We start from the raw sequence: 72,089 nt of genomic DNA, 5'->3' as shown, positions 1-72,089 counted from the left end.
CCACCTGTTGTTCTATATACAAACAACATGTGAGTAAGATGGAGGTATGACCAAGACAGAGAGATAAGAGGCTTAGCCATCAGGAATGTGGGTTTAACAGCAAGGAGCGTGATCGTCAGTCTGAGATAAAGCTCGATGCCCACAGCTGGAGCATTCTATCAGCTTCAAGGCTTCATACAGAGAGGAGTTATGCAACAGCTTTTGCCCGAGGGCATTCAGAAGCAGTTTAACAGATCGATTTTTGTTTATTTTTCAAACAAATAACAACCGATTTTAAAAATTCAAAACGCTGTAGTAATCTACATAAAACAACTATCCTGAACAAATTTAAAGATTTAAATCAGAAGTCATTTCATTAGTAAGATACCAAATTTTCCTGGCTCAAAATTTTCAGCTAATATTCTGTGTTGTGACCTGTAAGATATATTCTTTTTATCATTCACAATTACATAGCCAAGTGTATTATTCAGAATGTTTTAGTTAAAAGCGGCGCAGAATTTCGTTGTTGCTTTTTGTTGAGTCCAAACGCTCATTCATCTAGTCATATTTACTACACAGATAAGATCATTTTCAATAAAATTGTATGTACCTGCATTTACATCGTTATTCAACTGTGTTATTCCTCTACAATCGCTAAAACGTTAATAAGCTGTTAGATAGTTATTTGGTCCATCAAGACTCCATAACTCCTGAGAAAAAATTTCATTTTGTGCATCCTTTACTTAAACATTTTGTAGTTTAACATGATCGACTACAGAAGACTCAATTAAATTACTTTATTTTCGTTTCACTCAGAAAACAAAAATAAAATAGGGCATATAAAATTTTGCACAATTACAATAATTTGTGATATCTGGTTCAAAATTTCTTTTTCCACTTAATCTAGCAATTTCAGTGGTTTATGTTCCAAGGAAATAAATTGACCTTCTCGGACTTTTGAGTCTTTCTTGTTCACATTCAAATGTGACTACAACATGGATTTCCATCGATTCCACAACTATTTTTCCTTCCTTAGGAAGTGTAGTTACATCTTCAACTACAGCTTCATTATGATCAGCCCATCTAACAACAGAATAACCGGTACTTCAACTCCAAGCTAAAATTACTGTTAAATCACCTTCCAATATTATTTCTTTAGAATCTTTTAAAAACCTATCGAATATTTTTAATGATAAGGTACTTCATTTTTTTACTTTTACTTTAGCACTGTTAAGAATATGCCCATCCATGGTTAATCTTCTGGCCAGATTCTAAGTGAACAGAATAACAACTGATGATGAAATAAGCAGATGGTCTATTCCAGAGAGAAATTGTTTCCTTTTTTATTTGATAATGTCGAAAAGTTTTACCAAATAATTAACAATTAGTTCTTACTGAATTTTTTGTCACACATTGTATAATCTGTAACAGATTGGTTCCAATAACACTTAAAGATACACAATGGTATGAATGATTAGGATGAATCCAAATATCTACAATATTAACAGTAACTTATGTTTCCTTGTTTGGAATGTTAAAATTATTTTTATTTTATCATGAACTGGAAATGAGTAAAACTTGTAAGTCTGGAAGTTGTTCATGACTTACGAAGGAAAAAATATTATTTAATTAACAGTAAAGTAACTGTAACAGGTGAACTGTTGAATTTAATAAAATCGTTATTTTACATCTGTTACAGCAATTACTAAATGTTGAATGGTATAAAAGTTTGGATTATTTACAGCATAATTCGGTTCATATATTATTGGTCCTCCTTATTCTGCACTTGGTTTAAATGAAGAAATAATTTTAATTTCTTGATGAAAATGATCAGTATTTTTAACAAACATTGTACCATACTAATTAAAATGTATATTTATTAATTCCAATGATAGTATTTTCAGTAAAATATTACCATTCGGTTTTTGATTGTATCCAATAATTTGACCATCCAAAGATAAAATTCGTCCATTGCTATCTTCTAGATCCAAGTATAATTTAACATCGCTGTCAATAACATCTCTATTTAAAATTTTGTTTGCTTTAATGTGTACATTAGGTTTTTTGAATGAATATAATCTTCCAAGTTTTTCAAAGTATACTCACTGACAGGAATTTTTGTTCTTTCTCCATCATACTGTAATGTATAATTTTTTGACATAGTATTTGTGGATAAAAATGTTTAGTAAAAAAAATATAAGGTAACATTTTTAACATTTTCTCATTTTGGAATGATTAATCTTTTCTTCAGAACAGATGACTTTCCATTCAGTTGAGTAATTTATTATTAACAAGAAACACATAAATAAATGGGAATAGAGTTGGAGGTGAAAATAAGAATTGTAGAGAGGAAACTGAAGAATAAATACAGTGAACTTTCATCGAATTCGGTTCAATGTCCAGCAGTAGGACCCAGCAGCTGTTGAAAAACACTCTTAATGATCGATAATTAGATTATAACTCCTGCATGGTTGCTATGGAACAGAATTAACCATTACTATGTTTATTCTAGAGGTTTTATCCACCAGAATACATCAATTTATGAAAAGTGAGAAAAAATCGACGATAAAATTCAGAAAAGAATCACTACTCTTATTGAAAATAGTGAAAAAATTATTCCATTAGATGAATGTGAAGATAATTCAGTTGTTATTTTAGACGATTTCATTCTTGTAAATCAGGAAATATTTAGAAAATATTTTACTAGGGGTATACACAATGAAATCGATTATTTTTATTTAACTGAGACACATTTGAAAATAGCATTATAGTTAGACTGAGTTAATTTAAGTTTCTTAAATATTTTCAGGTAGAATGATACAAGGATCAATCATATGTACCACGAGGTTGTCAGTGGAGACTTAGAATGTTACGATTTTAGACAAATGTATGTTAACGTACGAATGATGATAAATTCAATTTTATTTCAATACATATGACAGTAAATATTTATAATGGTGGATACAGATAAAAGTTTCACAACTTTTGAAACATTGAAAAATAATGTTAAACGTAAACATTGAACATGAATGTTAACTGTGAACATTGAACATAAGCATCGGACATAAATAATGAACATAAAATGTAAGTGATTTCTGGTATCTTATCCATTATAAATGTTTACATAATGTGACCCAGAAGACGTTAGAAAAGCTAGAAAAACTCAACAATTAAAGGATGAGTTTCAAAAATTGAAAAAACAACAAAGAACAGAAAACAAAATTTTTAAAAATTTTGACCATCCAGTTACTGACGCCATTGAAAAAGGAATCAAACAACTTAGACAAGAAATTTATGGATTAGGCAGTAATGTGTTAAAAGTGATTAAAGAAAACAGAGAAGTTGAAAAACAAATGGTTCCTTAATGTCAACATTATTCAGAAGAATCTCACGATATTTACCAGATAAATATAATGACAGCTCACCACTTGACCATACATAACGAGAATCAGAAAACAAGATATACTTAAAACATATGAAGATTAAATTAAACGTACATAAAAGTTAAAAATGAGGAAGAATCATCGAATACTGAAAAAATAAATATGAGTGATGATATGTTACAATTTGTAAGCATAAGTGTTGATACAGCTTTTGGATTGAGCCCTGTTGGTAGATTTAAATCTATTGGAAGATTACCTGTGCAGTTTTATGGTGATAATATGGGGCAAATAATGTATGAAGAAAATAATTCACTACTGAATCTTTTAATCCAAAAATTTCTATTATCTATATGAGTGAAAAATTTGGTTCTATTGATTTATCAAACTATGCTGATACATTGATTAATTCAGGCATAGTATATAGTGAAAATAATCAGACTAAGAGAAAATCAAGTCAAAGTAATAAACGAAAATATTTGATAAACGAAACTGTCAATATTTATTTTCTCAAATAATTAGCCATAAATTTAAACTCAAGTGTATATGAAAAATAAACATCAAAATCAATCGATTATGTTTTGATGAATGATGTCAGCGATTTAATCAATGGAATATTGGTAATTAATGGTGAAGAATTAGCAGGAAATAAAAATTGTTACAGTGAGAAAGTTAGAACGACACAAGCATTAATAAATAAATTTAGTGATTTTATTATCCAAACAGAATTCGTAAATTGATTGGATTTTTTAATAATATTCATCAGAAGGTTTGAAAATAGGAGAAGTATGGTAAAGGGCAAGATAGTACATTAAATGACAACCTGCCTTTTCAATTACGTATTCCTGGTTGTAGTTACTATGGTCCTGGAAGACGGTTACAAGAAAGATTTTCTAGAATTGATGATGGACTTAATCCATTCGACAAAGCTTGTAAAAACATGATGAAAAAGAACTTCAATTAACTGCAGAAGAAAGAATGAATTCTAATGATATTACGGTAGGTGAAGAATTACTTGCACCTGCAGTTACAGGAATAATGTATGGAAAAAGAAAACCAGTGATAAAAGATGAGATTTATAAAATTCCTTATCAAATTTTAATCTTCCTGAATGGATGACTTTCGTATCGATTATACTTTATTTTCATGTGACAAGATACAAACAAAATCGATTAAAGTTAAATTACATATTGAACAGTTAAATAATATCGATAATTTCTTAACAGATCGTAAAAAGGAAATAAAGATAGGAAACTGGTGGAATTTCACTCACTACATGATGTATTCCCATCGTGAATACAATTATTGAATATCTAATAAGAAAGAAAGATGGTTGTGGATTAATGAAACATGACAGAGGTATCTATGATAACTACTGGCTGAATTTACATATCTACCAACTTTTGGTTCACTTGCTGTGGGTTCAGCAGCCATAGCAAATGATGTAATAAACAAGAAAAATGCCGATAAAGAATTATAAGAAGAAATAAGATGTAACCTAGAAATGGAATATAAAGCTTTTAAACATTACTTCTCGGTGGCTGATTTAACTTTGTACCTAAGTCAGTTCAGTGAGCTTCAGAAAAATGGTGTGACAAACAAAAACTGTAATTCGATTTTCTTATGGGTGATGGAATATTAAAGTTTGAGTGCAAATTAAAAATTAAGTGAATTATTTTCATTCAGGCCATTATAGATGCTGATTTGTCTTCTACTAATTATAAAATAAAGATAAAACACGCAATGATGGCGAATTGGAAATTTCATATCCAACTGAGTGTATCACTTGAAATGAAGAATGAAGATTTAATGCCTTTGTCTCTAAATCTATCCATGAAACCTTACCTGTTTGAGGTGATTACTGATGTTTGCCGAATAACGTTTACATTAAATGATGATTGAAGAATAGAACAGTAACATATCTTACTTTATTAAATTATTTTCTTCGTAAATGGACAATCACATGTAATCTTTAAAGTGTAAAAATCTCCTGAAACACACAATCCTCTCAGAGTAATACTAAAAATCGAAAACAAATAGTTAAATGTCTTTATTCAATTTGTAAAACATAAAACAGTAATTTCGTTGAATAATTTTAGGTACAGGGATGAAGACAGTTAAGTACTAGCAAAGAAATTATTGATTAATTACAAAATCAGTGAGAAAAAATTATAAAACAAGACCTATAATATATCTTATTATCGACAATTTATGGTAATCTGATGACATTGAAATGGTTTCTGGTAATTTTAAAGCTATATTGAAATGAATAATAGATGTATGTATTTATTAACCACTATCAACATTTTTTTCAGAATATGCTTTGGATAATTCCAGTTAAAGATAAAATAGGTAAGAATATAGTAAACTGTTTGGAAAAAATTTTCAAGCTGTGAAAAGCAAGAAATGCAGATATAGATAATAGTAAAGAATTTTATAATAAATATATACAAGAACAGGTAAAAGAAATGACATTAACAATCATTCAATTTTTAAAAGTGGCTGTTAATTAAAGATTTCGCAGAACATTGAACGGGTTGATGTGGCCAACATTTCATTTAAAGGGAAATTGTATATAGGTCGATTTAATTAATTGTCAAATGATGAATATAACTACAGCAAACTTTCAAAAGTAAAAATGAAACGTTAATATGTAAAAAAGGAAATGGAAAAATTTTATTGAAAACTGTTTATGAAATCAGTTTACAGATAATCATGAGAAATATAAAAAAGGTGATTAACTAAGCATAAGTAAACCTAAAGGATATGCAAGATATGATCTACTGCCAACTGGTCAATGGAAATGTTTGAAATTGAAGATGTTATTCATTCTAATCCGATTATGTAAAAAGTAATAAATTTCAATAGATAACAAGTCAAAGGAAATTATTATGAAATGATGTGTTGAAAACTAATTATCTGTATGTTTATCTTGTTGACAAAGTTTTGAAAAAAAAGATAATGAGGTACGTGTTAATTGGTTGGTAACTGATAATTCATACAACAGCTGGATAAATAAAAATAAAATTATTTTACAATTTCTAAAATAAGTGCAGTTAGTTACTGAAAACTTAAAACAAGTTTGGTAGTAAATTATTATTTAAAATGCTTATTGTTTAATGAAAGAAGTGGAGGGCATTTGGATATTAAAATAAGCATTAATGAGAGCGACTTTATGTCACAAGTGCTTGAGAAGTTAAAATTCGAATTAACTGAATCGGATGGCTGTAATCAGTTTAGTGTAGTAGATCTTTACACAGATCTTTATGAATTTTGCATCAAGTTCGAATACATATAAGTAAGTTCAGTTTCATTTGCCAAGAAAAGTTATGAAGACTGACTATCAATATGTCTCATGAGTAATGGTACCAAATATTAATAAAATTTCGATAATTGCCGATATGAAATCTTTGTTTTATGCTTTTCAATAAAGAAACAGATATAGGAACACCATTACGTCTTAAAAAATTTTCACACTTTGAAAGTCTATTCCTGATAATATAAATTTGTTTTTGAAGCTTGTTAGCATGTATTCGATTAACATAATAATCAAAATTAAAACTATCATCATATAACTTTAAAATAATAACAGTAGATCTTGAAAGTCTGGTCGTTTGCTTAGGGAACAATCTGTGGTAATAATATATCTATTTCTTTTTTTTCATTTAATACATCTACAGCAGTATGAACTGTTTCATACAATATTATAAACATTTTTCACTCAATTTGTTTGTTTCTTGTAAACATTTTATTTGTTTTCTGAGGAATGTTTCATTTCATTTCTTGCTTTATATTCACCTGTTTCGGACTGATGATGAAACATCGTGACTAACCAACTTGTGAAATTGTTTGGCTTCTTCGTTGTTTACTTTGATATTAAACAATATAAACCAGTTCTGTTAATGAAATGGTCTGTTTTACATTATATGTTAGGCTGTCCAAATTGGACGGTTTCAAATTTTCTAATAATTTCCTCTTCGTCAGTATGTTTAAACACTTTAAGTGGTTGGTTGTATTTCAATATTGTCTTTTCCTTTTAATTTGGAATGTTTATTTTATCGATAAATATTAAACTTGTTTGTATAGAACTTGGTTATTTTGTAGGTCTAAAAATGAATCCAATATGTCAATAAAGTATATTAAATTTTATTTTTTAATTTCATGGTTTTATCACAAATGGAAAGTACAAATAAAGTGATTTGGTCATTGGTAAACATAAAAAAGAAATTAACAATTAAATAAAGATTACAAAACCGAATTCACAAACAAAAACAGTAGTACTGATAATGTAAAAGGAAACAAATACTGTTTAGAGAAAATAACTCAGAACATGGAAATGAAGTTGTTAATAACTTGAATAAAAACCATTTAAATGTGCAGATCGTAAAAAATCAAAAATGTTTCTAAATATTTTCATATATATATATATATATATATATATATATATATATATATATATATATATATATATATATATAACCATGATCGATCAACTATCATAAGCATAAAGATGAGTATTATCAAGAGACTGATAGTTATTGCCAAAAACGTGTTGGTAAAATATATTTGAGAAGTATCAAAAATTACTACATTATGAAAAATATTAAAATCTGATCAAAATACAAAGAAGTAGGAAAATCAATTTTTTGTTTATTAATTATTCACAACCATTTTTACTTTATATTGATATTGTGATAAAGGTTTTACTCCATCTTGTAATTCAAACTGTTCATTTTGTTGGAACCTAAGATAATTTTATTAAATTCAATTCTATATAATTCATCTTTAAAGTATAATCAAATTTATTTTCATGTTTTGTTTATATTCCATCGTTTAAGTAATTTTTTAAATATCTAAAGTAATTTTATTTTTTACAATGGTGTTTTACTCCTTTAGAATTTGTACATTCCTGATCTTCTACTGGATATGCACATAATTTTGTCATAAACCATAGTGTTGTTACAAAATTTTCCACCGTTTCCATCAATCATTTCCCTTAAAACTTTCGTGTTTACTTGCGCAATCTTATAAACATTATTCTTTGGATATTCACTTGCACCAAATTAGTTTGTTGTTGATTTTCATTCTTTATAAAAATCCTCGGTTTTTGTATTATAAATGAAGGAATCTGTATCCATATAACATTAATCAATATTTTACCATATTTTCCTTTCACTATATTATAATGCAAAATGTACATTTTATTTTTGAAATACCTGAAACCGTCCTTCCAGTGTAAATTGGGTTATTGAATTTCAATATTTTTTCATATGAACTGCCACTAGATTTTCCTAAAATACGGTAGAAAATTCGTGTATTTTTCTGGATTATTATTTTTATTTTACTATTATATCTGATTCTAATATTTTGCGTCATTTTACCGACAACAGAGTTATTCATTAGTTTATAGTTTTTTTCCAATTCTTTGTCTGCAAGGTTTTCTCATGTCTGTATTACAATCAATGTACAGGCTGTCCCACTGAAACCTCCCTGATTTCAAAGACTCAGTAAAAGAAACCACAGTAGATACAACCACAAAAAATGCTTCACATTGTAGAGCATCTCAAGGAATTTATTTATTTATCATCAATACATCTCTACATGTGAACCATTTGTAGCACAAAGAATAATGAGGCTATATTCAATTTCTTCCCAACCTCTTTGTTACATTTCCTCTGTTATTGTTGCAATCGCATTAGTGATATGATGTCGCCACGTAGGAATGTCATTCACTTTGGTTGCATACATGTGGTCCTTCACGAATTCCCGCGTGAAGAAATCAAGTTGTGTAATGTCACGTGAATGTAGTGGCCATGCAGTGGGTCCTCCGCATCTGATCCAATGATTGGGATATTTCCTTTCCAGGATCTTGCGAGCAGCATCTTGTTGCAAAGCGATTTTGGGTTGCAAGTCTTGTATCTAAGGGTACACAAAATGCTCCAAATGTCCAGATACACTGACCCAATCACTGTTTGCCCCACAAACAAGAACGGTCCAACAATCCTGTCAGGCATTAGCCTACACCAGACATTTAGTTTAGGGCTATTTGGCACATGATCAATGAGAATGTGCGGAATTTACGAACCCCACATCTGCACATTATGCTTATTAACCCTTCCTGATGGATAGAAGGTTGCCTTATCTCAGAATAAACCTCTTTCCAGGAAGCCAGCATCCATAACAATTCGCTGCAGCATATCCACAGCAATTTGTTGTCAGCATGGTTTGACGTTTGACGTCAGATTTGGTAGAATTCGCACTTTTTAAGCACACATACGAAGACTCTGGTGAACTACAGGATGCCATGTTGATCGAGGTACATCAAGTTGCCTAGATGCTTGACGAAGTGACTAACATGGGCTTCTGAGAAACTTTTGTGTGATGTCCTACACTGTCTCTTCAGATATTTCATAGCGCGCACTGTCTGAATGTTTCAGAACAGTTCCTGTTGCCAGATTCTTCCTATGCCATTCCTTAACTGTTTTCACATAAAGTGGATCACATTCATACGCATGACGATAATTTCTTTGCACCATAATCGGCGATTCTGTTTCTGCAAACCACACTAATGCTTGCGTGTGCTGCTGTGGAGTCGCCATTTTCTCTTCATGCGACCACACTACACATTGGCACTTCTGACACTGGAATATAAATTCTTTGAAATGCTGCATTTTTCGTTGTTGTACCTACTGTGGATTTTCTATCCAGCATCCTTGAAATCAGGGTGGTTTCAGTGGACACCCTGTATTTTTGCAACCAATCTGTTTGTTCAAGTAATGAGGTCTATTGAATCTTGTTTATTTGAATCCAAGACTTTGGCACCAGCTAAGATTTCTGAAACTTTAAACATGGTTTTCTTTCTTATACAACATTGTTAATAGTTTATTTCCTCCTTTGGGAGGAAATGGCAAATACTTGTGTAAATCAGATAATTTGTCTTCTAAAATAAATCCAAATTTATAATCCTGTGTTTTATCAGTATTAAAATTTTCTGTATCTACCATTTCAAATTTTTTTTAATAGTAAAAATTGAGCCCATTGCCAACTGTTTCAATCTTTGCATCCAAATGTGCAGTATGTGACTCTTTCTCTGGTTCCAAATTTTGCATATACTTATTATATGATATGGCATATCTTTTAATACTTCCTCCTAAAATACCATTTGCAGTAAATAAAACCATATGGTATTTGGATAGTATATATATTGTTCAATTTTAATTATTTTTAACATAGTATTCCAAGATAAACCAGGTGCAGTAAAATCCTAATCAGGGTCAAGTTTATAAGGTTTAATACAAGTGTCTCTAAAATATTAAAAAATTTCTGCCAATCGTGCATCAGATTTAACATAAAATCATTTACTTTGTACATTTTTAATGATACATTATTTTCAAACCAATTCCATGTAATTGTATTATTCATAAGAAATATTAGTAATATTAAGTCTACATCTACATCTACATCTTTACTCCACAAGCTACGTAATAGTATGTGGCGGAGGGTACTTCTGCTACCACTATCTGATCACTCCGACAATGTTCCACTTACAAATAGTGCATGGGAAGAATGATTGCCGGTAAGCATCTGTATTGGCTCTAATTTCTCACATTTTCACCTCGTGGTCAATATGCGAGATATATGTGAGAGGAAGTTATATGTTGTATAACGTCTGATAAATGCTGATCCGAAATTTCAGGAGTAAATCGCTCCATGATCCACAACATCTCACTAGTAACACCTGCGAGAACAGTTTGTTTAGCATCTCCATAACGCTCCCTTTCCACCTAAACGATCCCATGAGGAAATGCACCATTCTTTGTTGGATCTTCTCTACCTTCTCTACCAGTCCTAACTGACAGGGATTCCACATAGTTGAACAATACTCAGGAATCAGGCGAACAAGCGCCTTATAAGAAACTTCTTTCATTGATGACTTACATTACCTTAAGAGTCTTCTGATGTATCTGACTCTGGTGTCTGCTTTTCATTAAATTTCTGTTGTTACATAGCGTTTGAGGTCCTTTTATAGATTTATCTTACTTCCTTGTCATTCTTTTCTACGTCATTGAAATAATCAATAATTGCAAGAGATATGGTCTAGTTATATTTGAGTAACTTTTTCTTTTAATTCACTTTCTAAATAATAATAACTCGTTCCACGTTTTTCTTTACAGTAGTTCTCCAAGTCTTGAAATACTATGGTGGGTATTTTTCTACTTTTATTTACATAAAAACCTACATTTTAAATAATTCGTATTTTTACAGTTGAAACATACCTTTGAGTTTTTAAATGAAAATTTCTATCACTGGTATAGATAACCATGATTTGACAGAACTTAATTATAAAGTATTTCTTTGTTAGTGACAATTGACTGGTCTTTGGCGGACAGTGCGGGAATGTGACAACTATACCAGAAAAAGTTGTGAGATTTAACCTTTTCTCATTACTCGAGATGTATTGGTTGTTCTTCAGTGTCATATTAGGTGTACATATTGGCATAAGTAACATATTACCCTCTCAAAATTAGCGTAATTGCAATTGTGAGATTTACATGTCTACAGCTGGTTACAGTTTGTCGTTGCTAAATTTGATCTGAATCAGCATATTACCCGAGCAGAGTGATATTCATCGAGGACAAATGAAACGAGATGGATGCTCAGCCCCAAGTGCTACATCACATAGGGTAGCCAGAGGCTCTAATTTCGCGCCATTCTCAGTGGTAAACATCACTGTGTATGTGTTATCAGTAGCGGTAACATCTGTTCACGAGAATATCTTATACTGACTCAGGCAAATATATTGTTCTGTACAATGGAAACGATTTACTACTTTCCACCAAGTGAGAAATGCATTGGGTATGCTGACTATGTGCAAGGCGGGTTTTGTTCATGCTGATGATATGATTAAGCATTCTGGCGTTGTTATTGGTACCTACACACTTGGTATCGTCACAGACAGGGCAAATAGCGAGCCTGTGTTCCCAGCTACTACTGAGAGGGCAGACGTGGGTCCGCACGACGCTCCCAGAGGTGCGTACGTTGGCGCAGCAAGTCACCTCTTGTCGTTCCACGAGCGGGCTACTGGGGGCGTTCACTTTCGATCTGAGGGTCGTCTCTGACTTCATCTCCTTCGTGACGACCTTCAGCATCCAACCCCTCAGATTCGTCATTTCAAATACTGCAGACACCTCTATTTTCAAAGTTACGACTGGATCTTTTCATTTTACATTTTTGGACTATTTGCAGTGAAAGTATTTCACATCATTTTCCACCACCCCTTATATGTTCAAAGACGTATCCATACTTTATAACGATGTACTTAATTTGTCATTAAAAACGTCCATTTATCGAGTGAAGTTTTATATGAAACGTCTCATTCTCTATTGGGTCATTAAAACTTCGACACCATGAAGGTGGTGTGCAATGGGCGGTAAACTGAAACGTCTGTAAATGCAAATGACTACCATTTCAGCACAACTGTATAAAGCATGTGGGAATAGCGTTGTCAATATTCAGCACGGATTTCTCGTCCAAAAATCACAACTGAATGCATTTATTTTTAGAACATCATTTTATGCCTCGTACAAGGATGAGAAACGATTGCCAGTAGGTGTCTGAATTCGAAAGCGGCAGAATAGCGCCCCATCAAGACTGTGGATTATCAGTTGGGGAGAGATCCGGCGACCTTACTGGCCAACGTAGGGTTGAACAGGCACAAAGACTAGCAGTAAAAATTATTGTCATCTGGTTGGGCATTATCACGTTTAGTGCAGGCCCAGGATGGCTTGTCATCACAGGGAACAAAATGGGGTGTAGAATATCGTCGACGTACACTGTGCTCAAAGTGTGCCGTCGATGACAATCAAAGGGGTCATGAAATCAACAGAAGTGCACCCGAGGCCAACAAAGCTGGTTGTCGGGTTGTATGGCGAAGAGACAGTCAGGCTGCTCTCCCAACACCATCTGGGGCGCCTCAAGGCACATCCTGTAGTTTCATTGAATAGAGCAGAAATGTTTTCAGTGACGAGGTCCGCTTGGAACTGAGCCCTGATGACCAACGAATACGTATCTGGAGCACCCCAGACTACGGTGAGATACCACCTGAATGTCGCCCTCCTTACAGCCCAACAACAAGGAATGATTTCGTTTCATAGCATGTCCCATTTCTTGTTATTCCATTATACTGTTGCCATGTCTACAATATTCTACGTCCCGTTTTGTTGATCTTTATTGCAAACGACTCTGTCAACTAATGTCAAGCCGAATAACTGCCAGCACAAGGATCAGAGATGCACCACACATTTTTATCTTCCTAAAATTGTGACGCTCTTTCTCTTCAATAAATAGTACTCTTTTTCTGGAATTTTAAGGATTTGTGTGGCTGTACATGTACATCGCAGCTGCCGATTTCCGTCTGTTTCGGGTAAGTCTTCCGCGGTGTGTCATTTTTTATTCTTAACATGTACACACATCAAAAAATGTTTTGCATCACCTCGGTCCCGAGAGTTCTAGAACCGAAAATTGGAATAGAGAGCAACATAAACATCATTTCCGCCCTTTTTATTGCTCTTGAAAACCGCACATTGCATGTTGTACCACCACACAGCGTGATCATCAGATGTGGTGGTCCACATTGCTGTACACACCAGTACCTCTAATACCGAGTAGCACGTCCTCTTACACTGATGCGTGCCTGTATTCGTCGTGGCATATAACCACAAGTTCATCAGGGCACTGTTGGTCCAGATTGTCCCACTCCTCAACGACGATTTGGTGTAGATCCCTCAGAGTGGTTTGTGGGTCACGTCGTCTATAACCAGTCCTTCTCAATTTATCCCAGGCATGTTCCACAGCGTTCATGTCTACAGAACATGCTGGCTTCTCTAGTCGAGCAATATCGGTAGTCATTCTAAAGGTGTGCACAATGGGGGCGCAAATTGTCGTCCATGAAGACGAATGCCTCGCCAATATGCTGCCGAAATGGCTGCACTATCGGTCGGAGGATGGCATTCCCATACCGTACAGCCGTTATGGCGTCTTTCAGGGCCACCAGCAGCGTGCATCGGTCCCACATAGTGCTACCCCATAACAGCGGGGCAGAGAACCTCCATCTTGCTGCACACGCTGGGCAGTGTGCCTAACGCGTTCGCCTGACAGGGTTGTCACTAAACATGTCTCCGGCGATTGTCTGGTTGAAGACATATGCGACACTCTTCGAAGAAGGAAACCTAATGCCAATACTGAGCGGTGCATTCGGCATGTTGTTTGGCCCATCCGTACAGCGCTGCATAGTGTGTCGTTGCAAAGATGGACCACGCCATGGACGTCAGGAGTGAAGCTGCGCACCGTGCAGCCTATTGCACACAGTTTGAGTCGTAACACGACGTCGTGTGGCTGCACGAAAAGCTTTATTACACATTGTGGCGTTGCTGTGAGGGTTCCTCAGAGATATAAATCGCAGGTACCGGTCTTCCACTGCCCTTGAGCTGCCTGAGCGAGGCATGTCATCGACAGTTCCTGTCTCTCTGTATCTCCTGCATGTGCGAACAACATCACTTTGGTTCTCTTCATAACGTCTGGACACTTCCCTTGTTGAGCGTCCTTCCTGGCACAAAGTAACAAAGCTCACGTAATCGAACAGTGGTATTGACCGTCTAGGAGTGAAATGGGGAAAGGAGAAAGTATTGGGCAGAGCAACAGATGAAGCACATCTACACTGAAGTTGGTTTGGGGAACAGAGGCAGCACGCAGGCTTGAAGTACCATACTGAAAGACAATACCTATTAGACGGAGGGGGTCCGACAGCCGATCAGTTCCAGACATTCCACGAGGAAGGAGGTACACAGCTTGTGTTGTCTGCAGTTCAATCATGCCTAGACGGTCAATACTGCGGTTCGATCGCGTCCGCGTTGTTACTTTGCGCCAGGAAGGGCTCTCAACAAGGAAAGTGTCCAGGCGTCTTGGAGTGAACCAAAGCGATGTTGTTCGCACATAGAGGAGATACAGGGAGACAGGACCTGTCGATGACATGCCCCGCTCAGGCCACCAAAGGGCTACTACCGCAGCGTATGACCGCTACCAACGGATTATGGCTCGGAGAAACTCTGACGGCACATGTTGTGAATAATGCTTATCGTGAAGCCACAGGACGTAGTGTTACGACTCACTGTGCGCAATAATAGGCCGGATGATGCGCATCTTCACTCCCGCTGTCAATGGCGAGGTCCATCTTTGCAACCATTACACCATGCAGTGCGGTACAGATGGGCCCAACAACATGCTGAATTGACCGCTCAGGATTGGCATCACGTTGCATATGCCTTCAACCAGACAATCGCCGTGTACGTGTTTGGAGACAACCTGGTCAGGCGAACTCGTTAGGCACACTGACCAGCGAGTGCAGCAAGGTGGAGGTTCCCTGATGCTTTGGGGTGGCATTATGTGGGGCCGGCGTACGCCACTGGTGGTCATGGAAGGCACCTTAATAGCTGTGCGATACGTGAATGCCATCCTCCGACCGATAGTGTAACCACATCGGCAGCATATTGGTGAGACATTCGTCTTTATGGACGACAATTTGCGCCCCCATCGTGCACATGTTGTGAATGACTTCCTTCACCATAACGACGTTACTCGACTAGAGTGGCCAGCATGTTCTCCAGATATGAACCCTATCGAACATGCCTGGGATAAATTGAGAAGGGTTGGTTTTAGACGACGTGAGGGATCTACGCCGAATCGCCGTTGAGTAATGGGACAATCTGGACCAACAGTGCCTTGATGAACTTGTGGATAGTATGCCACGACGAATACAGGCACGCATCAGTGCAAGAGGACGTGCTACTGGGTATTATAGAGGTAAAGGTGTGTACAGCAGTCCCGATCACCACCTCTGTGTAGTGGTACAACATGCAATGTGCGGTTTTCATGAGCAATAAAATGGGTGGAAATCATGTTTATGTTGATTTTTATTCCAATTTTCTATATAGGTTTCGGAGCTCTCCGAACCAAGGTAATGCAAAACTTTTTTTGATGTGCGTATATTGCCGCTATATAACCCCAGTTCTCCAACAATTTTAAACACTTCTTTTTCATAGTATACAGGATAAGGAAAATTATTAAAATTTCGTTACTTTCTATCTTGCATGAATTTGCAATTTTAGTAGCCAGCAGATCTGTCACACTGGCATTGCTCTGCGACTAGTGACTCCTATGAAGGTGACAAGTTGGCTTCTGTTCACCTATCACTTTCAATTCACAATGCAGTGTACCTCCAACACTCACCTCTTACTCGCCTTGAACAAGATTTATATACGACATGATTTACTTGATTTTACGTCTGAGTTTTATGCTATCTGACACCTCAGTACAGGGCGTAGTTTATGCATTATTCAAGAAAAACGTACGAAAGTGACCTTCAAACGTGTTTCTCTTGAATAATTTTAATACTGTGTCCTCCACCGAAACAACATTCTAGTACAAAGTGTAACTTCGTCAAATATCCTACAAAAACGTGCTGTTCATTTTTTCTGAAGGATTAATGCACCAATTGAAAAAAAAAAAAAATGCAACACCGACAAGGAATTTACGATACAAACGTAAGTAAGTAGGCGTGTTTCCACATGTGAACAGGAGCTGGAATCAAACTGACGAAACGAAATGTTACGTATCGTTTGCTGCAGCGATATTCCGAGCCAGACGGCTTATATCGTGTATTCCACTGACCTCGAACAACCACCAACTGTCAAGCGATAGCTCGTTAGAGGGCGGAGTGGAAGTTTATTATGTTTTATGACTTGACCTGGTTCTGCCTCGGAGCCAGTGAGGGACGTGTGTTGACTAGAAGGAGTTCAGGGCCAGCAACTAACCTATTTGAATGCTTGACATGCTGAACCTACATCTGGAATTTTGGTCTGATTTGCTATGTGGGATGACTGCAGGAGAACTTTCGCGGCTATCCCTCGCACAATAACTACACATTTTTACGTCAGTCTGATGATTCGACTTGATTTCACGCTGACCGGCATTCAAGCCTGTTTATTAGCAAAGCATGTCGCGCCCTTTTAAATTGTGCAACTCACTATTTATGTAAGAGGCATGCTACGTTTAGAGCTTTTCTAAGAAACGCAAGAGCATATGGCACCAGCTTTTGAAGATGAATACAAAAGGTCAGGAGCCGCAAGCATGAGAGCAAAAAAGAAGAGAAACCTCGCCAACTATCACTTTTTGCAGGGGTAATGTACCTAACCACTATGTGTAAAAGAGAATACAAAGAAATTTCTTACTCGATAGCTAGAGACTCTTTAAATAATCGAAATATATCCAGTTAATGTAAAACTACAACTCTTTACTCGTACAACGAATGCACACGCAAGGTGAGTATATTCTTTTGAGGGAACCACTGAATTACTGCCTTAGAAATGCGGGACGGTAGTGGTATTGAAGAAAGGTAACATCTGACGAAAATAAGAATATTCCCCATCGGTTACTCCTACGTACCCTAAGTTCACGTGGTGGCCTTGTGAAATGGTTGACGCAACACGGATGTCAATTTCTCTGTGTTACTCGTTATTATTCAATGGGATATATACATTGGTGAGCCAAAACATTATGACCACAGGCTTAATAGCTTGTTTGTCATTTTCGGAACGAAATAAATCACTGATTCTGCATGTCAGGGATCCTACAGACTTTTGGTAAATGTGTGGAGGGTCGTGGCATCAGAAGATTACCCACAGGTGACGTAACTCGAGTAATTAACGGGCCGCTGATTGGCGGACTTAGTGATGGCACCCGATTGTGATATTCCAGCACCACATGCTCACGGCATCTGGCCTTTAGCTGTCTCAAAATTTGGCCCACGTTAAGGTGTTACAGTTTTAACTGTCCAATCTCTGTACACCTGACTGGTGAAAGATCTTAGTTTTTCTGTGTATTGTCCGATAATCAACGAAGATTGTTCACGGTCAAAAAAGATACACGACCTCTACATTTTGGATAAACTGAGGCCGCTCTGATGCTAAAAGTACCATATTAACATAACACGGCAACATCTGATGTTGCATTTTGATCCTTTTTCTTGAAGTGTTGTTTTACACATTTTTTTATAACTCTACGAAAAGTTCAGTTTATTGTGGAGTACCTAGTTGATAATGTCCAACCCTGATATGCATTTAGCTTCTGACAGTAGTAGTTAAACTATTACCCACAGCCAGCCATCCTGATCTAGCTTTTCTGTGATTTCCCTAATTCTCATAAGGCAAATGCCTAGTTGGCTCTCTCGAGAGCGTACGGCCACTTTCCTTCCCCATCTCTACTTACGGACAGCTTGCGCTCCGTCTTTAACGACCTCGTTGTCGACGGGTCGGTAAATATTAATGTCTTCCTCGAATTTAACGATTAATGGCAAAATTAAAATGTACTTTCTTATGTTGATTTGAATGTGCAGGTGTCTTTCTGGTAAATACCAACGGCGTGTTTCCCAGTTTCATTACTAATTTTCCTATTTAGTAAATATGAAGAATCAGTAGTATCTATCTCACTTGCAAATTTTATTTTCCTGTGTAAATAACTAAACTGTGTAACAATTTTGTTAATGACAGCTACATTACATTATATTAGCAAAAGCCTATCATTTGAATACATGAAGTTAATAAATAATTTTAAGTGCCATCATAGGATTTTCACAGAAAAACCTCTTTTTCAGATGGTTGCTGAAATGTATGCTAAGAAGCCAGAAAGTGAACTCCTAAAGTGAACCCATCTCTTGGAGGAAAACTTCCTCACTGAATGCAAGGTAATTATGTAAAAAAAATTTCGATAGGTGGTAAGTTTGTCAATCTCGTGCGTAGACAATGTATTCTGTGCAATTAAATTTCTTGTTATGGTTTCTGTCGTAGCCTCAACCAATGTATTTGTGTACATGTTAACTATATCCGATGATACAAATTACATTCCTGTTGATATTGGAGCATTACAAATACTGTTAACAAATTCGTAACTATTTTTGACTGAATACCGTTACTTTATTTTATTTATTTTAATAAATGATTTTAGAGACTTTTCTGAAAATGCAATTCAGAAAAATTATTACCAATGGAATAACCAGTATTAAGTAAAAACACTTACGAATTGGATAATAGTGTTCTTGATGTACGAAAACAACAGAATTGCAGTTTTTATCGTTGGTCGTAGTTAACTTACTAAGAAATATACCGATTGAGGCTACAGTTGCAATCATCACTAGAAATTTAATTGCAAAGAATAGATGGGCTATAGATCAGATTGAACAATTTATTAGCCTACTGTTCCTAATATTGAAATAAAATTATTTGATACTGAAAGAAGAAGTGTACCTCCAAAAATTGGATTAAGTATTCAGAGTCCTCGTTCTCTACCACTATTAAATATATGGAAAACTGGAATTTCAGTGAAGATCACGACTTGCCACTTAAAATTTTTGATTACTTTAGGTATGTAGATGATACACTACAATGTAGATGATACAACATAGCTAACCAGTTTAATAATTCACATGCAGAAATAGAAATCGCGAGTGAAATAATTGCTAATAATTAAAAAAATTTAGTTTAAAAAATTGGGAAGAAAATGGGAAATACACCATTGGTATTTTTTTAGAAGAACACCCGCAGAGATCGTGTTCTACCTTGTCACTAAAACCACTCAAGCCAACATTGCAGAGAATTTTATTTTTAATTTCGCCACGAGTCGTATTTTAACTAACCAGTATCAGAAGCTGAACGCAAACCACAGTTAGACGTTATAAACCAAATTACAGATACTAATAATATCCCATGGGATCAAGTAACAAGTACATACAAAAAAAAGTGCAAGGAAATGAATCAAAATACAACATCAAATGTGAACAACACAGTAAAAGTGAGGGAGAATAAATCTGTAAGGTGACCTTACTACAGTACTGTTAGCATAGGTGGGTATCGGTTTTTAAGAAATATTAAGTTACTGTAACTTTTCCGACTGTGAACCATCTTGAACATTTATTGCCGCAGAATATAGAAAACATTAGCGGATTTCACCTATCAGGTGTATACAGAGTGGGTGTTCATACTGTAATGCCTTTTATGCGGGCGAAAGTAGGAGATGGGTCGAGGTCAGATTCTGTAATCATATGGCACTGGAAAGAATGGACGTGGCTGATATATCTAAAGCGCCACCCACCTGCCTGACCGGGGACACAGGTGTTGAGAATTTTTTATTTTCGTATTTACTGGAGGAGATGGAGATTATTTGTCATCTGAAGCCTATTCGTGCTTTCCTGCTCAACGAACAGCAATAAACATCCATTATTTGTGAGTATTTTGAACACCATCTACTGTAGAAGGCTTGGTGACGACCCAGTCGGGACGCATTCAACCAACTTCTTTGCTATATTGGTATTTCACCGCCCTCGCCCCGCATGGGTGGGGATGGGCTGCCAACGGTATAGTATCCCGCTCTTCATCTAAACACATTTACAGAAATTTATAAAGAAATGACAAAACATATTTATGGATGGAAAAAGTTATGAAGGGATAACTACACATACACAGAGTGTTTCTTCTTCGTTGAACGCTTTAAACGGAAATAAAATATGTTACAGGTACAGAGAAAAAGACAAAACTGGACATTTAAAATTTCTAAATGAAAATGAAACGGCGACGATAGTTAAAATGTAACACAGTACTTTCATTAAACTGCCGAAGGACCTGAGTTGCGTGAAGAAACTGTGGGGGGTTTAAACATTTGGATGATGTTAGTTTTCAACTTATAAGTCTTTGGGTGGTATGTGTAGGAACAGCGTAGGAAACAAGACGGGTATGGGGAAGGGAAGGGTGATACAGTAGTAAGAAAAGAGGAATGGAGGGAGTGAAAAGGTGAGGAAGGAGAGAGGGGAATCCCTGATGTGGAGAAGAAATAGGAAGAAAAAGCTGCAGCTGGTAGGTTAGATGAATAACGGTTGAAGTAGACGGGATACGATATAGACCGACTGTGTGTAGGCGTAAGGACAGCGGGAATGTTTGTAGTGTCAGGGCAGCACTTCAGAGTTGGTGATCGGAGGGGAGCCAATAGACGTATTGGAATATATGTAGACAGAATAGGAAATGCAGAAGTGTACTTGAGGATGGGTGGAAATGTGATGAGACGGTGGGGGCCATGTGTTTGTGTGTGGGGGGGGGGGGGGGTAAACGGATTTGAAAAGCGAGACGGAGTGCATGGTGTCCGAGGATTTGGAGGGGCGCGCAACATTTGCATAGCAGAGGATTAGATTAGCACTGTATAGGTGTGGAAAATAGTGCAGAAGTGTAATCCCCACTTCAGTAAGTAGTTTTAGTCTAGTATGGGCTTCCTGTATGTCAGGTACCAAAGTTTCTTGCTGGGCGAGTCTTAGTGTATTCGTGATAGGATAGTCATAAGTGGTGAGGTGGAAGTCATGGAGACAAAAGGTGCAGAGGTTTCATTCTGCAATTAATGAATACGGTTTGAAGAAGTTGATCTTGAGCAGCCATTGGTTACACCAGGATGTAAACTGATTGGAGTTGATTTGGAGGGATCGTCAGGACCCCTGAGTGTAGGGTAGAGACAGAGAAAAGCGGTGTCATCAGCCTACCGAAGGAGATGGACTGGTAAATGTAGGTATCAGTATGTCGACTTTGTAGAGGAGATAAAAGAGAGGAGAAAGGACAGAGTGTTGGGGCACAACTGCAGTGGTATATAAGATACGGGAATGGACATTTTTTAATACTGACAAAGGATGGGCGAGTAGATAGGAGGGATGCAATAAGTCAGACATAGCTAACTGGAAGTGTGTATGTCTAGAGTTAGAAATGTATAGAAGATGAAAAAAAGATGAATAGCCAAAGAAAGAATAACGTTCTACGAGTCGGGGCGTGGAATGACAGAAGTTTCAAAGTCGTAAGGAAACTAGAAAATCTGAAAAGAAGTATGCCGAGGCTTATTCTAGATATAGTGGGAGTCACTGAAGTGAAATGGAATGAAGACAAGGAATTCTAGTCAGATGACTATAGAACAATATCAACAGCAGCGGAAAACGGTGTAACGTGACTAGGATTGGTTATGAATACGAAGGTGCGGCAGAGAGTGTGTTACTGTGAGCAGTTCAGTGATGAGACTGTTGTCATCAGTATCGACAGCAAACCAATACTGACAACGATAGTTCAGGTATACGTGCTAACGTCTGAAGCGAAAGATGAAAAGATACCGAAAGTGGTTGAGGATACTGAACGGCGAACGCAGTATGTAAAGGGAGATGAAAACCTAATAGCCACGAGGGATTCGAAAGCGATATAAAGGGAAGAGGTTAGCTAAAGGCTTACGGGAAAATGGGGTCTTGGTGTTAGGAATGAGAGAAAGACTAATTTCGTTCTGAAGTAAATTTCAAATAATAATATCCAATAGGCTGTTCAAGAATCATAAGAGTAGGATGTATACTTGGAAAAGGCCGGTAAGATTTCAGGTAGGCAGAGTTTCCGAAATCAGATACTGGATTGTAAGGCGTACGCAAGAGCAGGTATGGATTCAGATCATAATTTAATAGCGATGAAGAGCAGGCTGAAGTTTAATAGATTTGTCAGGAAGAATGAATACGCAAAGAACTAGGACACAGAATTACAAAGGAATAAAGAGATACGCTTGAAATTGTCTGAAGCTATAAATAATGCGATAAGAAATAGTTCAGTAGGCAGTTTAGTTGATGAGGATTGGGAATATCTAAAAAGGGAAATCACAGAAGATGGAAAGAAAAACACAGATACGAAGAAACCATAGCTAACAGGAGAAATACTTCAGTTGATCGATGGAAGAAGGAAGTACAAAATGTTCAGGTAAGTTTTGGAATACTGAAACACAAATCACTTAGGAACGAAATAAACAGAAATTGGAAGGATGCTGAGGCGAAAGAGCGGCATGACAAATGTGGAAAAATCGAAAAATAAATGATTGTCGGAAAGACTAACTCAGCATATATATAAGCAAAAGAACTTTCTGTGAAATTAAAAGCAAAGATATTAACGTTAAGAGTGCGGATGTTTCGCCCTGTAACTAATGAATGCGGTTTGGAGGAGTTGATCTTGAGCAGCCATTGGTTACATCAGGATTGAAGTTGATTTGAAGGGATCGTTGTGATTCCTGGAGGATAAGGTAGAGGTAAAATGCAGAGGAGAGAGCAGATAGGAGGAACGAGTACACTGAAGGCTCTATGAAGGGGAAGACTTGTCTGATACCGTGATAGAAGAAAAAGCAGGAGTCGATATAGAAGAGATAGGGATCCAGTATTAGAAGCAGAGTTTAAAAGAGCTTTGGAAGACCTAAGATCGAATAAGGTGGAATGGAGAGATAACATTCAATCAGAATTTCTAAAATACTTCGGAGAAGTGGCAACGGAACGACTATTCATGTTCGTTTGTAGACTGTGTCGACTGGCGATATACCATCTGACTTTTGGAAAAATGTTATCCACACAATCCCGAATATCGCAAGAGCCGTCAACTGCGAGAATTATTGCACAATCAGAATAAGAACGCATGCATCCAAGTAGCTGACAAGATTAATATACAGAGGAACAGAAAAGACTATTTGTAATGATTTAGATGACTATCAGTTTGGCTTGATTGAAGGCAAAGACAGCAGAGAGACAATTCTGATGTTGCGGCTGATAATGAAAGCAAGGCTGAGGAAAATCAAAACACTTTTATAGGATTTTTTGACGTTTAAGAAGTATTCCCCATTGCCAATGATGTAAGACCTTCGAAATTCTGAGAAAGACAGACGTAAAATGTAGGGAGAGTCAGGTAATGTACAGTATGTAAGAGGAACCAAGAGCGAACAATAAGAATGAAGGCCAAGAACAGAGTGCTAGAATGAAAAACTGTGTTGGACAGGAATGCAGTCTTTCGCCGCTGTTGTTCAATTTATACAACGAAGAAGAAATGACGGAAATAAAAAGAAAAGTTCAAGAATGAAGTTAAGATTGAAGGTGAGAGAATTTCAGTGATATGATTCACTGATGACATTGTTATACTCAGTGAAAGTGGAGAGGAGTTAAGGGATCTGCTGATGAAACAGTGTAATGAGTATATAATAAGGACAGAGAGTGAATCGAAGAAAGGCGAAAGCATTGAGGACTAGTAGAAATGAGAACAGCGAGAAACTTAACATTAGCATTGGTCATCACGAAGTAGACGAAGAAAACGACTTTTGCTACCTGTGAAGAAAAATAGCCTGTTACTGACGGAGCTAGGAGGACATAACAAGCAGACTAGCACAGGCAAAGAAGGCATTCCTGACCAAGAGTGTCAAACATAGGACTTATTTTGAGGAACAAATATCTAAGAATGTACGTTTGAAGCCCATAATTGTATGGTGGTGAGATAAAAACTTTTGGGAAACAGGAACAGAAGAGAATTGAAGCATTTGAGATGTGATGCCACAGAAGAGTGCTGAAAAGGATTGAGGACGTTCCCTGCAGAATCGTCACTGAGGCAAATATATGGAGCACACAGCCAAGAAAAAGCGTCAGGATGGTAGGACATGTGTTAAGACACCAGGGAATAACTTTCGTGGTACTACAGCTAACTGTAGCTGGTAAAAACTGTAGGACAAGACAGAGATTGGAATACTTACAGCAGATAACGGAGAATGTATGTACAAATGCTACTCTGTGATGAAGTGTTTGGTACAGGAAAGGAATTCGTGGTGGACCACAAAAACCAATCAGAATCATGAAAGAGTACCATATATACGTTCGTAGGCTTTCCCAAGCTATTTAAGGGAGTTCAGCTAGTGAAACAGGATATAAGTAAGGTGCAGGGGCTGGTCATCAGAGGAAAAATATTTACAGAAACCTCACTGATTAAGAGGAAGATGTTGGTGCTGGTTCAGCTGTTGATGAATGCATTTATTTTGGGGGGGGGGGGGGGAGGGATGGATTGAAGAACTGTGCTGAACACTGAGTTGAATCGGATGGATAGGTACATGGAGGTATCAGTGGGAGGTTTGTGTTATTTCAGTATAAATAGGATTTTGGAGATTTTCCATTTGTAAGGATGGTAACCTATGGAGAGAGTAGGAGCGTAAAGCGTTGCAAGGGTGCCTAAAAAGCAGAGAGCGTATTTTTCAACGTGTCGATAAGTAATGCTATCATGATTGGTGGAAATAATGCATTTTTCATGGAGTAATTGTTTTATTTCGTGTGCTTTGAGTGGTGTATTTAATTCTGTTTGTGGTATATCGTCCAAGTACTGGTAGCTAGAAGCCAGGGTTGTACGTTAGTTGATAGTGCAGAAACGTGAGTAATCAAAATTAGGGATATCAGGGATGGAGAACATGTTGGGCCAATTGGATGCAAAATGGTTTGCTTTTATCAGATTGTCAGGTGAGAGATGTTTGTTGTGAAGAAGCTCGTAGGGAGCTATGGGGTCATTGCCAGAGAGTCGCTATAGTGGTTTCGAGTACTTGGAAAGTTCAGTACTGACTGTAGTGTTGAGTCTGGTGGATTCCTGGCACCATTCCCTGCGTTTTTTAAGCACTTAACAAATTCCTGATGTGTCTCTGTATTTGCAAGAGGCATGTGAGTGTATCACAGTGACAAGTCTGCAGGAAGAAGCGGTACATATGATGGAATTCTCAGAAGAGGAGGAGGCCACAGAGAGGAGGGGTGAACAGTTACGGTATACTGTCTTGTTAGGAATGGAGATTTATATAGTGTCTGACAAGGCCTGCTGCAGGAAGCACGTGGCATGAGGGATATTGTCAGGTTGCTAGACCGTCAGAGTGTGGCTTCCAATCTCGATTTCTGTAGATTCCTAGTAGATACCCCAGTTCGTGTAGGAAGAGTCTTGGATAACTCTTAGACTGGGATGGAATGGGCGAGGGCGATGTTGTATGCAGGAGATGGTTAGGAGTACAGGTAGATGGTCACCATCAATTGGATCAAGGACTTCTGCACTGAGACGTCGAAGAATGTTGGGAGATGCTAAGATGTCATCAGGGGTGATGTTGATTTCAGCATAGGAGTGGCATGGAATGGGAACAACGTCACCTGACTGGGAGTCGATGACTGATGCCACCGCTGCAGTTCTGTGGGGCATCTTCTATGGATGCTGAGGACAGTGGCAATAGTATAGCTAGAAAAGTCATGGACTGTATGCATGAGGATGTCATCGAGGATAGGGTGATCAGGTCAGATACACAAGGTGGCACAGTTAAAAGTTAGGGATTGGGAGAAAAGGATAAGGATAATGTGTGGGTATATTGTATAAGGATTTTACCTGAACAGGAATGTTCTTGTGGTGGCCAATTGCAACGCCACCTCTGCCCAGACGAGGGGGTTGTCTCTGTGGTGGAGGATGTAGGAGAGGTTCAGATGATTTGATAGGTCTGAAGGAATGTTTCGTTGAGAATAAACACATGGATGTTGTGTTGCAATTGGGTATGGATTTAAAGGTATTTAAAAGTGGGAAGGGAGCAGTCGTACTACTACAGGATTTTGTAGTGTTGCAGCACAATTATAAGGGGTAAGATTCTTTTGTGTAGCTGAGGACTGGGAGAAGCCTACACAAGTGTGTCGGGGCGGGTGAAGGTGAAGTGGACCTTGTTGTGAGAGTAGGTAGATTGGGACTTGGGATGAAAGATAAGTGGGCAGCAAGGAGTGTCGACGTTGGAATGGATGGATGTTTTGGAGGAGATTTTCATGAATTTAATAATTTCGTCAGCGGTGGTAGCTGGATGGAGGGAAATGTGGTGAACAGCGGTTTGGTTGGGATAGATTGGGACAGTGAGATCAGATTCAGCAGATTGTGGCTTAGCTTTGTATTTTGCAAAGTTGATGCTGAGGGAGCTGTTGCAAGTAGGAGGAGATGGGAAGTTAGGGCTCCATTTAAGAAACATAGCCCTAACAAAGCCTTTGCAGTCCTACAATGAGCAGCAAGTTAATCTTTACAACAACATTGTCTGACATAGGAAAGCTGTGCACATTGTTCAAACTGTGTAGAGCTCGCATCTGGGAAATTTTGCTGGAGTAATATCTGTTCATTTAAAGCCCAATGCCTGACAAGTTCTGCAGGTGCGAATTTTGTGAACTCTGTATATTGTATGAAGTTTGTTGAATGGTTTGGTGGTCACGTCGTCCATAAACAGCCCTATTCAATCTATCCCAGGCCTTTTTGACAGAGTTCATGTCCGGAGAACATGCTGGCCACTCTACTCGAGCGATGTTGTTATCCTGAAGGAAGTCATTCACAAGATGTGCACGATGGGGGCCCGAATTGTCGTCTATGAAGACGAATGCCTCGCCAATATGCTGCCGATCTGGTTGGATGGAATTAAGGCATCGTACAGCCATTACGACGCCTTCCACGACCACCAGCGGCGTACTTCGGCCCCAATAATGCCACACCAAAACAGCAGGAAACCTGTATCTTGCTGCACTCGCTTTACAGCAACCCTGACTGGGTTGCCCCCAAACACGTCCCGGGTTGAATTCCCGGCCGGGTCGGGAATTTTCTCCTCTCGAGGATTGGGTGTTTGTGTTATCCGCATCATTTCATCATCATTCATGACTATGGCGAGTATGGAATGTGTAAAGATTGGAATTTTGTGTGGGCGCTGAAAACCGCGCAGTTGAGCGCGCCACAAATCAAATATCATCATCATCATCGAAACATGTCTCCGACGATTGTCTGGTTGAGGGCATCCACGACAGCCATCGATGAAGAGAACGTGATGCCAATCGTGAGCTGTCCATTTGGCGTGTTGTTGGGCCCATCTGTAACGCGCTGCATGGTGTCGTGGTTGCAAAGATGGACCTCGCCATGGACGTTGGGAGTGGTGTTGCTCAAAATGCAGCACATTTTTAGTCGTAACACAAAGGCAAATGGCTGCACGAAAAGCATTTTTCAACATGGTGGCGTTGCTGACAGGGTTCCTCCGAGCCATAATCCGTAGGTAACAGTAATCCACTGCAGTCCCTTGGGCAGACTGAGCGAGCCATATCATCGACAGTTCCTGTCTCTCTGTATTGCTTCCGCGTCCGAACAACATCGCTTTGGTTCACTCCGAGACTCCTGAACACTTCCCTTGTTGAGAGCCATTCTTGGCACAAAGTAAGAATGCGGACGCGATCGAACCGCGGTATTGACCGTCTTGGCATGGTTGAACTACAGACAACAGGTGCCGTGTACCTCCTTCCTGGTGGAATGACTGGAAGCGATCGGCTGTCGGACCCCCTTCGTCTAACAGGTGCTGCTCTTGCATGGTTGTATACATCACTGGGCGGGTTTAGAGACATCTCTGAACAGTCAAAGGGACTGTGTCTGGGATACAATAACCACAGTCAACGTCTATCTTCAGGAGTTCTGGGAATCGCGGTGACGCAAAACTTTTTGTGATGTGTGTAGTTTGTTTGGTGCGTGATAGAAGGAACTTGTTTTTTAAGCCGGCTGATCGGCTCCTTACATGTTGTCGAGTGACTAAGTGGGCTTACGACTGCGGAAGGCTGCTAGGTTTGAGCAGCACTGTAATTGTTGCATGTACTCTACCTCTAAGAATTTTTTTCTGATTTTAAAACTATAGCTTGTAAATAATCTTTTTCGTGTTTTAAACTATTCTAACAAATTCAACCCTTTTCGGAGCTGCCAGGCCTGTTAGTCGATTTTGTCTGTAGTATTTTTATTGAATAAGTAGTATATCTGTAATGTATATTCTTAAGACTTTTTTGTTTCTATTTTTTAATAAAACTTTATTTTGGAACTAAATATTGTTACAAGCTAGAGCATAGGTTCCAAGTGAAAAGAAATTCTTTTGGAGGAATTCACGGTCAATGGTCTTGAATTTAAGTAGTATTCTTATAGTTTCGCTTATTTCCTTGCAAGATTTTTCTGAATTTTTTACTTTATTTATTATTTGGATAATTAGAAAGTTGTAATATCATTGCGTCTCTGTGGTATTATCAGGGTTGGTTGTTTCAATGTCTGGTAAATAAAGTTTGGTCTTTTTACCCCCCATAGCCTTCAGTCCTGCTATCAATATATCAATTGGTCATAATGATTTTTTGAATTTATATTTCTTGGGACAAAACTGTATTTTGTAATTGTTATAATTTAAATTCACTGTAATGTTATGTATAAAAAGAAAAATGTTTCTCAAGCCAATTTTTTACATACAGACAATAACTAGAAGGTGTTGGCTGGCTAGATTGATGTAAACCGAGCTTACCTGTATGGATCTGCAAACAGCAGCTTCAGTTGACTGAGGCTTGTACATGCCTCATTTTGATTGAATTGTGAGTCGTTAGTCTACCTGACTACATAGAAATGTAGAACTATGGACAACTATGATATGGTGTTTTATCAATGTTCTGTTTCAAGTCTGGTCTGATTCTTGTATTATTTGTACTTGTATCACTGATGGTGGCTGCACTGTAAGCTGAAATCTAGATCTGTAATCAAAATTACATTGTGATCTGTCCTGAACTTCTTTCTGTCGTGGTCTACGTCACGGTCTTGGGGCACAATAATTCCCACAGAATCAAACATGACGAAAGAATATAGTGTCATCCAGGTTGTACCAAACACTGTGAAACGTCCCCTTTGAACAATTATACACGACTGTGCTTAACCTGACACACAATATTTTTAGCGCAACGCAATCTGACTTTCAAAATTTCCTACTAAAGAATGGCCCTGACAAACATTAAACTATACCTTTCACAAATCACTTACCTCACAAAAATCTTCGCTGCTCAAGCTACTGCAATACAGCGAGCGCCACTACTGCCAGCTAAAGAAAAGATTCAAACTATGGAAGGCACTAACTACTGATAGGGATAGTTAGCAAATGAAAGATATTAATAGAGAACAAACAATGTATTTACCTTGATATCATCATATATAAATATAGCAGTTCATGACAAATTTCAAAACTCCGCCATCTCTCTCCCCACATCCACCACTGCTGGCGGCTCACCTCCAACTGCGCAACGCTACGCGCTGTTCACATCCAGCTGCCGCTGCCCAACACTACAATGGCAGACAACAATGTAAACTAGCCACAGACTGCACACAGCACAGCCAGTGATTTTCATATTGAGCGCTACGTAACGTTGTCAATAAGAAAACATAAACAGCCTACTTACATAGCCCCCATGCTCCCCACAAAAATTTTTACAAATGGTGTTGGGCACTGGCCAATACAGATTTGACAAAAATTTTTCACAATTACAGTAACAAAGATATAAAATGCACACACTTATTAATATTATGTTGGTCAAAAGATCAAAATTTTCTCACAGTCCATAAAGATAGTCCAGATCATCCATCATAATAGTAATTACAGGTTTTTTTTCACAAAGTCTCATTAGTAAAAGAAATTGCACACAGAAGTAGTGGATTTCCATGCAGTCTTGAAGAAGTAGTGTTGTCCTTCCAACGGAAAGACAGTGCTGACTCGACATGCAGACAGGTAATGGGCCACAATGGAGCAAATCCACAGCAGTGTCATTCGAAGTTTTAAAGAATATTGGTAGGTAGGTCATCACAGAGCAGACCCACTGTAGTCCTGGTAGAGATTACGGTATTGGTGGGCCACCAGAGGTGCAGACCCACTGCAGTCCTTGTAGAAATAATGGTATTGATGGATCATCAAAGATGTAGACCCACTGTAGTCCTTGTAGAGATAATGGTATTGGTGGGCCACCAGAGGTGCAGACCCACTGTAGTCCTTGTAGAGATGACCAGCAGCCATCTGTTGCGATTGTGCAGGTGCACATTCACCATCGAAGAGTCTTGCAGAGAATATAGCAAGTCCATAAACCACCACTTGTGCACTCACAAAGTTTTTGGAATTGTCCTTAGAACCAGCAATGCTGTTATCCAGTCCCTTGCTGAGTTATTAACACACGTGCAAACACTAACAGTCCCTACTTCTCACATATTGTCCACATACTATGACCAACAGAAACGTGTGCAGTGAAATGTAACTAACAAGTTAATAATGTCATGAACTGGTGACAATTACAATTTTATAACATAAGAATACAATTACAAAGGTACAAAATACATCATTAAAAACATAATAATACAGATAACATTTGTAGTACAGGCTTTACAAAAGAATAGAAATAAACATATACATCAGTGTTACAAAAATAGTGACATAAGTACATACATAAAATAATGAGAATAGTTTTCGAAACATTAATTTCACACATGAACATTGAAACAGAACAGAATTGTAAACAACTTTACAAAGAAAATAACATATTATTAATGCAACTTATATTTGAGGATAACAGTATTCCTCCTCATAGTGAATATAGCTTAGTATTAGAAGAGAAAAAAAATCTATGAAACAGTACACAGAGACAGGAAGAAAACAAATACTCAAGGGTACACAAACACATAGTGGGATAACACCAATAGGAAAGGACAGGGTTCGTTTTCAGTGTAACATTTGGTACTGCAGTCCAACCCAAAACTTCATATATCTTTCCTCTTATTTCATCCTCTGTTTCCACCAAAAAAATCTTATCCAAGCATGCTTTCTGTATTCTGTTCATATTTCTTTCAAAATAATTATTTCTGATTGTACAATACTCATTTGGGCCCAAATCCTTTTTATATAACTTCGCAATGCATTCTTTACCTATTCTCCATAGTCAGTTTCTCATATAGTCTACCCCCTCTTAAGCTAACTTAAATCTACTGAGCTCAGATGCTAAACTAAGGGACGAGGCAATGCAGCATCACATAACAAATCAACACAAACAGCAATGCAAAAAATGCAAATTGGCAAAGCTAGCAGTATAAATGAGCAAAAGTCAAATTCAATAACACTATGCCTGGCAAACAGCAGCACTTATACCTAAACATGACATAGCGCAAGCAGAAAAAATATTACACTAAACAACAATGCAGATAAGGGAAATGTATCATCTTAATGTCTATGTAATTAAAGTGGTGCACCACAAGAAGTTATTCTACCAAAAAGTTACCAATTACTTGAAAAGAAAATTATGAATGCAGTTACTAGTTCCTTCTTATTGTTCTTTCCTTTCCAAGTGCTCCTTTTTTAAAGAATGTGGATCATAAAATAATTATTTAATAGATCTGTTGACAGAAAGTGTTCACATTAGCAAATGCATTTTATTTTATAAAAGCAATGCTGCAACACAGCTGGAAACCAGATATCAAGTGAAATAAGCAATTACGCAAACCAAAGCATAAAAACATCATTCAATAGTCATGTGGCATTTCGTAAGTCAGTAGCTCTCAACTCTCATAGAAAGACACTTGTCATAATCAGGTGTGCAGATGTACGAATATTTCCCATCAATTCATAAGCATTTCAGCAATTAGCACAAAGTGCGAGTAATCATATGTTTTCAAGTAACGAGGGTGTCGCATTAGCGATGAAAGGTACACCCTAATGGCTTGTTCTCCAGGTGTTTGACACGTCCCACGTCCCCTTTTTTTTTCTTCCTATGCCGCTGAAAAGGGCTCGCAATAATGGCTTTTTCTCCAGGCGTCTGACACAGCTGGGTGCCCACGACGCATTACGTGCAGGTGGTCACTTAACTTTCGTACGGAAATATTTACGACAGCAATTTTCGCTAAAGTGACAGTCTCACATAAAAATACTTCACAGGTCAAGAATTAGCGTTGCAAATCTGTAGAAACAAAATCCTATGAATATAACAGTGTCCAAAAAAAATTTTCAGTGGCATTGTGATACATTCACACATGATTCACACATGTCATAACTCTTAAAGTACGATTCTTGGTTTCCAACATCCTTTTTCACAAGTCAAGAGTCCCTACCCACTATTCATTACTCCTTACCTTATTACACATATACGTATCCATCGACACTCATCAATATTTCGTCATCATAAATATGTAGCATAATCAAATAACTCATATAGTAGCCTCAGCCTATTAATCATAAACATACCTCAGCAGCATAATACACATCGTCGTCGTAAAAATAACATCATAACACCTCAGTCAAATCTCAAAATCGTCGTAGCTTCCTCCAATAATTAAAAAAAATTCTCTGCTCATGTCAAAAGTGTCATCTGCCTCAAACGTACTTTAAAAATCATAATCCCTTTACCAAATACATCATTCAAAGCTCTCATAGTATCACAATGGTTCCAAAAAAATATGAACAGTTTACAATGCACAGACAAAATACAGTTTCATAAGTGTGAAGTTATCCAGCTGTGTAATTACGTAAACATCTGTCACTGACGTAGTAAAAAAATGTTTGTCTCTCTCAGTTAAATGATCAGATAGCTGTGTAATTTGTGTGTTAGAGAAATATGGTACCGATGTGTAAAGTTGTATAAGCAAATACCATATTAGCTAGGGTTCCTTGTGCTTGCCAAACACATGGTACACAAAGTAGGCGTGTACCCCCCTGAGGATAAATGTAATTATACCCTCAGGTGTTACAGATTACAGCAATGGAATGAAATGTATCACGGAAAACTTTCTTTGTAATTCAAAAATCTTTAAAAATAAATGTTTTAAGTACAAAATTAATCACTCAAATACGTGTCCTGTAGCGCTAAATATGCGTCTTGCTGTAAGATAATCTCTGTGGAAGTGTCGTAGTTATCGCCCTCCGAAAGCTAAGTTCTGCAGAAGCCAATGTACTTACCTCATGATAAACAAAAGTGAAATGCTTTGCGTATAGATATCGTAGTTATTATGCTTATTGGCGTGATGAAGAAAGTACTATACAGTAACGTATTGTTGTGCCACGAAAAAGCTGTCTCATTGTTGCTATACCACAGAAGTTACTACTAAAACATGTTTTTCTTTCCAGAAGAATTCAGAAAACTGTGCAGATATAAAACAGATACACCGCAAAAGCAACATTGTAAATTGTCACTCATTAGTAGCGTCGTGATAAAAATCGTGTAGCTGTCACATAAACTAACCTCTGTGTCATCTGGTATCTCTCAGAAAGCACTTTAAATTCAGAATGTATTTTCAAATAAACCAAAATGTTGCATTAAAATCTCATTAGCAGTACTGGTAAATGTTCTAAGTATGTAAGCCTTATAGTCGTTCCATAATCGTGCAACAAACAAGCAAGAATGTACACACAATAACACTGTGACGTCTGTTCACTATAACAATGCATTCGTCATTTCTGTTTAAATAAGTTCTCTTGGTTCTTGACTGGATATTTCACTTCAAACATTGTTACATGTTAACAGATTCTAAATCTGACAAAGCATATTAGTAATGTGAAGCAAAAAATTTTATGACAAAGACTAAGTTAAAAAGCAGATTATCTCTCAATAAATGGTTTTACATGTGAAGTGTGGTGCAATCCTTTACTCTTCATAGTACTCAGAGTTTGAACTTGAATGCAATTGTCATGTTGTTTACATCGGTAAAGAATGCTAAATCTTTTCTCAAGGCTAGCGTCTTTGATATTTTTCCCTGAGCCAGCAGCCGCACGCAGCTGCCTGCTGTGCGAGTCATTGTCTGTCTCTTTGTTGGCGCGCGTCGTTATTGGGATTAGGAGACCTAGCTTCTACAAATTCACCTTGCCGAGAGGGCCCAGCTCTGTTAGAATCCCGCCAGTTCTGATGAAATTGACGCCTGTCGTTATGATCATATCGTCTGTCGTCATGTCGGTAGATTCTGTAGTTTCTTCCTTGTCGGTCACGTGGTGGAGAATTTCTCCCTGAATCGTAACTCCGCGCTGAACTGTTGCGTCTGAAGTTATTCTGTCTCCCCTGATAAAAATAGTTCTGGTTACCATATTGTCTGTTTCTCTGATTGTCTCTGTGGTGGTCATTACCACGGAGAGGTGATCTTTCCCTGTAGTTATTACTACTCTGCCAACGGTTGTCATACGGGTGGTGTCTGTTTTGGTCACGATTTGCGTTGTAAGAATAGCCTTTTCGTGTCCAGTTATTGTTTCTGTCATCACGGAATTGTGACGTATGTGACTTGAAGTGATTGTTTTCCTGTTTTCGCATCCGGCGACTGTCTGTGTCAATTTCTAATTCTTGTAAAAGTCCCTGAAATGCTTTAATGTCGTCTTTGCAACGTCCTGCTAAAATAATATGTCGTAAATGTTCAGGCAATTTGAGTAAGCAAATGCGGATGAGTTCTGAGGGGCTGTATGGGTTTGAAAGATACTGATTCTTATGCAACATGTCTTCAAAATATTTCACAAGACTGGAGAATTCAGATTGTTCGAAATGTTTCATCATTATGATACCATGTTTTACGCGGTCTTGTGTGGCTTGAGACCAATATGCTGAGAGGAAGGCATGGTAAAACTCTCCTTCACTGTGGCAATCGTGAATGACCGATCGCATTCTTACAGCTGGTTCATTCTCTAAGTAGCCACACATAAATTCTAATCTGTGTTCTAACGACCAGTTGGGAGGAAAACAATGAGAGAATTGATGGAGCCATGCTTGTGGATGAATGTCGTTGCCATAATTCTTAAATGTTTTGAATTTACGTGTAGTAATGAACAGCTTATAGTCAAAGTCATCATGTCGGCGAGTCGCATATCGGTCATTGTTATGTCGTTTCGGCGGTTCCATTTCAAAATTCGGTGCACCTTGCCAATTTCTTTCATAACTTCCGAAGTGTCCTGTGTTATTATTTTGTGGTTGTTCCGTATTTCTAAGTCCCTCTTCCCGTATTGGGGCGCGAGTATCCTCTGAAATACGTAATTCTTGTATTAACTGTGTCAGCTGATCTTGTACTTCCCGGATTTCTCTTTGGTGTTGCGTATTAATCTGATTCTGATTTTGTTTGAATTTCCTAATTTGTTCGCACTCTTCAGTGTCAGTGAAGGCTACAGGTCTTGTGTCATTCAGATCATCATCTACCTTTGTAGATAAGTTAGTGACCTGATCCGAAAGTTCGGCTACTTTCTCCGATAGTGAACACATTTCCTCAGTGTGTTTTTCTGAACCAAGTTTCAGAGTGTCCATTTGTGTTGAAATCGTATCTACTGTGTCCTTAAGTTTTCCTGAGTTATTGCAAGTTGCGTAACCGAATCGGTAGATGCAACCGAGTCAATTTTAGCCCACAAGGTCTCATGATTTTCATGAACAATGGCTTGCAGTTCTTTTATGGCTGCTTCGTGATTCTGTAATGCGTTTTCATGCCGCGAAAAAATAGGTTGAAAATGCTCACAAATTTGTGTTTTTACGTCATTACAGACTTTTTGACATTTCGATTCAATGTTATGTAACTCAGTAGTTAAATCTTCACGTGTTTGTTCAAGTGTGGTGTGAAGATTTTGTTCCATTGCGTCTAACTGTTGCTGTGTTTGTCTCTGGTGTTGTTCCATTGTGTCTAACTTTTGAAGATTTTGTTCCACTGTGTCTAACTTTTGCTGTGTTTGTCTCTGATTTTGTTCCATTGTGTCTAACTTTTGAAGCTTTTGCTGTGTTTGTCCCATTTGTTGTATTAATTGTAATAACAATGCATTGGTGTCTGAAACATGTTCCTCAGTGCTTTTCGGCAGTGAATTTACACTGGAAACATTCACATTTTGACAAGCGGAAAATGTGTCTTGACTCATTTGAGAAAACGGTGAGAACCCAAAACCTGAGTCTACAGTATTTGTAATATTGTGTTCTGTCATTCCCGATTCCTGAGGAGAGCTGTTGCCGACCGATCGATCGATAATGCTTCCCTGTTCACTACCTGTTTCACTGTCTACACCATTATTTGACGCCCGCTCCATTTCCCTATGCACAATTACCAAATTACTACTTTGAATGTCTGTTAATTCATTACACAGCGGTGCTGGTAAGCTACACTCGTCGTCACTATCATTTCTCAGTTTACTTTGGAGCCTAGTGTTACGTCTTTCACACGCCATTATTGTCACAATATTTCACACGATAACACAGAAAAGCACAATTTGTAGAGCAAAAATAAGAGAACACATTAACATAGCACTGAAAATAATATGTAGTTAATTGCAAGCGCAGCTGCGAAATACTTGGTGCAAATCTACATGCATGCCACAACTGTTTTACTGTACAACAATGAAAGACTGCAACTACAAAGGAGATTCTCTCTACAATTACGCGCTAGCAATAAACAATAGCTACACTAATTACACAAATTACAAGAAAAAAATCAGAAGATTCCAGTGAGGTATCCTGGCAGGGTCGCCATATGAAACGTCCCCTTTGAACAATTATACACGACTGTGCTTAACCTGACACACAATATTTTTAGCGCAACGCAATCTGACTTTCAAAATTTCCTACTAAAGAATGGCCCTGACAAACATTAAACTATACCTTTCACAAATCACTTACCTCACAAAAATCTTCGCTGCTCAAGCTACTGCAATACAGCGAGCGCCACTACTGCCAGCTAAATAAAAGATTCAAACTATGGAAGGCACTAACTACTGATAGGGATAGTTAGCAAATGAAAGATATTAATAGAGAACAAACAATGTATTTACCTTGATATCATCATATATAAATATAGCAGTTCATGACAAATTTCAAAACTCCGCCATCTCTCTCCCCACATCCACCACTGCTGGCGGCTCACCTCCAACTGCGCAACGCTACGCGCTGTTCACATCCAGCTGCCGCTGCCCAGCACTACAATGGCAGACAACAATGTAAACTAGCCACAGACTGCACACAGCACAGCCAGTGATTTTCATATTGAGCGCTACGTAACGTTGTCAATAAGAAAACATAAACAGCCTACTTACAACTGTTTCGGTTTCATACATCATAGCACCCCATGTAACATACGCTGATGGCTCTGGTGCATTGTTCAATTTGAACAGCAGTCACCGCTATTGAAAATCAGCATATGTAACTATAAGCCGGCCGGAGTGGCCGTGCGGTTCTAGGCGCTACAGTCTGGAGCCGCGTGACCACTACGGTCGCAGGTTCGAATCCTGCCTCGGGCATGGGTGTGTGTGATGTCCTTAGGTTAGTTAGGTTTAAGTAGCTCTAAGTTCTAGGGGACTGATGACCTCAGCAGTTAAGTCCCATTGTGATCAGAGCCATTTGAACCATTTGTAACTATAAACGCCACTGTTCTCGATCTTCCTGCACTATCCGTGATCATAAAACACTGTCACTGTCCCAGGTTACCTAATGATTCCGTTATGCTAGGCACTGGGTACCCATATGTAATTGTCCTTTGATATAAATACCTGTCTAACAGAACACTACAGACATCATCATTTTCATTCTTCACCGTTCACTATTAGTATCATGGAAGTAGAGGGGGCCGCGCGGAGTGGCCGTGCGGTTTTAGGCGTCCTGTCATGGACTGCGTGGCCTCTACCGCCGGAGGTTCGAGTCCTCCCTCGAACAAGGGTGTGTGTGTTGTTCTTAATACAAGTTAGCTTACTTTAGTTTACGTAGTGTGTAAGTCTAGGGACCGATGTCCTCAGTGGTTTGGTCCCTTAGGAATTCATACACATTTGAACATTCCTGGAGTAGTGGATTGTCTGTCGAAAATCTTATTGATCGAAATTATAGTAAACTTTCTAGCTTCTTCATTAAAAGATTTTAGCATGGTGTCGGCCCTGTGACCTCCCATTCACAATGCAATCTTATCTTACTATTCGCAGATACCACAATATCTTGTTCAACACATCGCAACACACACACACACACACACACACACACACACACACACACACACACACACATATATATATATATATATATATATATATATATATAAAATATAATAATTAATAATAATAATAAATAATAATATTATTTTTATATACATACATATATATATATATATATATATATATATATATAATTAATCACTGTGAGCACTCTCATTCCTTCCACAAAATACCAAACGCTCAAATGGATACATAGTGATAAGATTGCATGTGGAAAACAATTATGCTGACATCTTGAGGGACCACTGATCAACTTCTTTGCCATGTACCAGTCCAGCTTGGTCAGTTGATGTGCCCCCAGATGTAAACTTGCATGGGAGCAGAACCCGAACGTTGACTCCTTGCATCCAACACTACAAGCCAACAGCCTACGAATAAGCGGTTACTGATGTGTATGTGGACTCCGAAATCAGATTTTTTCCTTTGGTCAGGATCGGACGTGGACACAAAACATGAACGTCAGGCACAAGACGGTTCCAGCATTTGGAAGTTGCAATTAGACATGGATCATCTGTGGCTTCCTGGTAGTGTCTTTCACTAGTAAACAGGTAGTCTTGGGACCAGGGTTCCGCCTCACCCATTGCTTAATTTGTGAATGAAACTCATTAATGACGGTGACAGAAGCCCCTTCTGTTGCTAACTACCTTCTCGAAGAGGGCAGAAGGGCGGACCCATATTTGAGGCACGAGCCTTTCCTTCAGTTTCTAAACCTCGAAATGATCTGCAATGCAGGGAAGCTTGAGGACATAGAAGGCAATGAAAACCACAATGTTGAAGACAGAAAGAGTATCGATAATCCGTGCAACCTGTAATTGAAAACTATCATAATGATCTTTCCATTGGTAAAAGATTTGGCAGCGCGTTCCACAGGGGAAGGTAACTACGGAAAAAGATTGAATTTCCAACGATAGACAGTCTACGATTTGGAGCAAGGAATTTGAAAGTTGTGAATTTGGTTTGGAAGCTACAAACTCTTAAAAGGGAAATGCAATAGCTAAGTCTGCATATAGCGGTGATAAGTGGAGTTAGATGGAAGGAAGGTAAGGGTTTTTGATCAGACGAATATATCAACAAGAGAAAATTCTGAATATCTCTGTGTTATTTATTACTTATTTTTTATTTTCTATTTTCTGTTAGTCTGTGTTATCTGTATAAAAGAACAGACCGGATCTTCACTTGAATTAGCACGGAAAACCAGGTAATATTTTAAGATAATTTGAAATGTTTTCGCAATAAATTATCATTATGCTGTTATGGGGGAAAAATCTACATGAGATAACTACATTACAAAAAATAGTAACTTGAAAATTTTGCGTACTACTGTTTGGCCATTTGGGGCACACATATATAAGTTCATTCTGAATCCAGAAGCCACACACTACCAATCTCTTACACTATGTGGCATTGTTAGGTCACAAATTTTGTAATTTATAATTCTGGACTACACTACTACAACACTATACTGCACAACACATCAAGCTGGATCTTTCATTTGAGTGGGTGATTAGCCCTGGCGCGCTGAGGGCCACTCAGGATTCACACGGGGCTGTGGCACTCAAGGTGTAGAGATTGGGAGACGGCCGTCAGAGTTTCAGGAAGTCCCTCCTGGTCCATCCTGAGGCTCGTCTCCCCACTTCTTCGAGAAAGTTGTTGTAGGTGAGTGTTCTGCCTAGGCGCGTGTCGTTATCATGATGTAAGGCCTCTTTCTGATTGTCTGTCAGTCATTTAGACTTGCAGTTAATAAGCTGATAGCTGTGAGAGCAGTCAGCTTCTGCCACAGTGCCTCATTCCTTATTATATTACAGACTGGTGCGTTTCCAAGTGCGTTCCTGTCCTCGTATGTAATTCTTGTCTAAGGGCACACTCCCAGACTATGTGATCTAAGGTACCGATTGCTCCACATTCAAAGAGTCTGTGATGCAGTGTCGTAGTTTTATTAAGTAGCTGGGATAGGCACGACAGTTAGTTTATATCTTCCTTGGTCGGAAGGTAGTTGATATTTAGTTTAGGATTCTAATGCCTCTCTGGCAGACGATTTCTATATGTGTATGGAAGTTGTGTTTTTCGTCGATCATAATTCCAAGGTACCTATATACTTCTTTTCATTTCACGGGTTGGTCATTTATTCTGATTGTGGAATGTCTCGTTCTTTATAATGTTCCCTTTAACACGTAGACTGTTTTGTGCGCTTGTATCATTAGCTTCTTTTCTTCGCACTAGTGCTTAGTCTTTCAAGAACTTCCTTAATATTTCCCTCTAATTTAGCCCTTGTGATAGTAGACACTGTAATAAAAAACCGTCTGTGTAGGCCATGCAGGGTATAGTGTTTTTAACACTCTGAAGCTGGTTCAGTAATGCCTCTATGCTAACATTACAGAACTCTGGATCACAAACAGAGAGCCCTGTGGCAGCCTTTGGTGATGTCTTTCGCAATTTTCTTTCCAGGACTTTCTAATTGCGCCTCCTTGTCTGTGCAGTGATCTCGTAGACTGCTACAGGAATACCTTGGATAATCCATCTGAATCAGTCTTTAGAATAGGATAGGCCACCACAAAGTATCAAACGCCCTAGTAAATCAATATATAACATACTTGTCGTCTGAGGTGTTAACAGTATTCACCGCGTGATTTATCGCATCCTCGGTGGATTTCAGTTCCCTGAAACCGTACCGTAGGGACCTCATGGTCTTGTCTTCCCCTTTTAGTACGACGATACTCGAGGTTTTCCAGATCCTGGGCTCCCAACCCTGCAAGAGACATTCATTTAATAACACTGTTATATATAGCACAATTTGGTCCCCTAGCTGATGCAGCACTTCCAGCCTGTATGCTCTTAGGTCCTTCTTCTTGTTTAACTTCTCCTTGTTTAACTTCATTATTGCCAGTCTCACTTCGTCCTGGACAAATGGATCACAAAACTGTTTCTCCGATGTTGCTCTATTAGTTCACGGCGAAGGTGCTGATGGAACTCTGCGTCTTCCATCGTTGTATAGTCTGGCAACTACAAAATTTTGAGTAGGTACTGAAGTGATGTTTCCAAGTCTGTCGTCATTGTGCCGTCGGATATTCTCTGGGTTGAAAGTACAGTGGGTAATAGAACCTTATCTGAAGCAAGTTTGTGAGGAAAACCCCAAACATCTGTTACCAATTGATCCTCAAGCTAAGCATCCGATATTTCTGCTCTTATTGGTATAGTGTTTTTTTATATTGTTGTTTTCTGTTCGACAGCAAATCAGACATTTTGTCGTTCTGTTTCGCTAAATATCTTTCGTAATATCTCCTCTCGTATCTTGCTCTACCTCTTAAGGACGATAGGATGGACTCCACGAAGCGTTAAACGCTTCTGATTTCCTGACAAATGTTTGGATCGCCTGTCTTGTAACACCTCCAGCGCTCGCACGAATTCACCCGCTTTGGCGTCAGCATCAAACTTGCTTTGTTGCAGTGCCTGTATCTTTAATTCTGGCTTTAAAAGTTCACCCTTCGCTCACATAGAGTGTGTTGGTGCTCGGGATTGATTGTAGTGTCTGATGCGAGGATGATACATGTATTTGTTGCCGCACCTGCACGATTTAGGAAAGCAGGTGGGGCGAGTGGCCTATTCGTGACATGAAGGTCAAGTTGTTGTATAATGTCCTGAAGGCACAGTTCTCTTTCGTCCGTTACTCTGCTGTGCCACAATGTTAATTTTACGTTTTCGTCCATTACGAAAATGTGTCTGTCGTGTCATTGCTCTTTTTAAGTTTTCTTGGTGTGTTTTTATCTCCTGACTGTACCGCGAATATTTATCAGTTATGTAAAACTTTCCTAAGGCAGTCATTATTTCTATTGTCACCGAGTTGATGTACCTCTGTCGCTGTTATATCTGTATGTGGCACAACAATCGCGGCCATTGCATGCTGACCAGATATTATGATCTGTGATGTAACTGGCATGTGGGGTAATGCCCTGTTTCTGGAATATGGCTCCTGTATACATAGCATGTGTAAGTTCAACTCCTCTAACGCTTTCCCGACTTCTTGTTTCGCCATGGCTATGCACATCACGTTTATGTGGCCGATTTTGATCACTTGTCTCTATTCCATTGCCGGTGGGGTACGATTTGATTGTAAGAGAATGCTTCGGGAGCCTAAGGCTCGTCCTGAAAAAGAATGTACGGCGATGTGTAAACTTTAGTCAACACTTCAGTGATAGGCTTATTCTTATCATAATCGAGAGCAAGCCAGCGTGTACAGCAGTGAGAGTTAAGAGGAACTTTAGGACCTGTTGAATGGAGTGAATAATATGATGAGTTCTGAGTATGGATTGAGAATAAACCGAAAAGTCGAGAGTAACGAGTCGTAGCAGAAATGAGATCAAGATTAAAATTTTACATTAAAACTGAGGACCACGAAGAGGAAGGAGTAAATGAATTCTGCTACCTTGTAAGTAAATACCCCTTGACGGACAAAGGTAAGAGGATAAAAGAAGCAGAGTAGGAGAGAGAGCATTCCTAGCCAAAACAAATCTGGTAGTTGCAAACATAAATTTTATTTTGAGGAAGAAATTTCTGAGAATGTACATTTGGCGTATAAACTATAATTGAGAAGTGTCACATTACCGCCTTCAGCTTCTGGTAAAATACTTTATTTACACACCCAGTTTTGATCAACTGGCCATCGTCAGGTTCCAACACATCACATTAAATAACACATGATTAGCATTACAGGCTTCAACTATCACTAATCTATTAACTCATGTAAATATTAAAATGAACATGATGGAAAGAGAATGGGACACGAAATGAATATACTGTATATCTAACAAATGATTAGGTCGTTGAGTGGAAGTGCTACTACGTGATGAAAAGATTGCCGTAGGAGAGTAATTTATAGTGGGCAGATTATACCACTTAAAAGACGGATTATCCATACCCACCTCAACATTATTTAATTCAGACATCACTCACATTAATATTAACGCTGTTGTTATCACTATAGTCACTTATATCATTATCTGACATATTTATTCCATCTGAATCTCCATGTGACACAGACTCAGACACAAGAATACTAGGTACAACAGTTAATCATTGTATGTCATTCTTACCAAACAATTTTTTTTATGTTACCACTATTTTCGCGTACACTGGTGTACCTGTTCTTTTCACCTTTCTACAGTTTCTTTCTGTTGCTCCTAGTCGATGATACCTAAACTGAACATATCCTAAAACTCCACCATTGCACAAATTTGCCTTTCAGTGCCTTTCGAACAACTGCCGTTTCGGAACCGTTTAGTATTGACTCTGTTTTTGTAGTTTTATCTCTTAAACCTACTCATAACTTGGCTGCTACTCTCACTTAGAATCATCACTGAGGCAAGGTTTAGTTTCCGGAACATCGCCTTGACCGGTCCGTCAGAAATTGACGCTGCCTCCGCTCTTCAAGACCAAGCATTTCACTGTTTTGGTTGTAGTCGCCTGTCTGAAAATCATTGACACGCCATCAAATGTATTTTGATTTTTTCTCCAATTATTACAGCCATTATATGCCCAACGAGGCCTGTCTTGTCCTTTGGTACGTAGTTACAGACTGTGAACCACTACCTCATCTAGATTCTATACTGTGTCTTAGATTATAACTATGTCTGTTGGGTTCTGAAATAATCTCCACGGCATCTGTCCAGAGACTTGTCTCTTCAAATACGAAATTTTGGTGAGTATCAACACAAATGATATAGTTGGCTAAGTTCGTCACTGAAAAATTCGTGCATAGGAACTAATTGTGGAAACAAATTTGCTTTGGATGTCTCCTGAATTTGTTAGAAAATGACTGTCAAAACACATCAAATCATACAAAATAGTATGAGTGCTGATTCGTCTACGCCTGTGCTGGATCCTCAAATTGCTTGTGACACGTTGGGGCTCAGTCCTGCCATGGACATGTGCAACGTGTGTGACGTGTCAGTCATTGTCGTACGGCTAAGATGTCATTAATCATTGGTGTTGGCTCGTGTTACTGCATGGGAGGGAGGAAAAGTACATCTGTAATGCACGGGAGGGCGGCGAAACACAGGAAAACTCTTTGTAGCCCGGTTACCATCAAACTTCTCTCTCTCTCTCTCGCTCTCTCTCTCTCTCTCTCTGAGTGTGTGTGTCACAAAAGGTCTTGTGAATGGTCGAGAGAATTTACATCAGTTCAAAACGTCGTCCTTAAACTTCGCTGTTTTGGGGAAAGCCATCATCTCTCACGTAATTTCTTTCCATTTGCTTCTGTTTTTCCATGAAGTAGGTAACTGTGCTACAAGAGAGGATGACCTTAATAATCCCCTGTCTCCCTTCATAACTTCGTTAAAAGGTCATTAGTTCACTCCATGATTCACCGATAATGCTGTATATTTCTATAAAAAGGCAGAGGTTTAAACATGCGTAACTACTTACTATAGAACTGGGGGTAACAGTAAACGATATCTGACTCATAAGAAAAGTCTGTACAAGCAATAACCTTGTTTTAATTTCCTTTTAAAACACCCAAATCAATAAAATTAAGAACATAATGTCTCCGAGGCAATTTCCGAGTGTGTACTGTGTACAAAACGCTCGCTCGCTGGAGCAGCGACGGTATTCTTGCCTCCTCCATCAGCGCCAGACGCCCGCGGACCTGTAGTCTCCGGCTGTGCTCCACGCCGTGTTACGCAGCCTCCGGACAGCTAAGTTAATTTGCTGAAGCAGTATGATCCGAAAACCAGAACAAAAAAAGTACGTATACATCCAACACCAAAGTCAGTAACAAGCAACAGCACACCGGCACTTGTCCTCATTTCTCCTTCACAATGTTCAGACGTCACCTTAGTCCGGCGGAGAATAAAGAAGGTCCACATTCTTATTTGGATCAATAGAAACTGATCTAATCTTATCTAATCTAACAAATTTATGCATGATTTCATTCCTCATCCCGATCATGAAACTATCTATGCAGGAAACAACGAAGTCTTTTATGGTGGTACTTGTTATCTTACACAATAACTCGGAATTGTAGAGAAAATAAATACTAACTGTCGGACAGAATAGTTGTAAATTACTTTACGTAGTGGGGCGTTTTACATCATCGCTCCTTAGTCTCCTCATTATTCGTCGAAATTCGTCAACTGAGCTTGAGATCTCCTTTTCCGCATAAGATTTTATCTCGTTATATCGTGACTGATATTCTGCGTATCAGGAGAAAAATTCTGTATCGTAACCTTAGGAACATCGCTTTGTGTCACTCCGTTCCTACATTTAAGTTCCCACCAAATAATTTTTTTATGTTAATTACTATTTCACTTGCACCAAATATTATAATACGATTTTCATTCCATACACTTTTATGTCCGAACTATCCAGTTTTCCCGCAATCTCTCCGATTGTAGCATCAAAACTAAATCTCATATTCAGAGATTTCTCGTCAGATTTACTATTTAGGTTTCGTATATCACTGCTGCCGTTGATCTGCAAGTGCCCTGTCGCTATTCGTCATTCCATCTTCGATAAATTCAACATTTAACTAAATGAAACTCGTTCACTTAGGAACTATATCCTATATACTGAAGTACAAAGGTCATGGAATACGCACACATGCAGATGGCGGTAATGTCACGTACACGAGTTATAAAAGGACAGTGTTTTGGCGGAGCTGTTATTTACATTCAGGTGATTCATGTTAAAAGTTTTCCAACATGATTATGGCCGTACGACGCGTATTCACAGACTTACAACGCGGAATGCGGAAATTTCACAGCGCAGGAGTGTACGAAAATAATAAGTTTCAGGCATTGCCTCTCACCACGGACAACACAGCGGCAGATGGCCTTCACTTAACTACCAAGAGGCATTGGTGTTTGCGTAGAGTTGTCAGTACCAACAGACAAGCAACACTACACGAAATAATCGCAGAAATTCTTGTAAGACTTACGACGAACGTACCTATTAGGACAGTGCGCCGAAATTTGGCGTTAATGCTCTATGGCAGCAGACGACCGACGCGAGTGCCTTTGCTAACAGCACGGCATCGTCTGCAGTGCCTCTCCAGCGCTCGTGACCATATCGGTTTGACCATTGACTATTGCAAAACCGTGGCCCCGTCACATGAGTCTCGATTTCAGGCGGTAAGAGCTGATGATGGCGTTCGAGTGTGGCGCAGATCCCTAGGAGCCATGGACTCAAGTTTTCAACACGACACTATGCTAGCTGGTGGAAGCTTCAAAATGGTGTGGGCCATGTTTATATGGAATGGAATGGATCCTCTAGCCCAACTGAACCGACCACTGACTGGAAATGGTTATGTTCGAACGCTTGAAGACCACTTGCACCCATTTTCGGACTTCATGTTCCCACACAACGATGGAATTTTTCTGGATGACAATGCGTTATGTCACCGAGCCACAGTTACTCTCGATCTGTTTGAATAACATCCTGGACAGCTCTAACGAATGATTTGGCCGCCTGTATCGCCCGACGTGAATTCCACAGAACATTTATGAGACACAACCGAGAGGTCAGTTAGTGAACAAAATCTTGTGCCGGGAAGAGTTTCGCAATTATGGATGGCTATAGAGGCAGCATGGCCCAATATTTTCGCAGGGAACTTTCAGCAACTTGTTGAGTCCACGCCACGTCAAGTTGCTGCACTACACCCGGCAAAATGGGATCTGACACGATATTATGAGGTCTCCCATGACTTTCGTCAACTCGCTGTATTTGCCACCCGCCTTCCTTCAACCCACTGAATCACCATGGCCTACTGTTGTTTTCATAATGACCTCTGGCTGACGAAAACACTGACATTTTAAACACAAAATAAATGGACTGCTGTGTTCACTTAGCTCAGATACCTAACGCTGTGTCTTTTGCCGTCGTCTGCTGCTAGGCGAAACTATGGTTGCCTATATGCGTGGCACTGCCGCTTGTGACTGTGTGATGTGTGACGAAGCCTCTGTCGCCTGCCATTCCGTTGTGGCGAGGGAGAAAGCAGTTGGCCGCTGCTTTTCCACGTGTTTCACGGAGGCCGTTCCGCTTCAGGTGCGCCGCATTATGCACACCAAACCGACAGTTTCCGATTGACCCACATTATCTTGCCCGTACGGTCGCGATAAGCATCTGCTGATAATCGGATCCAGGACAGGCCCCCAAATGAGAGCACACTTCAGTATAGGGGTATGCAAGAATTCTCCCACGATGTTTCACATCTCGTCCGCCGTCTTTCACTGTCTGGAAAGAAATGTAGGAACTGTTTCAGGCAGGCACAGCTAATGGATGATATAGACAAACCAAGGTTTCCAAATTACAACAGTCATTAAAACCAACGGAAAATGCTTATGTGAGAGCTCAAAAAAGCGTAATAGCCTTTAAAAGACTATTACAGGAAAGTGGGGAACCAACTGCCACAATCCTCTATCCGTCTTCATCACCAAAAGTTTGGTTGTACAGAGGCAGTGGTTACCCTTATCGAGCGTACCTGGTATGAGATATGTCACTGTGTCCTCAACTGCGTTTCACTGATTATAGTCATATAGGCTGTTACTTAATGTATGTTTGTAATACGTTCCATACACGTTATCTTATTCAACCAACTTACAGCTACTTCCTACATTTTATCTTAATCTACTTGGTTAGATTTATATGCAGAAATGTCTGTACATTAAATTTAATGTTTTTGAGGAGCATAAGCATCATTGTATTCTCCACCCGGATAAGAAAAACAAAGTGGTTAACAGTGAAGGACAGTTGAGCGTGGAATGTGACATTGTTGTAGGTTCGCCGGTGCGTGCGGACTCAGTATGGCTGGAGCAGCAACAGCTGTAAGGTTCCTTACTCGAATACCTTCTTATCTCGCATTTTAAAGTGCATTATTGAGTTCACTTTACAGGATCGTAATATCCTTGAGGCTCAACAAACACACTCCTATGTATAAAATGATACCGTGTTCCTATTATTTCTATATCTCAACCAAGCGGTTCTAAGCGCTTCAGTCGCGAACGGCGCTGCTGCTACGGACGCAGGTTCGAATCCTGCCTCGGGCACGGATGTGTGTGGTGTCCTGAGGTTAGTTAGGTTTAAGTAGTTCTATGTGTAGGGAACTGATAACCTCAGATGTTAAGTCCCATAGTGCTTAGAGCCATTTGAACCATTTATATCTCAAGCAAAGGAACAGGAAGCGTACTTTAATAATAGTCAGAATGAATCACGTTCAGTTGTAATCGACACGAAAGTGATGCTAAAATAGATATGAATCGTTCATACAAATGCAATAACTAACAACATTAAAATAATATAATCGGTTTGAGTATTTACCAATCACTGTAATGAGTTTGTCGAGTGTCATACCTTTGCTGAGAAGTAGTCCTTAATAATGAGATGAGATTTCTTGTGCAATTGCCGTACACACCATTCAGTCCAAAGTATGAAACACGATCTCAAAAATAACGACGTATTACGGCAATGGGTAGATGCCACTCAGTTGAGAATCACTTTCTTGCTCGACATTGTCGTTATCTCAGTTCTGGTCTGAAGAAGAGCCACTGGAATTTCTAAGGATACAGTAATATTTTCCTTATAACCTTCAACAGTCACTTCACTTTTCCATTATTCCTTAAGAACCGTTTCTGTGAGGTGTACACACTACTCGACTTCTCTAGCGCTATTTGTGCCGCTGCTTCCTCTAAGAGTCTTTGAATATCTGCCACAATTAAAACTTTCGTTATTTGTTGCCACGTAATGTTTAACCAGTCCCTAGATCGTTTCGAGGGCGTTGAAGTGGCAGTAACGTTTCAACAACAATGTCGGCTTGTTTCGTTGCCATCGTCGGAGTCGCATCTTTAATAGCTGAGTAGTATGGGGGTTGTCCATTACAATTACAGACAGCTGACTTAAGTTTTTCAGTATGTGCTCCTTGAACCACTTCATAAAACTGTCGTGGTTCATCTCCTCGTGGTAGCTGCTTGTTTTTCTCGATTTGTAAAGATGGATGTGGTGTCACCGCCAGACACCACACTTGCCTTTAAATCGGCCGGGGTCCATTAGTATACGTCGGACCCGCGTGTCGCCACTGTCAGTGATTGCAGACCGAGCGTCGCCACACGGCAGGTCTAGAGAGACTTACTAGCACTCGCCCCAGTTGTACAGCCGACTTTGCTAGGAAGGGTTCACTGACAAATACGCTCTCATTTGCCGAGACGGTAGTTAGCACAGCCTTCAGCTACGTCATTTGCTACGACCTAGCAAGGCGCCATTACCAGTTTATATTGAGATTGTTATTAATGTATCAACAAGAGCGATGTTCTCCAATTATGGATTAAAGTTAAATATTTAAGCAACGACGTTCTTTACTTATTAGACTCAACTCCTTTAATTGTTCCAGATTTCAAGCCAGTCTGCGTGAGCGTAAACGTGTGCATTTCGGCCTGCTCTAGCAACACGGTGTTGGCTCTTCTGCCAACACATCAATGGAAACATTTAGGTGCGATACCATATGCAGTTCCAGCATTCAAGATGATAATTCTTATGCCCATTCCCACGAGAACAGTAGAACTTCCACGTGTACTATCATATGTCCCGCCTTTCATAACGGAATGACTAACTTTATTCAGCCATACAATGTCTTCAAACGGCACGTTAATAATATTTCCTAAGCACCGACAGTGCCACGCTGCGATATCACCTTTTTTTTTTTTTTTAAAAAAAAAGAATCTTTATTCAATTCATTGTATTATTCATATAACCCACTACCTAACTACATTAGTGGGTCTTGATGCTGATACATTACAATGCAGCTTTATTATTCTACACTACAGGTAATTCCTTTATTAATATTATTATTATTCTAGTCTTACCGCTATGTGGTTCTAAGCTACTTAATCTAAGGAACTGCATACTACCTGCAGCGTTACAGGTGTGCCAGTGCTACTATAAACCTACTAGGTGTAGGCCCGGCCCACTGAGCTAATCCCAGTGGGCGTGCCCCTCGCACTGGGCTGGCCTTAACTTTGTGTCGCTGCAGTCTATTCTAGGTGTTATCCTATCTTCTACATCTAATCTAACTACATATGTCATAGTCGGTGTGCGTTCCATTCCGGTGTTTGTGTGCCCCCCTCCCTCCTAGTCCAGGGTAAGGCGGATTCCAGCCGTGAGGCGGCTGGCCATGTCCCTGCCCGGCGGTACAGGAAGGGTGCACGAGGTCTAAATCGGTGAAGGTATTTGCCCGTTACTGATGATTGTCCCTTAAAAAGTTCTTGAGTACTTTCTTTGATATTTCATCAGTAAGTGTATTTAGGGTATTGAAAGTGTTTTCGTGCCTCAATATGTGGCACGTGTCATTGTTCGGTAGCTGTTGTCGTAGATCATGGGCTACATCATCGAAGAGGCGGCACTCATACACCACATGTTCTGGGGTACCTTGCGCAGCACCACAGTCACTCGCTGGTGTAGCCTGCTTCCCAAACCGACATGGATATGTCGGGTATGGTCCATGTCCAGTAAGAAAGTGCAGCATTCCTCTCATGGGTGTGAAAAATGTAAATTTTAACCTTTCCTCTATATCCGGTAGCAGTTCATAGGTTCTGCGTCCCGTATCCTCATTGTTCCATTGATCCTGCCAGAGTTCAATTCCGCTCTTTTTGATAGCATACTTGTCCCCAGCGTAAACCCCGAGTATTTCCCAGATTTTGTCCCTGTTTTCCTTCCTCGCCCAGTACCAGGCGGCTTGCTCCCGAATTTTTATGTCCAGTGGACAGATCCCCATTAGCACTAACAGTGCTCCACCAGGTGTTGTCCTGTAGGCCCCCGCTGAACGTAGAAGTATGTTCCGCTGCACTCTTCTTACGGCCATGGCAGGCATGACCCTCGTGAGTCTGTGTGCCCAGACCCCTGATCCGTACCCTACTATGGAGGTCAGAATACTATTGTGGTATAATTTGATTAGGTTGGGTGGAAGGTGAAACCGCTTATGACCAATTCCAATAAGATTATTTAATAAGACCAGTGATTTTTGGGAGACTGTATCAATATGTGTTGCAAAGTTCCGCCTTTCGTCGATGATTACACCCAGGTATCGGGCCTCACGGCGCCGAAAAACTGGTATGCCGTTGATTCTTACCGCGGGGTGTCTGACCAGTTGGCCTTTAAGAAGTAAGTATGTTGATTTGTTGGGCGCAATCGTCATTTTACTTTTGTGGCACCATGATGTTAGTACGGTTACGGCTCTCTCCACTTTCGGCTCTAGATCCTCACGGCTTCGGCCGCCGACCAGCAAAAGGAGGTCGTCCGCGCATGCTAAGACCTCTAGCACATCGTCACAGTTCTTTAGATCTTCAAGTAGTGGCTCCATATTGATGTCCCAAAAGAGAGGTCCCAGGACAGAGCCCTGAGGACATCCTTTGGTCACAGTCTTCCTGACCATGCCGCTAGGGGCCGATAGTCAGACCTCCCTGTCTGCACAATAGCTCCTCAGACAGCTGTATAGTAGCCTTGGACAGTTCTTCTCCCGCAAGCGGGAGAAGAGTGAGGGCCACCACAGGTTGTCGAAGGCGCCACTGATGTCCACCATGATGCCGACGACATACTTGTGCGGGGCGGAGCCACAGACCTCGGCAGCCAGGGCGATTGTGTCTGACGCAGAACACCCAGACCGAAAACCGAATTGTCTGTCGCTCATTCCACACAGCATGCGGTGTGCTGTCAGTCTGTTTGCCAGTAGCCTCTCAAAAAGTTTGCCCAGTACGTCTAGCAGGCAGATGGGTCTATAAGACTTAATTTCTGTAGGATCTTTGTCTGGGCCCTTTTTGATAATGATTACGTTTGCTCTCTTCCAAATTGCTGGGAATTTCCCGAGTTTTAGGCACTCGTTGAATAACTTAGTGAGAGGAGCTACGAGCTGGGTGGCAAGGAATTGCACCACTTCCGCAGTAATGCCGTCCGGGCCAGGAGCTTTCCCCTTTTTAAGGGCCTTGATCTCGGCAGCAACTTCCTCCTCAGAGAAGGGGTAAGTTCTGATGTTGTTGTTGTAGTCCCTTCGGTCTTCTCTTCTTATTCTTTTCTGTTCGTCTGTCTCATTTTCCTCCACATCGTCAGGTAACAGGGCCCGAAGGAGGGCCTCAGCAGTTTCCTGCCATGTGCCCGTCATCCGGTCCCCGTCCCTGACGGTGGATAGCACCATAGGTGATCTTATTTTTTCTCATACCAGTTTGTATGGGACTCCCCCAGGGTCAGTAGCCAATTGGCTTTTCACATAGTTTTCCCAGCTTCTAAGTCTGACTGCCCTGAGCTCCTGTTGAAATTGATCCTTACTTTCTCTATAGATTTGTAACCATCTTTGTTTTTCTCCCCAGACGACACTCCGCTGGTAGTACCTCCTCGCCCTCCTTATAGCCTGGCGCATCTGTCCTAATTCAGCCGACCATGGTGTGGGGGTGGCCGCAACGGCTCTCCTCCTGGTTGGTACAGCGTCTCGCACTGCCCTGGTGATCGCTTGTCCCAGTTCTTCGGCGTACTCTTCCACGTTTTCGTCACCCTCCAGCAATGTCGGAATGTTGCACTCTTCCACAAGACGGTCCCAATTGGTCTTGTTGTAACTGAGCTGGAGCTCCCACCCCATGTCCCAGTGGCACTCCCTTTCCCCGATATTGAATGTAATTAGGTTATGGTCGCTGGTGGTTGCTCTGTCCCACACTTTCCAGTTGTTAATTTTCGTGGTAAGGTTTGGTGTTACTAACGTAACATCTATATTTGTGCCCTCTCCCCCGCCGCCAGTATAGGTGGTTTGCAACCACCAGTTGTAATGCCATTATTGTCTCTTCAGCTTTTAGCCCCCGATCATCGTGAGTGCCACTGAACCATAGGGGGGACTTTGCATTTATATCTCCAGTCACTATCATCCTGCGCCCTCGCAGTGCCGTGGCAACTTGTGTGAGTGTCTCCTAGAATTCGTCTATTTCTCTTCCATATTGGAAATATATGTTGGAGATGTAGATCACTCCCGTAGGTGTTTGCAGTTCCACGACATTGCAGTGTTCACTAGAAAATTGCGCGAGGACCGTAGCCCTGAATGATCTATTGATAATTACTATTGTAGCTTTTGGTTCTGCTCCAGAGTGTATTATTTGCCAATTGGCAGCCATGAATGGGATCCGCCCCGCTTGGGAGTACGGTTCCTGTAAACAGAGTACCTCTAGACTTTTCTCTTCCACCATCCTCCGAAGTTCCTGCAAGACTAGTTTAACTATATATGACGGTAGTATTTGTTCCTGACAGAACAGTTACCGTGGATGACCGTGCAGCTTTGCTAGAAATGAAATGATAATTAAATGGACACCCTAGCTGCAAACAGGCGTTGATGTACTTCATTGGGGACATGTTGAAAATGTGTGCCCCGACCGGGACTCGAACCCAGGATCTCCTGCTTACATGGGAGACGCTCTATCCTTCTGAGCCACCGCGGGCACTCTGCTCCAGCATCCTATACGTTGGGCAGTTCCTTCGAGTGGTGTTGCAGGGTTTCCTTCCCCTTTTTATGCATGGGATGCAGGTTACATTCTTGTTACAATTTTTCCTTGTGTGGTCTTCTGCCCCACACCTGGAGCAGGCCGGCTTCCTTTCACAATGTTTGTGAACATGGTAGGTAGTCTCTGACATTGATTACATGGAATCCTATGTATACCTTCCCCATAGCGGTAAGTTTGCGCCACATCTTGCCGGAGACCTCGGCGACGTGATGGACAACATCTCGCTCCCGAGGTCCCGTTTTAAAACGCAGCTTGAATTCGTTTTTGAAAGTTTCCCATTCGATTTCATCAAAATTCTGATTATACAAGGTTTCGTATATATCACTTTCAGTCAGGGCTACAGGTACATCGTACAAAATGACCAGAGGATTTCTCTTTTTAGGTGGTTCGCATTTAATAGCCTTCTTTAGTTTGGAATTGTTTAATATTTTATCTCTATCTTCTTCTGTGGCCAGATCTACGACTACTACAATTTTTGTGGCTTTTACTTTATTGATTTTAATTTTGTCTCTTGCCGGGTCTATTGTAGTTGTGAAAATCTCCTGCACTTTTTTGATGGTCTGACCAGGCAGGGGTCTTAAAAAGACTGCCGTATCCGGTTTCTTTGAGACCTTGGCGATCGTTTCTTTGGTTGTTTGAGCCTTCGTGGCGGCTTGCGCCACCACTCCAGCCCATGTCTTGACTGGCTGTTGTCTCAATCTGGCGTTCTCTTTCTCCAGCTCTTCGAGACGCCCTTCGAGCTTCGCATTTGCAATAGCCCAAGCAGCGAGCTCGTTCTTTATTGCCAGGACCGCAGCCTGGCTAATTTTTCCGTTTTTGACTCTGGAGTCTAAAATTTGACTTATGCGACAGTGTCTCTCATACACGTTTTCATCGTCGTGTCCCACTTCCTCCTGTGAGGCAGGGACAGTGGACATACTCGCCCTCGAAATCACACTCGAATCACTCGTCTCGTGTTCAGCCATATTGATTGACGAGTGAAAGAATGTTAGGAGCCCGTCTCTTACCCCGGACCGGCTCCTCTGGCCGGGGGGGGGGGGGGGGGGACTGTTGCAGCTCGCCCACCAACCTCGCCCCTAGGTCAAGGGCACTCCAGAGCTGCAGGGTTCAGCGCTCCGTTGAGAGCGCACTGGTCCCCGTCGAAGGCTTCGTCGTCGACGATTTCACACGACGCTCCTCGGCAATTGCACCCTGCACTCCGGAAAGGCGGATGCACCCCTCGCCCTTCGCCGCCTTCTAGCCCGAGCTTCCACCTGAAGGCCAAGGACCCACTCCTACTCAGGTGGTGGGTCGGTCCCCCAGTCGTTCGGCGGTCTGGGCCCATCTAACCTAGCCCAGGCGATGTCACCACCTCCTGCGTTTGGCAGAACACGCCCCGGTTAACCAGGGGCGCGGCGAAGCACCCTTGCCGACTCGAGCGGCTATCCCACGCCGACAAACGAAGTCGCCGGCATGCAGAGCACCTGCTGGTCTGTGCCCTGCGAACAGAAAGGGATTGGTGTTCGGTCCCTTGACACAGCTCCCCCTGTGCCACGCACCCTTCGCTTTCGCATCGGGTTGGGTCGCAGCTCTCCCTTCTGTCGCTAGGCAGAATGCCGAGCTTAACGTCTGGCACCACGGGAAGGCGGAAAGAGCCACATGGGAAGGAGAGGCTATAAGAGACGCATCACTTCCCCTGTGAGGACTGCCGCGGCACACCCGACTGGAAAGCGATACGCCCCAGTGCGAGCCTTCGTGCCTTACGGCGCGCCGGCAACGGGCGGGCCCGCGCCGAAACGCGCCGTCAAGCGACTGACCTCACGCCAGACGCGATATCACCTTTCTCCAGGATAAATTTTTATAAGTTCTTCTTTACCGAAAACCGAGGCCTTAACAAATAAGTCTTGCTGCCACTGAATAACTGCTTCGCGAAGAGTAACGCACAGTTCTTTACTTTTGTAAATAGTTGCATGTGCATTTCTCTCGTGATAACCATATATACTGCATGTGGCGACGAATAACATCTAGCTCAAAAGCATCCTAGTTTGTTAGCCGTGGCTCTGTCCTTCTCTTTTAACCGAGTTTCCTCAGTTTTTCCCCTTACTGACTTCGACGACAGTGTTTTACTATCTACAAGGTAACGGCAGTATTCTGGAGTACGTTCTAGCGAAGTAATAAGGGTCGCATCATTGTTTCTCTCCTTCTCGAAGTTTTCCCGCGACGAGCATGCACACGAAATATGAACAGATAGCTGAGCTTACCGTTTGGCAACCACACCATTTTTCAGACTTCCACTAGAAACTTCAAACAGTCCGTATCGAAAAATACGAAGAAACGGGCGAAAGCTGTTTATGTTACCGGCCGTGAGCGCCGTCTGCAACCGGCCACAGTAGCCGCTACCTGCTGCAGCAGAGATTCGACAGCGTTGAACAGAGCAGGAGACGCAGCCAGCGCTTTCTCTGATCGGCTGTTGCTGTGGTAACAACCCTGTAAACAGCGAGCCGTCAATCACTATGTTATTCTGATCCGGGTCTAACCGTGATTCCATTTTTCATTGTCACTACATAATCACTAATCCCTTATTCTGAATTTATTCATTGCATACCCATATTCCATGTTTCACTGTTATACAGTTCTGTTTTACAAATATGCAATCTTACGAGTATTGTTAAAATCTACATTTGGTACTAGTAAACCTTATTCGCCAGGAATGCCAATTCCTCCAGTGCTATTTAGCTTTTAATGTCTTCCTTCCTCCGTCCATCATGGGTTAATTTGTTTGCTGTGTAGAAGAAGCCCGTAACTATGGCTAGTTCATGATCCCCAATTTACTCGCTCTTCTCATATCTGGTACTTCTCACAACTTCTTTATTTCTTCGATTTACTCTCGATCCATATTCTGTACTCATTCGACTGTTCATTCCATTCTACATATTCTGCAATTTTTCTTCATATTCACTGAGGACAGCAATACCATCATTGATATCCTTCCACCTGGATTTGACTCCCACACTTGAATCGTTCTTTTATTTTCATCATTAATTTCTCTATTAATGGATTCAACAGTAAGGGCGGAAGACTACATTCTTGTTTGTACTGTTCTCAGGTCTTCAGCCGGGTGCAGTCGTTTTTAAACCACAATATTTCGACAGCGTTCCTTGCCGTCATCTTCAGGTAATACCTACAGACTGAGCGTCTCCGCTGAATCTCCTCCCCTTTATATTGTAATAACTCCCCTCCCCTTCCCACGCGTCATGCCGCACGTGGCCCTGCGTGGAGGGATGGTAAGGAGGGGAGGGCTGCTGGCTGCTGGATGCAAACTGTGGACCATCAGATTTCCTGTGGCCTTCGTCTGGCGCGGAAGTCGCTTTGGGTCGGCGCTGTGCTTTTAATTGGATGAGTGCTGGGTCTCAGGCTTTGCTGAGGTTGAACCCAGCGTCTCTGTTAATCAGCTCGTCAGCTACACGTATTTCAATTGCCTCCTTCATAACACAGTTTGAAAAAGACGAGGCCTGCCGTAAAACTTCCGTTTTCGCGTACTCCATAGTATCTCCATCATCCATGTAATGTTCCGTAACCTCAGATTTTGTAGGTTGCTTGCGTTCAGTGTGCTTTCTGTGTTCCTGGCATCCTTCTTCGATTGTCCGTATAGTTTGCCCGATGTATGCCTTACCGCATTTACACGGAATACGGTAAACACCCGGTTTGCGAAGCCTCAGGTCATCTTTTACTGTACGTAGCAGGGCACGCGTTTTCGGAAGTGGGCGGAAGACACATTTGATGTTACACCGAGCTAGAACTCTGCCGATTTTGTTGGATACTTTGCCGGCGTACGGCAGGTACGCCATTGTCTTCTCGTCCTCCTCGTTCTCTCTCTGCTGGGCTAGTGCACTCTGCCTGAAAGCACGTAGAATTTGACTCTCGTTGTATCTATTCTTCTTGAAAACGTCCTTAAGGTTGTTAAGTTCTCTTTGTAGGCTTTCTTCATCCGATATTGCGCGTGCCCTGTATACCAGTGTTTGCAGTACACCCTAACGCTGTGAAGGATGATGGCAGCTGGTTGCGTGAAGATACAGATCAGTGTGGGTTTCTTTCCTGTATACACTGTGTCCCAAGGTGCCATCCGCTTTTCACTTGACTAGGACGTCCAGAAACGGGAGTTCACCATTTTATTCCACCTCCATGGTGAATTTGAAGTTAGGATGCAGAGAAGTCAGATGTTGGAGAAAATCTTGAAGTTTTTCTCTTCCGTGTGGCCATATCACAAATGTGTCATCAACATAACGGTAGAAGCACATAGGCTTCAGTGCTGCAGTTTCCAGTGCTTTCTCTTCGAAGTCCTCCATAAACAAGTTTGCTACCACCGGTGACAGGGGACACCCCATGGCAACACCATCCGATTGTTCGTAATAGTTTCCATCGAAGAGAAAGAATGTTGATGTGAGGACAAACTGGAAAAGATTAGTCATTGTCGGGTTGAATTTCTCCCTAATGAAGACAGTCGTCCAGCGGCACTCTGGTGAAAAGTGAGACCACATCGAAGCTCACCATGAGGTCCTGCTTACGGAGGCGCAGCTCCCGCAGCCGTTGAATGAAATGTACAGAATTCCTGACATTTCCCGACGTGAGGGCTTAATTCCACAGTAAAATATTTGACCAGCTGATACGCTGGAGCGCCTATGTTGCTGTCGATATGGCGCAAAGGAACATCCTTTTTCTGTACCTTTGGTAACCCATAAAGCCTTGGGGCTGCAGCAGCTCGAAGTCGGAGCTTCTTGACGATTTCCTTCGGCAGGCACTGGCGTAGAAGCTCAACAGTTTTCTTTTTCACCCTGTTGGTCGGGTCTCCCTTCAGTTTTCTGATTGCTGGGTCCTCGAGTAGGTCGTATTTTTGTGATTGTGCTCTGATAATGGAAGCAGTACAGTTGCATTTCCTGTATCCACGGGTAAAATAACTATTTCAGGAATGATCCTGAAAGGTGGTAAAGGAGTTTTGCTATTTGGGGAGCAAAATAACTGATGATGGTCGAAGTCGAGAGGACATATAATGTAAACTGGCAATGGCAAGGAAAGCGTTTCTGAAGAACAGAAATTTGTTAACATCGAGTACAGATTTAAGTGTAAGGAAGTCGTTTCTGAAAGTATTTGTATGGAGTGTAGCCATGTATGGAAGTGAAACATGGACGATAAATAGTTTGGAGAAGAAGAGAATAGAAGTTTTCGAAATGTCGTGCTACAGATGAATGCTGAAGATTAGATGGGTAGATCACATAACTAATGAGGAGGTATTGAATGAATTGTGGAGGAGTTTGTGGCACAACTTGACTAGAAGAAGGGATCGGTTGGTAGGACATGTTCTGAGGCATCAAGGGATCACCAATTGAATACTGGAGGGCAGCGTGGAGGGTAAAAATCGTATAGGAGGACCAAGAGATGAATAAACTAAGCAGATTCAGAAAGATGTAGGTTGCAGTAGGTACTGGGAGATGAAGAAGCTTGCACAGGATAGAGTAGCATGGACAGCTGCATCAAACCAGTCTCAGTACTGAAGACCACAACAACAGCAACAACACGCTATACTTTTATTTTTCTACGTTTAAAGCTAGCTTTCATTCACAACACTGAGTGATAATTTTGTCTAGGTCATCTTGTATCCTCCTACAGTCACTCGACGACGACAATTTCCCGTAGGCATCAACATTATCATCGAAGAGCCGGAGGCTGCTGCTCACAGTGTCCGCTAGATCGTTACGTATATAGCGAATAGAAGCAGTTTTGTTACACTTCCCTATGGCACTCCTGGCGATACCATTGTCTCTGACGAACTCTCGCTATCGAGGGCGACATACTGGGTTCTGTTACTTGAGTGTTCTTCGTGGCACTCATATATATGTGATTTCTTTCCGTATTCTCGTACCTTCGTTAACAGTCTGCAGTGCGGTGATTTGTCAAAAGTTTTTCGGGAATCTGAGAATAAAGAATCTGCCTTTCGTCCTTCATCCATTGTTTTCAAGATATCAAGTGAGAAAAGGACAAGTTGTTTTACGCATGAGTGATGAGGCTCAAACCAATTTCACAATAAGATTCAACAAATCATATTAAACAGGAGAAAACAAAAGCCCATACGTCTCTAGTGATTGTGATGAATGTCATGGGTAACGTTACTCGTAATGATCAAAGAAGCTTACGTGTAAAAATTCAAAGGATAACAGAAAGTCTCTATAGTTGGTACACGAGTGTGTGAAATTTGTTTAATTCTTCCATACTTCCTTCGACAGCAGTTATTTTTCCTTGGATATTCAGTTAACGATTCATCAACATTTTGGCACTGCATGTCCATTATGTTAAGATTCTCAGACATCATCAGTTTTGTGGCATATTAGTCAGTGCCATATGCTCTGGTGTTTAAAATATCAGATAATATGTCAGTGAGATGGAAAGTATCTACAAAAGTACATAGAACTACATCTACATTGAGACCTGGTTTCGAGATTTTATTATTCCGTGAGTAATAGGCTATTTTTCTTCGTCGAATTCATCTCGATTTACTATATTCTTGAAAAAGTGACTATTATATATGGTTTTCACCAAAAGAGACACTGAACCCTACTGTGTCGCGGGCGCTTTCGGCAGTCGTTGCTCTACTTCCTCAGACAGAGGGGAGGTTCTTATCGTTGACCTGAAATGAGGGGAAGCATTATGCACTCTTTGATCTATGACACATCTTGCGGTAGCAACGAATTCCGTCGCAGCGGTAACGCAGAACGAACACTGCAATGCCAACGTCTCTAGACTGCCAACTATGCAAATGTCCCTCAGACTGCAAATGTGTGAATATTCATGATTCTTGAAATTATTTCATGGACTCGACTAAGAGCTGTAAGCAAAGTACCGAGGACGCATCAATTGCTTCATCCAGAACAGCCGAGACAAATTTCTATTCACTTCTCTCCTTTATTTTTTTTAATGAATGAGTTTGAAACAGAAGCAGTCAAGTCATTAAATTCCTGTAAACACAGGAGAATGTACAAAATCATGTTCAAGCTCTTCGTCATATTCACTGAGAACATACGTGGGTTTAATACAGTTGCGTTTGTTCATATACTCATATTAGGGAATGCTGACAGCAACGCGTGGCTCTTAGAAATTTGTGTAGTGAAATGCTGTATGCTATGTTTATGATTATGGTACACAATTCATTTGTAGATCTAAAGACATGTATTTTGTACTTCGCCTTATGGAAACTATGGACGCGAATGTTGTGCAGCAGAGTCTAATATTCACTGTGACTCCCCCCTGCTTGGATTTGCACGATTTCGCCGCTCAGCGGTAAGATACCCACTCAACAGGCCTGGTTACTTATCTTCCCGCCAACAGGAGCATACCAATGCGATGCTTGTTTAAAAGGTTAAAATTGTTGAGATAACATACAACTATCTATCACCATTATGGTTAGTCCTTCGTATATGCAGGGTGGTCCATTGATCGTGACCGGTCCAAATATCTCACGAAATAAGCACGAAACGAAAAAACTACAAAGAACGAAACTTGTCTAGCTTGGAGGGGGAAACCAGATGGTACTACGGTTGGCCCGCTAGATGGCGCTGCCGTAGGTCAAACGGATATCAACTGCGTTTTTTAAATAGAAACCCCTATTATTTATTACATATTCGTGTAGTACGTAAATAAATATGAATGTTTTAGTTGGACCACTTATTTCGCCTTGTGACAGATGGCGCTGTAATAGTCACAAACATATTGCTCATAATTTTAGACAACGGTTAGTTACAGATACGTTTTTTAAAATTAAAATAGAGAACTCAGGTATGTTTGACCATTTTATTTCGGTTGCTACAATGTGATACATGTACCTTTGTGAAATTATCATTTCTGAGAACGCATGCTGTTGCAGCATGATTACCTGTAAATACCACATTAATGCAATGTTGTTGTTGTTGTGGTCTTCAGTCCTGAGACTGGTTTGATGCAGCTCTCCATGCTACTCTATCCAGTGCAAGCTTCTTCATCTCCCACAACCTACTGCAGCCCACATCCTTCTGAATCTGCTTAGTGTATTCATCTCTTGGTCTCCCTCTACGATTTTTACCCTCGACGCTGCCCTCCAATACTAAACTGGTGATCCCTTGATGCCTCAGAACATGTCCTACTAACCGATCCCTTCTTCTAGTCACGTTGTGCCACAAACTTCTCTTCTCCCCAATCCTATTCAATACTTCCTCATTAGTTATGTGATCTACCCATCTAATCTTCAGCATCCTTCTGTAGCACCACATTTCGAAAGCTTCTATTCTCTTCTTGTCTAAACTATTTATCGTCCATGTTTCACTTCCATACATGGCTACACTCCATACAAATACTTTCAGAAACGACTTCCTGACATTTAAACCTATACTCGGTGTTAACAAATTTCTCTTCTTCAGAAATGCTTTCCTTGCCATTGCCAGTCTACATTTTATATCCTCTATACTTCGACCATCATCAGTTATTTTGCTCCCCAAATAGCAAAACTCCTTTACTACTTTAAGTGACTCATTTCCTAATATAATTCCCTCAGCATCACCCGACTTAATTCGACTACATTCCATTATCCTTGATTTGCTTTTGTTGATGTTCATCTTATATCCTCCTTTCAAGACACTATCCATTCCGTTCAACTGCTCCTCCAAGTCCTTTGCTGTCTCTGACAGATTTACAATGTCATCGGCGAACCTTAAAGTTTTTGTTTCTTCTCCATGGATTTTAATACCTACTCCGAATTTTTCTTTTGTTTCCTTTACTGCTTGCTCAATATACAGATTGAACAACATCGGAGAGAGGCTACAACCATGTCTCACTCCCTTCCCAACCACTGCTTCCCTTTGATGCCCCTCGACTCTTATAACTGCCATCTGGTTTCTGTACACATTCTAAATAGCTTTTCGCTCCCTAAATTTTACACCTGCCACCTTGAGAATTTGAAAGAGAGTATTCCAGTCAACAATGTCAAAAGCTTTCTCTAAGTCTACAAATGGTAGGAATGTAGGTTTGCCTTTCCTTAATCTAGCTTCTATAGGGTCAGTATTGCCTCACGTGTTCCAATATTTCTACGGAATCCCAACTGATCTTCCCCGAGGTCGGCTTCTTCTAGTTTTTACATTCGTCTGTAAAGAATTCGTGTTAGTATTTCGCAGCTGTGACTTATTGAACTGATAGTTCGGTAATTTTCACATCTGTCTACACCTGCTTTCTTTGGGATTGGAATTATTATATTCTTCTTGAAGTCTGAAGGTATTTCGCCTGTCTCATACATCTTGCTCACCAGATGGTAGAGTTTTGTCAGGACTGGCTCTCCCAAGGCTGTCAGTAGTTCTAATGGAATGTTGTCTACTCCAGGAGCTTTGTTGCGACTCAGGTCTTTCAGTGCTCTGTCAAACTCTTCACGCAGTATCATATCTCCCACTTCATTTTCATCTACATCCTCTTCCATTTCCTTAATATTGTCCTCAAGAACATCGCCCTTGTATAGACCCTCTATATACTCCTTCCGCCTTTCTGCTTTCCCTTCTTGGCTTAGAACTGGGTTTCCATCTGAGCTCTTTATATTCATACAAGTGGCTCTCTTTACTCCAAAGGTCTCTTTAAATTTCCTGTGGGCAGTATCTATCTTACCCCTAGTGAGATAAGCCTCTACATCCTTACATTTGTCCTCTAGCCATGCTAGCTTAGCCATTTTGCACTTCCTGTCGATCTCATTTTTGAGACGTTTGTGTTCGTTTTTGCCTGCTTCATTTACTGCATTTTTATATCCTCTCCTTTGATCAATTAAATTCAATATTTCATCTGTTATTCAAGGATTTCTACTAGCTCTCGTCTTTTTACCTACTTGATCCTCTGCTGCCTTCACCACTTCATCCCTCAAAGCTACCCATTCTTCTTCTACTGTATTTCTTTCCCCCATTCCTGTCAATTTTTCCCTTACGCTCTCCCTGAGACTCTGTACAACCTCCGGTTCTTTCAGTTTATCCAGGTCCCATCTCCTTAAATTCCCGCCTTTTTGCAGTTTCTTCAGTTTTAATCTACAGCTCATAACCAATAGATTGTGGTCGGAGTCCACATCTGCCACTGGAAATGTCTTACAATTTAAAACCTTGTTCCTAAATGCAATAAATGCTCAAAATGATGTCCGCCAACCTCAATGCATTTGGCAACACGTGTAACGACATTCCTCTCAACAGCGAGTAGTTCGCCTTCCGTAAAGTTCCCACATGCATTGACAATGCGCTGACACATGTTGTCAGGCGTTATCGGTGGATCACGATGGCAAATATCTTTCAACTTTCCCCACAGAAAGAAATCCGGGGACGTCAGATCCGGTGAACATGCGGGCCATGGTATGGTGCTTCGACGACCAATCCACCTGTCATGAAATATGCTATTCAATACCGCTTCAACCGCCCGCGAGCTATGTGCCGGACATTCATCATGTTGGAAGTACATCGCCATTCTGTCATGCAGTGAAGCATCTTGTAGTAACATCGGTAGAACATTACGCAGGAAATCAGCATGCATGGCAACATTTAATTGCCATCGATAAAATGGGGGCCAATTATCCTTCCTTCCGTAATTCCGCGCCATACATTAGCCCGCCAAGGTCGCTGATGTTCCGCTTGTCGCAGCCATCGTGGATTTTCCGTTGCCCAATAGTGCATATTATGCCGGTTTACGTTACCGCTGTTGGTGAATGACGCTTCGTCGCTAAGTTGAAAGCTTGCAAAAAGTCTGTCATCGTCCCGTAATTTCTCTTGTGCCCAGAGGCAGAACTACACACGACGTTCAAAGTCGTTGCCATGCAATTCCTGGTGCACAGAAATATGGTACAGGTGCAAGAAATGTTGATGTAGCATTCTCAACACTGACGTTTTTGAGATTCCCGATTCTCGCGCAATTTGTCTGCTATTGATGTGAGGATGAGCCGCGACAGCAGCTAAAACACCTACCTGTTCATCATCATTTCTTGCAGGTTGTGGCTAACGTTTCACATGTGGCTGAACACTTCCTGTTTCCTTAAATAACGTAACTAACCGGCGAACGGTCCGCACACTTGGATGATGTCGTCCAGGATACCGAACAGCATACGTAGCACACGCCCGTTGGGAATTTTGATCACAACAGCCATACATTAACATGATATCGACCTTTTCCGCAATTGGTAAACGGTGCATTTTAACACGGGAAATGTATCACGAACCAAATACCGTCCGCGCTGGCGGGATGTTGCGTGATACCACGTACTTATACGTTTGTGACTATTACAGCGCCATCAATCACAAAGCGAAAAAAGTGGTCCAGGTAAAACATTCATATTTCTTTAAGTACTACACGAATATGGAATAAAAATGGTGGTCCCTATTTAAAAAAAAAAACAACGCAGTTCATATCCGTTTGACCTATGGCAGCGTCATCTAGCGGGCCAACCATAGCGCCATCTGGTTTCCCCCTTCAAGCTAGACGAGTTTCGGTCTGTGTAGTATTTTCGTTTGATGTTTATTTCGTGAGATATTTGGCCCGGTCACAATCAATGGACCACCCTGTATATATATACATAAGCGTGTAGAATCGCGCACTTTCATTTTTATTTAAATACATCTCTCATATGTCGATCTGTGTAAGGAATGTTTTCAAATTTTATTTTTTGTATTATCTGGATATTGTTTCCACTTACCGCTGTGTAAGCAGTCCTTACTTTCTCTTCACTGAATATATGACACGGATGATAAGCCCTACCGAAGGTACAAATTGTCACGTTCCAGCGGTACAAAGAAAATGCCCACGACTGACACCTAACAACTTTAATAGTTTTCCTGTGTACCACTACATTACTTACTCTACAGTAAATAATAACAAACATCTTAGACGTTAATGTCAAGACATCCGCCACTCTCTGACCATTTAATTTTGTGATAGTCAGCTCGTTACTCTGTGAAATTTTTCTTCGAGGTTCTTATGAGATGTTCTCATTTAACTAATGGTGGGAAGTCTTTATTTACGTCATTAATTACAGACGCAAGAAGTGTGTGTCACTGATGTATCACCAGCACAGTTGTGCAAGTGCCATCTCTTTTAATATCGTAAGTTCCATTGTGCGTCAATGTGATACTGACAGCTAAGTAATTAAATACTCTTCCATAATTCCTTAGCGTTGCAGTTACCCATTGAAGCAGTAAGCAGTGACAATTACTTCCTGTTGGAAGGAGAACAAGAATTATACGCTCACAGAAGACTCCGTAAGTACAAAAAACTAACTGCTTAAGTTAGACTATTAATATATATTACACATAGTCCCATCCACAATGAATTTGTATGTGCCATTAAAGGAGAAAAAAATCTTAGATGCTCATGCGTATATTACTGCAAATGTGACATTAATTGTTTCTGGAGTATTGTTTCACCGTGACGCAATGTAGGTGAAATCTTATTGTATCTCCAGCATACTTCCTTGTACTGGGACTTCTGAATAATATTAATCTGTCCCTATCCTTCATAAGGTGAATCACGTAAAGTTTTCACCGCAGAACTATCGATGATGGAAGGCGCCATTGATACGCGGATTTTATAGCTGGAATGCGAAGCAGGGGCCCGCCTAAGCAGCGCATACATAGAGTGATGTTAGGTTTAGAAGTGTATTTATTTTAAAAAGTACTAATATTTCCATGAAACAATGCCTATTGACAGTACCACAACCAGGCAGGATCTAGTGCAAGTAGTTTACGAGTTATCGTAGTTTTAACATTGTAAACACAGACAGCTGTTGTTCGATATTGTAGATAAAACGAGTGTCAGTTAGACATAGGTGTACCTAACATTTAAGCAATAGGACGCAACAAACAGCTTCCTGTAACAAACTCCACTGTCGTTCTCATTTACGCTGATTTTAGGATTTTACTGCCAATAGCAATCGTCTCAATTTAAAAATTTTTAACTGGTGCTAAAAACTGAACTTTCCTTGTCGTCTCAAAATCTGAGTAATGCTACAAATACGTGCCCTTGCCTACAACTGAATTCAAAGAAAACCGCGTATCGATAGTGCCTTTCATGTCCGATATATTTGCGGTACAAGTGTTAGGCGATTCACCTTGTATATATGATTAAATGTGAAACAACTTAAGTACAGTGCAAGAACAAATATGAACACAAGAGAAAGGACAAAATTACATTTAAACTCGGGAGTGGCTGGGATCAAAGCCCAGAGGCTAAAATTTTAATTTCACAACACCTTATTACAATGTTTTACACTGCATTAACAGCCGCAAGTCATGCGGGGTAGCCACGTGGTCAGGGCGACTAGCCACGGTTCGCGCGGCTTCACCCGTCAGAGGTTCAGTCCTCCCTTGGGCATGTGTATGTGTGTGTTGTCCTTAACGTAAATTAGTTTAAGTTAGATTACGCCTAGGGACCGATGACCTCAGCACTATGGTGCCATAGCAATTTACCGCCACAAAACAGCCGCAGACAAAAAACAGTTTTAATTACAAAGATCGTTACAAACGGGCACAACAAGCCCCATGCGCTACATTATGCTAAAAGCGAACGCCTGTTCTATCATGAACACTCTGGTTACAGGCTGGTAGAGGAAATATCTGAAACAATGGAAATGGAAATGCCGTGTGGCTAGGGCCTCCCGTCGGGTAGGCCGTTCGGCTGGTGCAAGTCTTTCGAGTTGACGCCACTTTGGCAACTTGCGTGTCGATGGGGATGAAATGATAAGGACAACACAACACTCAGTTCCGACCCAGCCGGGTGTCGAACCCGGGCCGTTAGGTATGACATTCCGTCGCGCTGACCACTCAGTTACCAGGGGCCGTCATCTCAAAACAATAAAGGAGGATGTATGTAAGAACAAAAGTGAAGATTTCACAATCCCACAACCAGCTCCGAGCTCGGGTATGTTAAACACAATGGCAGTACCTATAATAAAAAGAAAGTTCATAACGAGAAAACTTTAATATCCAATTTTAAATAAAATATACAGGGCGTCATTTCACGGCGCCCAAAAATAGCTCAGCAGTTACTTCACTTAAAAAAAGGCAACACACTCTAGCAATGGCCGTCCAATAACAAACTATTGGAGAACAGTTGTGTGATAAGCTAATGGGCCAATGATTACTAATTTCAAGTTATTGAACAAGAGTGTTTTTCTATAAACTCGGTTCGCTTAAGATAAACCGGTAATACGGAAAATCACAACCATGCTTTAACTTTGACACACATATGAAAACAGAATACCTATTTGTAAGGCAGCCCCCGGCCGTGGTGACCGAGCGGTTCTCGGCGCTACAGTCTAGAACCGCGTGATCGCTACGGTCGCAGGTTCGAATCCTGCCTCGCGCATGGATGTGTGTGTTGTCCTTAGGTTAGTTAGGTTTAAGTAGTTCTAAGTTCTAGGGGCTGATGACCTCAGAAGTTAAGTCCTATAGTGCTCAGAGCCATTTTTTTGTAAGGCAGTCAGCACATCGACATACCGAATTCACATAAAGCTAACGAAGCAAAGTGCTGTTAGGAACATACAAAACAGTTAAATCTCTGACAAATGCACTTCTGTATCATGCCGAAGCAAAGCACTTCTGTTCAGTCAGAAAGATAAATTTCCATCAACGTGACAGCAAGTAAAGGAGATTATCACTGGTTGTATTCTACATTTAGCGAGCCACAAATTGCTCCGCCCAGTACCGTACAACGGCCAGCTGCAAAGCGGACCATCCTCCACGCCGACCACCATATTTCCATGTAAGCCCGTACACAACGGCTTTATAGCACTTCACAAGATTGTTCGAGGTCTACTGCTGTCCACAACAAGTTTCAAAGCATACTTCAGCAACACACCACCTCGTGCCTATCGTAAACCCAGCTTCGACTATGCGCTACGATTCCCTCGGTGATACACCCCCACATTCAGTTCACCGTCCACAGCTGTCTCCATCGGTCCACGCTCTCCTCCGTTACGCTTCGGCGCCGCACGCTCGCCAACTCGCGGGGAGCGATACATCGCAAGACGCTCTGCAATCGACTATGGACCGTCTCACTGTATTCCTATTACTAGCTAAAATGTACTGCAGAGAAAATTAATTATTCTCTCCCATTATTTCTACCGAGCGAGGTTGCGCAGTGGCTAACACACTGGTCTCGCATTCGGGAGGACGACGGTTCAATCCCGCGTCCGGCCATCCTGATTTGGGTTTTCCGTGATTTCCCTAAATCACTCCAGGCAAATGCCGGGATGGTTCCTTTGAAAGGGCACGGCCGGCTTCCTTCCCCGTCCTTCCCTAATCCGAAGAGACCGATTACCTCGCTGTCTGGTCTCCTCCCCTAAACAATCAAAAATCTCCCATTATTCCCGTTAATGACCCCATATTCTTTCACAACTGTGTCTCGTATTCCTTCCACTAGCACAGCGTTCAGTCCACCATGACTATCAGATTATCCGTTCGGTACCATGACACACCCTCCTTAGGATATCTTCTACTTGTGACATCGGCTTGTATTCCCATGATACCCGAAATATGATTGTTGGCGTCAGTCACTGAACTTCTCAAGCTCATTCACTCTCTGCACTAGCTTTCCAGTTCATGAAGATTCTTTTTTCAGATACACCATTTCTTATTCATAACGAATCCTTCTTTTGTTACACCATTTTCCACTGTTGCCAATACAGGCAACCCGATTTTAACTTCTAATAATATTGAGAAAAATGTCACTAGGTAACTGAAACAGCGCATGGTCTAGAGTTTCAGAAAAAAATCCGCTAGATGTCGCTACGAGCGCTGACATGGAGCGTGCTGCCAGTCTCGCGCGGTATGGCGTCCGCACAACAGAAGGTATATTGTGTTATTGAATTTATTCGTACTCAGTCAGTGATCGCAGTTCAGTAGGCGTTTCATATTCGATTTCATGCTAAACTGCCATAGCCAAAGAACAATTGACCCTGGTATTAGCAGTTGGAAGAAACAAGGTGCCTCTGTAAAGGCAAAAGTCCTGGCCGGCCACGCGTTCCTGAACAAACAGTGCAACTAATCCGACTAGCATTTGAGTGGAGCCCCCGCAAGTCTACACTTCGTGCTAGCGCATGACAGTGTGGCGTGTGTTACGGTGTCGTTTAGCCCTCAAACCATACCGATTACAACTGGTACCAGCTCCTCGAGATACTGACACAGTGAAGCGAGTGGACTTTAACAATGCTATTTTAGAAGACATGGATGATGACACTTTTATGTCACGGTTGATATTTAGTGATGAGGAAACTTTCCATATTAGCAGTAAGGTTCACCGTCAAATGTGCATATATGGGGACTCGAAAATCCTCATGAAACAATTGAACACGAACGTGATTCACCAAAAGTGAATGTTTTTGTGCTGTTTCGCAAAGCAAGGTTTATGGACCCTACTTTTTTTGAGGAAGAAACCGTAACAGGACAATCATATCTTGCAATGCTATGAAATTGGTTATTCCCACAACTTGACTCTGGCAATTTCGTCCACCAGCAAGATGGAGCACCACTGAACTGGCACAACAACGTGCGCAGTTTCCTAAATGCCAACGTGCCTCAACGTTGAACAGGGTGTATAGGACTGCGAGATCAGGCTTTACACTATTGGCCTCCTAGGTCTCCTGACTTAACACCATGTGATTTCTTCCTGTGGGGATATGTTAAACAATGTGTTTAAGTTCCTCCCTTACCTTGTGACACTGATGAACTAAAAACTAGAATATCAGCTGCTGTAGCTGCAGTGACAGAAGGCACCTAACACTCAGCTTGAGATGAATTCGGCTACCGGCTAGACGTCGTCTGTGCAGCCAATGGAGGATATATTGAACATTTGTGATGGATTTCTTAAACCTCTGATTTTTCTGGGTAATTTACTATGCTATTTGTTGGTGTTAAGCCCATATTAGTAATAGATAATTCTATTTAAAATCGGGTCATTCTTTTTGGGACACTATGTATTACCCCTTATTCGCCCAACCACAAAGAATATCATTCTGTCCATTTCACTTCGTGGAACCCCATTGCTGATATGCTGAGTTAGTTATTTGGCCTTATTCTCACAGTCATGCCTCATATGCCAGTTCCCTCAAAGAGGTCCGAGTGGGGCTAACACAACACCTTTTTTGCAATGGGGAGATCATCATGACGCTTTTTTCAGTGACTGAACTGATGTCCTACAGATACATATTGTGTAATTTTAATTCAGAGGTTTACATTACCTTCCGGTTCCTTAGATCGTTCATCATTGCTGGTTATTCCGCCATTTATGGGCAGTTTTCTACCGCAAGGCTCCTGCGCCCAATTTGAGAAGTCCGTTTGCAGAACGAGGGTGCCTCTTTATGCCAATACATTGAACTTCCATTGCAGATGAGGTCATCAGTCCCCTAGACTTAGAAATACTTAAACCTGACTAACCTAAGGACATCAAACACATCCATGCCTCAGGCCGGATTCGAACCTGCGACCGTAGCAGCAGCGCGGTTCCG

Source organism: Schistocerca serialis, chromosome 5 (assembly GCF_023864345.2).
Source record: "Schistocerca serialis cubense isolate TAMUIC-IGC-003099 chromosome 5, iqSchSeri2.2, whole genome shotgun sequence".
In the NCBI taxonomy this organism is placed as follows: Eukaryota; Metazoa; Arthropoda; class Insecta; order Orthoptera; family Acrididae; genus Schistocerca; species Schistocerca serialis.
The sequence above is the reverse complement of the archived record's forward strand: the minus strand, read 5'-3'. Positions refer to the sequence as shown.